General features: G+C 36.3%; 3 protein-coding genes across 3 annotated transcripts in view; 1 reads left to right on the forward strand and 2 right to left on the reverse strand.

The window, feature by feature from the left end:
- LOC124848096 (uncharacterized) overlaps positions 1-8,294 on the reverse strand; it is a 14,255-nt gene extending 5,961 nt beyond the window's left edge. Inside the window, exons 1-6 of the mRNA XM_088093672.1 lie at positions 8,013-8,294; positions 7,333-7,847; positions 6,904-7,242; positions 5,645-6,789; positions 4,850-5,320; positions 3,847-4,499 (exon numbers count right to left, since the gene is read on the reverse strand). Coding sequence (XP_087949798.1) covers positions 3,847-4,499; positions 4,850-5,320; positions 5,645-6,789; positions 6,904-7,242; positions 7,333-7,847; positions 8,013-8,294 — 3,405 coding nt within the window. The remainder of the gene's footprint in view (positions 1-3,846; positions 4,500-4,849; positions 5,321-5,644; positions 6,790-6,903; positions 7,243-7,332; positions 7,848-8,012) is intronic.
- A 9,615-nt stretch (positions 8,295-17,909) lies between these two features.
- Positions 17,910-19,094, reverse strand: LOC148197365 (uncharacterized). Its single transcript, XM_088093673.1, has 2 exons — positions 18,405-19,094; positions 17,910-18,305 (listed from the first exon to the last, which is right to left on the reverse strand). The coding sequence occupies exons 1-2, from the start codon at positions 19,092-19,094 to the stop codon at positions 17,910-17,912; spliced, it is 1,086 nt and encodes a 361-aa protein (XP_087949799.1).
- Positions 19,095-41,140: 22,046 nt separating this feature from the next.
- Positions 41,141-43,486, forward strand: LOC148197366 (aspartic proteinase nepenthesin-2-like). Its single transcript, XM_088092407.1, has one exon. It carries the CDS (start codon positions 41,543-41,545, stop codon positions 43,211-43,213), a length of 1,671 nt encoding a protein of 556 aa, XP_087948533.1. The 5' UTR covers positions 41,141-41,542; the 3' UTR covers positions 43,214-43,486.
- Positions 43,487-72,089: the final 28,603 nt, after the last annotated feature.

Here is a 72,089-nt window from a genome sequence, read left to right on the forward strand (position 1 = left end):
GATCCTGATTCAATTAATAACTTTCTGGACACTGTATGGGCTGGTGAGCAGTGCCAGTTTGCTCTTTGCATGGAGGAAGGTGCTGATTATGAGGATGTGGAGAGAGTACTGTGTATACCTGGAGGACACTTCCAAAGGAATAGATCTGGCTCAGTGGTTAACATTAGGAGGACGGATTTGACTCCTCTTGCAAAGTATTGGATGCCGTTTTCTCATGCCAACATTCAGCCATGTTCACATGTGTCAGATATTACTCTCAGCAGGGCATTTTTCATTTATTGTGCTATCAGAAATTTGAATGTTAATATTGGGCAGGTGATAGCTGATCAGATTAGTGTGTGCGCTAATACTTCAAACAACAAAGCACCACTAGGACATCCTTCTTTGATCACGCACCTTTGCAAGATAGCTGGGGTGGACACTTCTGCTCCACCTTTTGAGAGGCCAAGAAAAGCTATTGATGAGGCCTACTATAGACAGTACTGTGGAAGTGATGATGCAGCTCAGCCAGTTCCACCACGCCGTGCTCGTAGAGAGAGAGGGCCAGCACAGAGCCAGACATCTGCTGAGACACATGAAGCAGAGCCATTCCAGATGAGGGACATGTATATGTCTCTTATAGGGGCTCAGTTGCAGTCCATTCACAGAGGGCAGGTGGCCACTGCTGAGATGATTGTGGGGATGTATGATACACGTCCAGCCCACAGGTGGACTATGGATGAATTCCATAATGTGGTAGCTTGGCCAGAGGAGCCAGTGCATGGAGGAGGAGCTGGAGCAGCTGAAGCTTCAGCTAGAGAGATGGAAGAAGATGAAGCTGATGATGATGATGCATTTGAAGATGATGAAGATGAAGAGGAAGAGGAAGATACAGAGGACAGCTCAGACTGATGAGGAGCTGAGATAACATTTACTGATAAATGCTATCATATGATTATGCTTTTGTGGTTTAAGTTTTCTGAACTTATTTGTTTTTGTTTTTAGATTAGGGTTTGATGTACTCTATTTGAAACCTGATTTCTTGTGATGGTTTGCTATTAACTGTGATTGTGTGATAAGTAATACTGAATGATGCTTATGATTAATTGATGTTGAGATGATGTGCACATTAAAATGCTTATACAGGTGATTCACAAGCTTTGTGAACAAATGCATGATATCATGATTGTGATTGTGAAATTAAGCAGGATGTGTATGTTAAATGTGAATGAGCTTATGTGTGAGATTTTGAGCTTCAGAGTTGTTATTGTTGAATGCTATTACTTTGAAAGCATGAATGGTTTTGCCCAGGTTTTCTATGATTGAATCAATTGCTTGTTTTGCATCATGTGATCAAGGCCATTTGTTGAAAACCTTTTTATTGGCCAAATTCATAAAATCAGCCCACTAAAAGAGAACACTGTGTGTTCTATCTTTTGAACCCTTAGCCTTGAATATACACTGAAAACCCTTAGTTGAAAATCTTTACCTTGAGTTAAGTAGAAGATCTTGTGTGGTATTGTTAAATATTCAAGTTTGGGGTTGTTGGGAAAAACATGAAAAGCATTGAGCTAAGAGTTAAAAAAAGTAAGAATATGCAAAGAAAAAGAAAAGAAAAGAAAAAGAAGCAAAGCTCAATGCAAAGGCAAAAGAAAGTTGGGAATGAATAAGATGATTGTGTTGTTATGATTCTATTAACTCAAGGATTTTGTGATCCAGAAAAACCAATTTTCTTGTTAGCCCAGCCACATTATAAGCCATAGAAAAGTCCTTGTGATGATGCATGCTTGTGAATGTTTTTGATTGTGGTAAAATGAAAGGCAAAGTTAATTCATGTAACATTGTGATAGTAGAGTGAATGAGTGATCATCTCTTATACACTTGAGTGTGAGTGAAACACTTGACTGAGTGAGGAAATATCACATGAACACATGAACATCCATGTTTAATTGATTGATCATTCATGAAAATAGCATTTGGTGGAATTTAAATGACTTTGTGAATACTAAAGCATGTGCACATCTTGATCGAACTCTTGGTCATAAGTTTGAGTGAAGTTTTTGCTTATCTTGAAAAGAAGATTTTTGAATGAAGTGAATCATCATATGAATTGGTTTAAAGATAGAGTTACATCTTATTTGCTTGAGGACAAGCAAAGTTTTAAGTTTGGGGTTGTGATAACAGTTGAAAAACTGTTATTTTCATGATTAAAATTGACACTAAAAGCAACCTTTACACTTAGAAACTAGCTTGAAATCATGCTTTTCTGTATATTTTTGGAAATAAGAGAGCTGGACAGGTTTATGCTTGATTTCAGTGTTTTTGTGCAGGTTTTAAGGTGAATTTGGTAAAAGAAGTGAAGAAGGAGAGAGATGAAATCAGAAAAGACAATAAAAAGTGCAAAAGGAGAAGCCGAAGTCACCGCTGAGCGGCAGTTTACCGCTGAGCGGCACTCAGGAGTTTGCGGGAGGTCCGCTGAGGGGCAAAATGGCCGCTGAGGGGAGAAAACAAGTCATGCACTCACCGCTGAGCGGTATTTTACCGCTGTGCGGTACTCTGGAAGTCACGGGAGATCCGCTGAGGGGCAAAATGGCCGCTGAGGGGAGAAAACAACTCATGCAATCACCGCTGAGCGGTAGTTTACCGCTGAGCGGCACTTTAATGGGCTTGGACTTGACTTTTTGTAATTTACGAATGATACATAAGCTTTAGGGTTTCCTAGGGTTAGGTATCTCTGGCTGGAACGAGGCAAACACTCTCTCTACCACCCCTTTGAAGGAGGATCTTGGATGCTGAGGCTTCCACTTCACCTTTTTAGGGTTTATTCTTTCATTCTTTCATTGTAATTCATCTAGGTTCACCATGAATATGGTGAACTAACCTCTTTATGTTTGTTGGGGAATCAATGTAGTCTTGTGAAACTCTCATATATGGAATCTGTTTTTACATCTTTTAATTAAGACTTATGCTTTCTTTCATCATTAGTTAGGGTTTTTCCTCTTTGCTTAATGCATGCTTTGTTTAACTCATTCAATGCATGATTATTGATTTTGTCGATACGGGAACGTACGGGGAAGTCTAGATCCGGGGAATTTCTCCCAATAGTATATTGGTTGCCTTAAGCTCCTGTGCTAAAAAAACTAATTATTAGGAATGCTAGGAATTGTATGAACTCCTAATTAGGGAGAAGCCTTCTTGAAAGGTAATTTAGATAGTGGCATTAACAATGATGACTTGAATGTTGAATTCCTAAAATATATGAGAGTGGATAAGATGAAATTGACCCCCAACAACATATTCATCAATATATTTCATTGAAAGTGTTTGTCTTTTGTTTTAGCCATTGATCAACCTCATGCATACATGTTTATTTTCGTCTTTTGCATATTAAAATCCAATTATTTTGTTCTTAAGTCTTAGCTAATCAACAAATCACATAACTAAACTAGGCCGTGAGTCCTTTGGGAGAACGATACTTGGTCTTACCGAGTTTATTACTTGAAACGAGTCGGTCATACTTGCCGATTGTTAAACAAGTTTGTGACATCATATTTTGGTGATCATAAATTTGTCCATCACTCGCACTTTGTCAGGATCCACTTCTATCCCTTTTTGGCTAACCACAAAACCTAATAATTTCCCAGACTTCACTCCAAACGTGCATTTGGCGGGGTTTAACCTGAGTTTATATTTTCTCAATCTCTCAAATAATTTCTTCAAGTTGAGGATGTGCTCTTCTTCCGATTCAGACTTTGCGATCATGTCATCCACATAAACTTCGATCTCCTTGTGCATCATATCATGAAAAAGTGTCACCATCGCCCTTTGATATGTTGCCCCAGCATTCTTGAGCCCAAAAGACATCACCTTATAACAAAAGGTTCCCCACAACGTGATAAAGGTCGTCTTTTCCATGTCCTCAGGCGCCATCTTGATCTGATTATACCCCGAGAAACCATCCATGAACGAAAATAGCGAGTACTTGGCCGTATTATCAACCAAAGTGTCGATGTGTGGTAAAGGGAAGTTATCCTTCGGACTTGCACGATTCAAATCACGATAGTCAACGCACATTCGAACCTTACCATCTTTCTTAGGCACTGGTACAATATTGTCTACCCATTGTGGGTATCTCGCCACAGCCAGAAATCCTGCGTCGAATTGTTTCTGAACCTCTTCCTTAATTTTCAATGACATTTCTGGTTTCATTCTTCTTAGTTTTTGCTTGACTGGGAGGTATTCCGATTTAAGTGGGAGCTTGTGTTGCACAATATCGGCATCCAAACCTGGCATGTCACTATAAGACCAAGCGAACACATCCTTAAATTCCTTCAATAGGGCTCGCAACCCCTCCCTCACTTCCTTTTTCATGCCAGTACCGATCTTTACTTCCTTTATCTCTCCTTCCTCTCCCAAGTTGAGCATTTCAACATCCTCCTGATGGGGTTTTATCTCTTTAGACTCTTCTTCCACTAATCTCAAGTGTTTTGGAGAGGGTTCCGGATCATCTTCATAATCATCTTCCGTATTATCGATAGGGTGCTCAAAATTAGGAATATCGACATTGTTATTTTCAAAACTTTCATTGTCATATCTGCATTATTGAAATTTATAAAAAAAGAAGAATAAATAAAAAAGGAAAAACCGATGACGAATGCAAAATGATGATAAAACACAAACAAACACAATTTGATTATCACGCTGAGCACAAAAACTAAACGTCAACCCGTAAGTCATGAATCCTAAAGCCCCGGGTGAAGCTATAGGATTAATTAAAACTATTACATTTTATTCAAATTAAGCATCACGGGTAAACTCAGAGTTTCCCAATTGTTGAGTGGTGCAGCTGTGGAGCAGGCTCGCACGAAACTTGAGCATTCAGAGCTATCTTCATCCTCCACGACAGCTATATGGCCCGCGTTGATCCATCCAGCACTACGAAAGCTCTCCTTGATGTCACGAATACCAATCCTTTCCGCCCTGGGCTCACGCTTTTCTACACGAGCCAGGTCGCGCTCTCTCCTTTCTTCCATCAGCCTTCTCTTGTCCTCTTTGGTGGGCTTGTACCCTAGGCCATATCGGTTTCTATTCTCAACAACCTTTAGGGGGAAAGTTCGCCCCTGCCCATGCTTGCCCAAACCTCTACCAGGTATATACCCCTCTTTCAGCAAGACCTTAGCCATCATGATAGAAGCACGTGACAAATGCGGGTTTACTAGGAATGGCTCCACATAGGCATTTCCCACAATCTCCAATGACTGGAAGGCTGCTTCAAGAGCTTCCTCAGCCACCTCGATATATCGCGTGGACGATGGTCCGCTCACAAGGAGGTCCTCCTCTCCTGATACTATCACCAGCTTATCTCCCATAACATATTTCAGCTTTTGGTGTAGTGTGGAAGGCACAACTCCTGCAGAATGGATCCACGGGCAACCCAACAAACAGCTATAAGCCGGGAGGATATCCATAACTTGAAAGGTCACTTGAAAGACACAAGGACCGACTTGAACGGGCAATTCAATTTCTCCCATCACTACCCTTTTACTGCCGTCAAATGCCCTCACAATCATAGAGCTCGGCTTCATATGCATTCCATCACAGGGGAGCTTCTCCAATGTCGATTTTGGCATGACGTTCAGAGAGGAGCCATTGTCCACCAACACACGCGCTATAACGTGATCTAAACATTTCACAGAGACATGAAGAGCCTTGTTATGCCCTCTCCCCTCAGTGGGTATCTCCTCATCAGTAAAGGTGAGGTAATTATTAGCGATGATGTTGCCAACAATGCCCTCAAACTTGTTCAACGAAATACCTTGCTCAACATGAGCCTCACTGAGTACCTTCATCAACAACTTTCTGTGAGAGGTAGAATGCATAAGCAATTCTAACAAGGAAATCCGAGCAGGCATGCGATTCAACTGCTCCACCACCTTATACTCACTCTGTTGAATGAATTTTAAAAATTCGCAGGCCTCTTCTTCGGATATTTCTTTCTTTTCCTCCTCGTTAGGGGTCTCCTCTACCTGCGCGCCCTTTCCTTTTAAGACCTCCCTGGCCTTTGCGACCATTGTTGTTTCATTATTATTGGTCCCCTCTTTTGTCACCATTGGTGACGCGAAGATTCGACCACTTCTCGTCATCCCACCTATGCCTGTTATGTTTTCAACGGCCGAATCTGCGCCCTTTCCCTCATCTAACACATGTGCTCCATACCTCCAAGGGACAGCCTTCTCGCTTTTGTAAAGAAAGGGAGACGGCGCCCGAATGACGACAGACGGCTTTTCTTCAGCCACTGGTATAGGGGGGGTTCTAGTGAAATGGATCACCAACGGCTCAGGTAGAGTTACGTCGGATTCCCCACCAATCTGTGTAAACACTTCCCCCTCCTCATCCTTGTGGCATACTTGCATCAAACCCCGATCCAGCAGGTCTTGCAGAACATATTCAAATTCACCACATTCCTCAATAGAGTGTCCATCATTCGGATGAAGCGCACATGTTACGTCCTCGTCATAATCACCTTTTAAAATGCCCACCTTTATCAGCGCCTTGAAGATAAACTTTCTAGAACTTCGGATTTCACCCGCGTCCCTTATCAGCTCATGTTTTTCATCCTTGATGGCATTCGTCGAGGCATTCCCATGCCCAGAAAGCGGGTTATTCTCAATGCTGGGTTTATCTTCTTGAAACTTTAACCACCCAGAGTCGATTAGAGCCTGTACTTTGTGTTTAAAAGCCAGACACCTCTCAGTTGAGTGACCAACACCTCCTCCATGGTAACTACATTTGGCCTCTGCATCATAACCCCTGGGGTACGGAGGTTGCATAGGCTTCATTGGACAAATAGCAACCAAACCCCTTTTGACGAGATGGGGTAACAATTATGTGTAAGTTGTAGGGATAGGGGTGAAATTAACAAACTGGTTCCTTCTTGGGTAAGGGTTTTGGCCCGCATTCTGATTTGGACCCGCAATTGCCCCAGCCCTCCAAGTATCAGCTGGGGGCAACGGCGGTTGATAATACCCTTGTTGTTGTTGAGGCCTGGCTTGATGAGCAAACGCCGCATTAGCTGCAAGAGGGGGTTGCCCCAAGTATGGTCGGAAGCTATGAGTGGGAGCTTGACCTCTCCACACAGGCATTGCCGATGCCGCATGCACATCCCCTTCCTTCTTCTTTCCCGCATTGAAATTGGGTTTTTTGTAATTTGCGGTTGCGGGTGAACTGTATGCAATTTTCCCACTTTTAACCCCAATTTCTATCCTTTCGCCTATTATAATGATATCAGCGAAATTGGCAGACACGTTCCCGACCATGTGCTCGTAAAATGGCGGCTGGAGAGTGTTCACAAACATTGCCACCACCTCCCTGTCATACAAAGGTGGTTCGACTTGTGCAGCTAACTCCCTCCACCGTTGGGCATATTCCTTGAAAGTTTCGTTGTCCTTCTTTGACATATTTTGCAGCTGCAGTCGATCCGGTGCGATGTGCGTGTTGTATATATACTGCTTTACAAAGGCGTCTGCCAGGTCTGCCCAGCAACGAATTCGAGACGGCTCAAGATGGGTGTACCAGTTCAACGGTACCCCAGCCAAACTGTCTTGAAAAAAATGGATGAGTAACTTATCATCGTAAGCGTACGCAGCCATCTTTCTACAGTACATGGTCAGATGGCTTTTCGGGAAGGTATTACCTTTGTATTTCTCGAACTCCGGTGCTTTAAATTTGTGTGGTATCATCACCCCGGGAACCAAGCTCAGCCTCGCAACATCTCCAAACCCATAGCTTTCGACCCCTTCAATGGCCCTCAATCTCTCCTCCAGAATTTCCAACCTACTCTTGGCCCCATCAGCACTACTAACTACTCCCTGCAACATGGTGTGTGGTATGACTTTGGCTGAAGAGCCCTCTCCAGTACCCATATGCGGTACTGGGGTCACCCGAATTCCATCAGTTGTGTTGGTCTCATTCATTCTCGTGCCCCCTATGGGAGCCGACACTGAAACAGGTCCTTGAGTGCCGGTCAGTATTACATTAGCCGTTGGGGGAAGGGAGAATGAAGTTTGCTCTACTTCTGCGTACTCTCCTGTAGGAGGAGTATAACCTGGAGGTAAGCCATACATCAGGAAAGGGACCGATTGGCTTACAGCGTTGAACATCGGGGGATAATGGTGGGCATTCCCCTCAACTCGTGCAGATGAAGACTCCCCAGTAGTCTTTAGGGATTCGAGGGCTGCCAAGATCTGGCCAACCTGGTCTTTCAACAAACTAACATCAGCCTTGATGGATTCATGCGACTCCTCCCAACTGTCCATGACTCTTGAATTTGCCCGGGTCCGGTAGGGATGTCGTGGAAACTTAGCCGTTGTCCCTCACTCGTACTGCTTTATTATTTTAATCGAATCAAATTAGATGAGAATGGGATATGCTAAAGAAAAATATGATGCATGCTAGTGACAGGTGGAAATCACAGGATCACGATAACATCACTGGTGGAAATTAACACAAGTTGGTACCAAACGAACATTCCGCATCTTTCATTTAAAGAAAATTCAGTTCAATACATTGCCTAAAGGCACAAAATACAATAATCTCATTTATACATCACTCCTGAGCTCGAACAATGAAGGATTTCATCTCGCCTACCAACCATTTACAATGATTAATAAAAAGTTTGATTTCTTCCGGCGGGTTACAAAAGTGGGTACTAGCTTCGGCGTCCAACACCATCTTGGGGATGTCTTCAATTGCCCCGTTTGCCAACATAGCCAATTGGGAAAAACTCCCCTTCCAGTGCTTCACAGCCTCTTCTTGCTCTGCGATGTGATCTTCCATTCGCTTCACCAGGGCTTGATGCCTTTCTTCAAACTCCACCGACCTCCACCGTTCCTCTTGTTCCTCAATATATTCCTCCATTTGTTTTATCAGAGTTCGATGCTCTTCTTCTGCTTCTGCTAGCTTCCAACGCTCCTGGTTCATATCCGCCTCAAACGACATGGCCATTTCCTTCATCTCGTGCCCCGCTTTTTCTACCTGAACCTGCGCTTCTCTTAGTCTTTTCAGGGCTTCTCGCTTTTCTCTTTTGGCTTCTTCGTAGAGGTGCTTCCACTGTTTTCCCTCTTCTAACGCCGCATTCTTCTCCTTCACTCTCATGGCCAACTCTTTGCTTGCGGCTGCTAGATCTTGCTTCAATCGGAATGTATAATCTCTCTCGGCCTTCTGATTTCTGACAATTTCTTCATAGGCCTGTGCTTTTTCTTCTTTGTCATTCCTCATATCAATAAAATCGTTGCGCGCAGTTTGTAATTCCTTTCCCAACCTAGCATTCCTCTCCCTCAATTTTTCCACTTCTGCCTTCAACTCCTTCATCTCTTCACTCTCTAAGGTCTTGGGAGGGCTCTTCATTAACCGGCTGATCACTGATTGGTTTGAAAGGCAGTTTGACTTCCCTCACCCTCTCTAGGATCCATGTATGATAACTAACTTTGCTGTCCATGATGGACAAATTTATGAACACCAAATTATGATGTCACAAACTTGTTTTCAATCGGCAAGTATGACCGAATCGTTCAAGTAATAAAACTTGGTAAGACCAAGTATCGTTCTTCCCAAAGGACTCACGGCCTAGTTTAGTTATGTGATTTCTTAATTAACTAAGACTTACAAACGAATTAATTGGGGTTTAAAATGCAAGACAGAAAATAAACATGTATGCATGAATTGTGATCAATGGCAAAAAGCAAAAGATAAACACTTTCAATGAAATTTATGTATGGATATGTTGTTGGGGTTCAATTTCATCTTATCCACTCTCATATATTTTAGGAATTCAACGATCAAATCACCATTGTTAATGCCACTCTCTAATGTACCTTTCCAGAAGGCTTCTCCCTAATCACGAGTTCATACAATTCCTAGCATTCCTAATGATTAGTTCATAAGTACAGGAGCTTAACGACAACCAATATAAAATTGGGAGAAATTCCCCGGATCTAGACTTCCCCGTACGTTCCCGTATCGACAAAACTAATAATCATGCATCGAATGAGTTAAACCATGCAAGCATTAAACAAAGAGGAAAAACCCTAACTAATGATGAAAGAAAGCATAAGTCTTAATTAAAAGATGTAAAAACAGATTCCATATATGAGAGTTTCACAAGACTACATTGATTCCCCAACAAACATAAAGAGGTTAGTTCACCATATTCATGGTGAACCTAGATGAATTACAATGAAAGAATGAAAGAATAAACCCTAAAAAGGTGAAGCGGAAGCCTCAGCATCCAAGATCCTCCTTCAAAGGGGTGGTAGAGAGAGTGTTTGCCTCGTTCCAGCCAGAGATACCTAACCCTAGGAAACCCTAAAGCTTATGTATCATTCGTAAATTACAAAAAGTCAAGTCCAAGCCCATTAAAGTGCCGCTCAGCGGTAAACTACCGCTCAGCGGTGATTGCGTGACTTGTTTTCTCCCCTCAGCGGCCATTTTGCCCCTCAGCGGATCTCCCGTGACTTCCAGAGTACCACTCAGCGGTAAAATACCGCTCAGCGGTGAGTGCGTGACTTGTTTTCTCCCCTCAGCGGCCATTTTGCCCCTCAGCGGACCTCCCGCAAACTCCTGAGTGCCGCTCAGCGGTAAACTGCCGCTGAGCGGTGACTTCGGCTTCTCCTTTTGCACTTTTTATTGTCTTTTCTGATTTCATCTCTCTCCTTCTTCACTTCTTTTACCAAATTCACCTTAAAACCTGCACAAAAACACTGAAATCAAGCATAAACCTGTCCAGCTCTCTTATTTCCAAAAATATACAGAAAAGCATGATTTCAAGCTAGTTTCTAAGTGTAAAGGTTGCTTTTAGTGTCAATTTTTAATCATGAAAATAACAGTTTTTCAACTGTTATCACAACCCCAAACTTAAAACTTTGCTTGTCCTCAAGCAAATAAGATGTAACTCTATCTTTAAACCAATTCATATGATGATTCACTTCATTCAAAAATCTTCTTTTCAAGATAAGCAAAAACTTCACTCAAACTTATGACCAAGAGTTCGATCAAGATGTGCACATGCTTTAGTATTCACAAAGTCATTTAAATTCCAACAAATGCTATTTTCATGAATGATCAATCAATTAAACATGGATGTTCATGTGTTCATGTGATATTTCCTCACTCAGTCAAGTGTTTCACTCACACTCAAGTGTATAAGAGATGATCACTCATTCACTCTACTATCACAATGTTACATGAATTAACTTTGCCTTTCATTTTACCACAATCAAAAACATTCAGAAGCATGCATCATCACAAGGACTTTTCTATGGCTTATAATGTGGCTGGGCTAACAAGAAAATTGGTTTTTCTGGATCACAAAATCCTTGAGTTAATAGAATCATAACAACACAATCATCTTATTCATTCCCAACTTTCTTTTGCCTTTGCATTGAGCTTTGCTTCTTTTTCTTTTCTTTTCTTTTTCTTTGCATATTCTTACTTTTTTTAACTCTTAGCTCAATGCTTTTCATGTTTTTCCCAACAACCCCAAACTTGAATATTTAACAATACCACACAAGATCTTCTACTTAACTCAAGGTAAAGATTTTCAACTAAGGGTTTTCAGTGTATATTCAAGGCTAAGGGTTCAAAAGATAGAACACACAGTGTTCTCTTTTAGTGGGCTGATTTTATGAATTTGGCCAATAAAAAGGTTTTCAACAAATGGCCTTGATCACATGATGCAAAACAAGCAATTGATTCAATCATAGAAAACCTGGGCAAAACCATTCATGCTTTCAAAGTAATAGCATTCAACAATAATAACTCTGAAGCTCAAAATCTCACACATAAGCTCATTCACATTTAACATACACATCCTGCTTAATTTCACAATCACAATCATGATATCATGCATTTGTTCACAAAGCTTGTGAATCACCTGTATAAGCATTTTAATGTGCACATCATCTCAACATCAATTAATCATAAGCATCATTCAGTATTACTTATCACACAATCACAGTTAATAGCAAACCATCACAAGAAATCAGGTTTCAAATAGAGTACATCAAACCCTAATCTAAAAACAAAAACAAATAAGTTCAGAAACTTAAACCACAAAAGCATAATCATATGATAGCATTTATCAGTAAATGTTATCTCAGCTCCTCATCAGTCTGAGCTGTCCTCTGTATCTTCCTCTTCCTCTTCATCTTCATCATCTTCAAATGCATCATCATCATCAGCTTCATCTTCTTCCATCTCTCTAGCTGAAGCTTCAGCTGCTCCAGCTCCTCCTCCATGCACTGGCTCCTCTGGCCAAGCTACCACATTATGGAATTCATCCATAGTCCACCTGTGGGCTGAAGGTGTATCATACATCCCCACAATCATCTCAGCAGTGGCCACCTGCCCTATGTGAATGGACTGCAACTGAGCCCCTATAAGAGACATATACATGTCCCTCATCTGGAATGGCTCTGCTTCATGTGTCTCAGCAGATGTCTGGCTCTGTGCTGGCCCTCTCTCTCTACGAGCACGGCGTGGTGGAACTGGCTGAGCTGCATCATCACCTCCACAGTACTGTCTATAGTAGGCCTCATCAATAGCTTTTCTTGGCCTCTCAAAAGGTGGAGCAGAAGTGTCCACCCCAGCTATCTTGCAAAGGTGCGTGATCAAAGAAGGATGTCCTAGTGGTGCTTTGTTGTTTGAAGTATTAGCGCACACACTAATCTGATCAGCTATCACCTGCCCAATATTAACATTCAAATTTCTGATAGCACAATAAATGAAAAATGCCCTGCTGAGAGTAATATCTGACACATGTGAACATGGCTGAATGTTGGCATGAGAAAACGCCATCCAATACTTTGCAAGAGGAGTCAAATCCATCCTCCTAATGTTAACCACTGAGCCAGATCTATTCCTTTGGAAGTGTCCTCCAGGTATACACAGTACCCTCTCCACATCCTCATAATCAGCACCTTCCTCCATGCAAAGAGCAAACTGGCACTGCTCACCAGCCCATACAGTGTCCTGAAAGTTATTAATTGAATCAGGATCATACCTGATAGCATGGCCTCTAACATAGCCCAAATAATTCTCAGCTGGATAATCACCAATCTTCTTTGCATTGGTGTAAAATTCCTTAACCACAGCTATATTGGCAGGTGCAAGATAAGTGGCTAGCTTTCCCCAATCATTCCCTAACACTTGCTCTCCAAATTGAGGAGCAAGGTTAGGTATCATTCCAACCTTTCTCTCCATCAGAAGTCTCCTGTCCTGAACCACTTTAAAGTGCTTCTCATGTTTCCTAGAGAGGAACCTGCTAGAATGGGGTTGCTCTGGTTCCTTTTCCTTTCTCTTGTTTGCCATGGTTTTCAATCTTTTTCCGGATGAGGATGCCATTCCTACATTCAAAACACAAAACCAAACCACAGAACATGATGTTAATCATTAGTAAAACACAGAACACAACTCCTTTCGAAGCTAAACCACCGCTGAGGGCCAGAATTTCCCCTCAGCGCCACCAGTACCACATTCCAAATCACACAAAACCAGAAAAATCAAATCTGGCAGAGTGCCGCTCAGCGACAGTTTACCCCTCAGCGGTAACTCTGCAGATTTTTGAAAAACCTGTTTTAAAGCTTTCCTACCTCCACCCAAATGCAATTTTCAGTTTTCCAGTTCATAATCATGCAGTTTAATCGGTTCAAACATCAAATATATCATCAAATCATGCCAAGAAGTCAAAACCCCTAAATCTTCATGCTTTGACAATCATATTCAAAATCAAAAACCCTAGAATGAACAAAATGCATTTTACTTACTTGGGTGGAGATACTAGATGCAATGAGAATGCTTCCAAGCTAGAATGCTCTCTTCCAACCCCAAACTTTGATGGCACACTAGTGAAAAAGTGAGTGGAAGAGAAATTTTCTTAAGAGGGAAGAGTAAAAAGATGTGGAAAACCTTGGAGAAGGTATGTGGGAGTGTTTGTGCAAAGAAAAGTCTGAAAGTGTGAAAGAATGCGCAGCTTAGGGTGTAAAAATACCCTAATGGGCTCGGGTCCCGCTAAGGGGAGCTAAAACCCTATTCTGCGAGAGTACCGCCCAGCGGTAAAGTACCGCTCAGCGGCACTTTCGTGAAGTGCTCTTTTCCTTCTTTTCTTAACCTACGTGCCTCCTAGACATGCCCCTCACTAGCTCCCTGCAATTAATTTCTCAGATCACTCAAACATTCAATCCCTATCATGCAACTAAAGCAGAATAAAAACAAAAAATACAGATAAAATCAATCAACTGGGTTGCCTCCCAGGTAGCGCTTGTTTAACGTCACGAGCCTGACCCAAAATCCACCAACACCCATCAGTAGGTGTAACAAACTTACCAACACCCATCAGTAGGTGCAAAATTTTCTTACCAACACCCATCAGTAGGTGTTACAAACATAATATCCTTCAGTAGATACTTAACCACCTAGCATCCTTCAGTAGATGCTATCTCCAACAAAATAGTTACAAAAATAAAGTCCACAAATTAAAAATTACAAAACCAAAATAAAATCAAAAGTTCTTAAATCACTGGGTTGCCTCCCAGCAAGCGCTCTTTTAACGTCATTAGCTTGACCCAATAAAGCTCATGTTCCTTCTTCTTTTTCTTCTTCTTTCTACTGAACTTCTTTAGAAATTTGATCAAACCAGGAACCTGTTGCAGTGTCTCAATCATAAGAACTTTAATCTCCAATTTCTTGAAGATTTCCATAAAGCACTTGAATTTCTTTTCCTTCCTATGATTCTTCTTTAGATGAGGATGTGATTTTTCATATGATTTCTTCTTCTTTCCTCTCATCTTCTTTTTCTTCCTTTTTCTCTCCCTAAATTTTCTCTTTTTCTTTTCTTTTATTTTTTTCTTCCCTTTTCTTTTTCTTTTCAACTTCTTTATTTTCACACAAATTTTCTTTCTCTCTTCTCTCTCAACCACTTCTTTCTCTTTTTCTTCATCTTTATTTCTCTCACTCAATTCTTCTTTTTCTTTTCTCTCTATCTTTTCCTCATCGCCCCCTATTTTTTTCTCATCAAGAATCTTGTCACTTTCAGTGATAATGGCTTGCCCTTCCTCCTTATGGTTAACTTCAGTATTAACCTCATCATTCAATCTCTGATTAATGGAATGAAGCTGCATCTCCATCCTTTTACATGATTCTTCAATGCTTTTCTGAGTAGCGTCAGAATTTTTCAAAAATTGTTGAAGGGTGTCATCCAAACTTCCTGATATAAAGGTTTGTTGCTGTTGCTTGTTAAATTGCCCAGTTTGTCCAGCTTGCCCACTTTGTTCCTGACCAATACTTAGGTGTGGTTTCCACCCTTGATTGTAGCTCCCTTGACGGTATTGATTGGTCATGTAGTTTACATCCTCTACGGCTTCAACTGGAAAGGCACATTGACCATTGATATGGTCACCTCCACACAATTCGCATAACTGGGATTGTACCTGTGCAACAGTCTTTAACTCTTGTGGCAATTGTTCAAGTATCTTTGAGAGATTCTCCAATTGTTGAGTTATTAACTTGTTCTGAGCTATCAAGGCATCATTGGATTGCAACTGTAGAACTCCTTTTTGTTGAATAGGAGCTCCTCTTTCACTGTTCCACTTATAAGTAGTCATGTTTTCAATTATTTCTGTGGCTTCCTCTGGAGTCTTCCATTTGATATTCCCTCCAGCTGAGGCGTCAAGCATCATCTTGGTTTGTGAACCAAGACCTCCAAGGAAGATTAGGACTACTTCTCCTTCATTAAATCCATGCTTGGGAGTCTTTCGTAATAGGCTTTTATACCTGTCCCATGCATGCCCCAGTGATTCTTCCATGCCTTGTCTAAATGAAGAGATCTCTTGCTTCCCTTTGTTGATTTTAAAGCTTTGTTGCTACCATTGTTGTTGTGGTTGGTTCTCAAATTGTCCGGCAGCTTGCCAAAATTGGCTTTGATCCATGCTTGAGTCATGTTCCCACCAGTGGTTGAGATTACTTTGGTAGAATTGAGTGCCCATATAGTTAAATTCTTGACCAAATTGCATTCTGCAGACATTAGGCACAAAACCCTAAAAACAATTGTTAGCACAAAAAGATAGAGAAAAAAAAAATCAAAGGATATAATTGAAAAGATAAGAAGATAGGAAATAAAAACAAAAAAATAAAATAAAATAAAATAAAAACAGAAAAATAAAATAAAATAAAATAAAATAAAAACAGAAAATAAAATAAAATAAAATAAAATCTAATCTAATCAAATAAAATAAAATAAAATAAAAACTGAAAAATAAAAAACAGAAAATAAAAACAGAAAACAGAAAAACAGAAAACAAAAAAATCAAATCAAATCAAATAAAATACAAACTGAAAAATATAAACAGAAAAATAAAATAACATAAAATAAAAATTCGAAATTTAAATTAAAAATAAAAAAATAAGTCAAAGATAATCAATAATCACACAAATTAACGAGTTAAACCACGAATCCCTGGCACCGGCGCCAAAAACTTGATGGACAAATTTATGAACACCAAATTATGATGTCACAAACTTGTTTTCAATCGGCAAGTATGACCGAATCGTTCAAGTAATAAAACTTGGTAAGACCAAGTATCGTTCTTCCCAAAGGACTCACGGCCTAGTTTAGTTATGTGATTTCTTAATTAACTAAGACTTACAAACGAATTAATTGGGGTTTAAAATGCAAGACAGAAAATAAACATGTATGCATGAATTGTGATCAATGGCAAAAAGCAAAAGATAAACACTTTCAATGAAATTTATGTATGGATATGTTGTTGGGGTTCAATTTCATCTTATCCACTCTCATATATTTTAGGAATTCAACGATCAAATCACCATTGTTAATGCCACTCTCTAATGTACCTTTCCAGAAGGCTTCTCCCTAATCACGAGTTCATACAATTCCTAGCATTCCTAATGATTAGTTCATAAGTACAGGAGCTTAACGACAACCAATATAAAATTGGGAGAAATTCCCCGGATCTAGACTTCCCCGTACGTTCCCGTATCGACAAAACTAATAATCATGCATCGAATGAGTTAAACCATGCAAGCATTAAACAAAGAGGAAAAACCCTAACTAATGATGAAAGAAAGCATAAGTCTTAATTAAAAGATGTAAAAACAGATTCCATATATGAGAGTTTCACAAGACTACATTGATTCCCCAACAAACATAAAGAGGTTAGTTCACCATATTCATGGTGAACCTAGATGAATTACAATGAAAGAATGAAAGAATAAACCCTAAAAAGGTGAAGCGGAAGCCTCAGCATCCAAGATCCTCCTTCAAAGGGGTGGTAGAGAGAGTGTTTGCCTCGTTCCAGCCAGAGATACCTAACCCTAGGAAACCCTAAAGCTTATGTATCATTCGTAAATTACAAAAAGTCAAGTTCAAGCCCATTAAAGTGCCGCTCAGCGGTAAACTACCGCTCAGCGGTGATTGCGTGACTTGTTTTCTCCCCTCAGCGGCCATTTTGCCCCTCAGCGGATATCCCGTGACTTCCAGAGTACCACTCAGCGGTAAAATACCGCTCAGCGGTGAGTGCGTGACTTGTTTTCTCCCCTCAGCGGCCATTTTGCCCCTCAGCGGACCTCCCGCAAACTCCTGAGTGCCGCTCAGCGGTAAACTGCCGCTCAGCGGTGACTTCGGCTTCTCCTTTTGCACTTTTTATTGTCTTTTCTGATTTCATCTCTCTCCTTCTTCACTTCTTTTACCAAATTCACCTTAAAACCTGCACAAAAACACTGAAATCAAGCATAAACCTGTCCAGCTCTCTTATTTCCAAAAATATACAGAAAAGCATGATTTCAAGCTAGTTTCTAAGTGTAAAGGTTGCTTTTAGTGTCAATTTTTAATCATGAAAATAACAGTTTTTCAACTGTTATCAGTCCACCACTCCCAGCCTTAGATCCTTTTCGGCTCGCATAACGCTTTTCCAAGCACTTCTAATTTTCCTCAACGCTTCAGTGAAGTGTCCATCCTCATAATAGATGAACAATGTTGTGAGGTAGTCCGGTGAAGGCGCCCCCTTCATGGGATGTCCGAATTGCCTTTGAACCAAGACAGGGTTATAATTGATGCAATATCGGGTACCTATGAGGGGTACATTGGGAAAGTCGCCACAATGATGGATAGAGGGCTTAATCGCAAGCCAAGGAAAACGCCACTTTACTTTTCTTCCATTCAAACCAGCAAAGAATTGGGCCCACTCATTTCCTCCTTTGTCTTTGAGCCCCTGGTGTGACGGATCTTCCGGTGAACACCTGACATCAACCGACCCCTTACATACATGCGCAATCATCCATGCATACAGCGCCGGCAAACAACAAAGAATTTTCTTCCCTTTTCTCTCATGGCAAAAACTCATGGTCCCATAAACATCTGCAAGTATTGCTGTTACAGGGTTCTCTGATCTTGTCCTTTTTGCCACGAAGACATCCATTGCGGTATAATCTACAAAGTCCTCTACTTTAGGAAACAACATGACGCCATACAAGGTAAGTGCTAACACATCCATGAAAGTATCCCAGTCTTCCCCGTTGGCTAGATGATGCAAGTATTGTTCCAAATATCCTTGTGTCAGTCCACGTACCTGATTCCTTGTTGCCAACCTATCTTCAAGGTCCTTGGGCTGTAATTTCATTATGGCGGCAATAGTAGAGATAGAAGCGTGATGCTCCAAGTGCTGATACGGCGTGGTACCCTCCAGCGGTAAACCGAGGATATGCTCAAACTCTTCTATGGTCGGTGCTAGTTGAAAGTCTTGAAAGGTGAAGCATCTCAGCGGGGAATCATAATACTGTGCTAGGGCTGTGATAGCAGGCAACTGTACCTCCACTTCCATTAGGCCCAACAGGTTTCCATACTTCTTTGTGAAGGCTTCTCTCTTTATGGTCTTTAACCTCTTGCCTAAATTTATCAGCCTTGTCAAGTTTCCACTGTGAGTCCTCAGGCGAGATTTCTTTCTTAACACGGCAGAGTCGGTCTGTTGTGTGGCACCAGATCTTGCATCAACTTCCATCTTGTATGAGATCAAGTGAACACCTGTGATTTCCCCTAAAACCAGCATGTTACCGAATGATGAATGAACATGATGCATGAAAATATAGTGAAGTGGAACAACATGACGAACAAAAAAAATGCATGTATGGTATGAGAATGCAAAGTCATTATTTTTGAAAAAGAACAAACAGTGTGAGAGTTATAGGTATATACATTTCTCCCTTTGTGCCCTAATAGAGGTTCAACGCTTTGGAGTTCAAGGTCAAGTACATGCATTCTCACAAGGAGAGACCGAACAGGATGAAGGCCCGAGGAGAGACCGAAGACGTGACGCTGACTCCTCGAAGCTTCCTCCAGAGAGATGAAGACGCAGCGGAATGGAAACGAAACTCAAGATTGAAGTGGAAACTGAGAGCGAAACACATGAAAACCTAGGATCTAAGGTTTAGTCGGTGGAAGTTGAAGGTATGGAAAATGAAGATGGTTTGTTCGGTGAGAAACCCTAGGAGGACGAAGAACTACTGATTTAATCGGTGGAAAGTGACTTACAATCGGTGAAAAATGGAATAGAAAGGCAGATCTGAGGTTGTAGACAATGGAACTCTCGAGAGCGAGAGTGAGACGCGAAGAAGAAAGAGAATGTGGAATGTGCGTGTCTGATGTGCGTGAAGAAAGAAGTGAGAGGCGCGGTCTGAACGTGGCTGACGCGTTGGATTGGAGACGTATTGGCAGCTGACGCGTGCCAGATGTGGCAGTGGAGGAGAGGAAGCGTGAAGGATGAGAAGCACCGTGAAAATGGAAAATGAAAGTGAGAGATGTGCTTGGAAGGTGGCTAGAGGAAGTCTTTGGACTCTCTAGCCTGTGACTTTCAAGAGAGAATTATTCTGATTTCAGAAATATAATTCTCATTAATCTCAAAAGTGACAATACAATAGAGGAGCTGGGTATTTATAGTAACCCATGCTCCTTAAGAGCTAAACTATAAAAAGTAAATTACAAAAAAAAGAACTAGGTCAAGTAGGATTCCATCATGCCCTCCCTCTTAAGAAAAGATTTGTCCTCAAATCTGGCAATCGCCTTATGAAGAAGCTCCACTCAATCTTTGGGAGCATGGCCATCTTGGAGTGGCCTTATTCTTTTAGATCTAATTTTCTTCCTCCTGGATCAAACACGAATCTGCAATACACATCAAATATATCTTTGGTTAATATCAATCCAAGAAAGAATTTTTCTTTAAAATCAAGAGAATAAGAACTTCTAATACTTTGATTAGTAATCTTTGAGAATTTTAGAAGTCCAAATTCAATTTTATCTTGAGTTAATTGTTTTCTTAAAGATAAGAATAACTCAAGATTTGAATTGTCATATTTTGAAAATGTTTTCATGACAATTGGTTTGAAAGAGAAGTCAAAAATTGAAAAATAATCAATTATTGGAAAAGAAGTAAAGATTTGGAAACCTTCCCTTTTAGGTTCCCTTGAAAGAATAGGATTTGTCATGAGGAACAATTTCTCCTTTTCCTTCTCTCTTTCTTGCCTTTCTCTCTTTTCTTCTTCTCTTTTTTCTTCTTCTCTTCTTAATTCCTCTCTTCTTCTCTCTTCTCTTTTCTCTATTTCTTCTCTCTCTTTCTTCTCTTCCTTTTCTTTTCTCTCAATCTCTCTTTCTCTTTTCTTATCCTTGATCTCTTTAAGTCTTGCCCCAAATTCTAATTCTCTACGAAGAAACCCATGATCCTTTAAACTCTCAAGAAATGATTTTCCATCTTCAATGCAATCCCTAATTAGTTCTAGGTTTCTTTTAATGCTTGAAGGCACAAACTTTCTTCTCATGCAAGCTTTTAAATCATGCCAATTACGTATGGAAGACTTTCTACCTTTCCTAACATGATATTGTCTTTCATCCCACCACTCACTTGCATTTTCTTCTAACTTAGAGAGATATATGCTAAGGACATAATATTCACTCTCTTCATAAAACCAAGGATTTATTTTATCAATTTCTTTCTCCCAAGCTAGGTATGTTAATGCTCCTATGTCTTTACCAAATGATGGAAGATTCCTAGCTTGTTTAAACATTTCATCAACTTTATCTAACCTAGAAGACCTATATGAACCATAAGAAGACATCTTTGTTTTTAAAAGTTGTTTCTAGTGTAAAGGTATACAAGATTCACACTTAGACAAGTCCCAGGTAAGAGAGGTGAGTCATGAAGACTGCTTAAGTACCAAGTCTTGCCTTGCCAGAAATGTCTTAGGTTACTACTAGTTACCCCTTTAAACTAAAATCACTTTTAAAATCAAAGGACACAACTCACAAACAAACACATACAATTAAGTACTAATAAAAGACTAGACTCTCGGACTCTAATGTGTGAAAAGGCTTAGAGTTTAATCCCTTTTAGCCTAATCACCCTAAACGTGAAACATAAAGCAAATCAATATTTAAATTCTACTCCTATGGTGAAGCTTGTAGCTTTGGCTAACAAGACACATTCACCTGTCTAGCTATGCTAAAAAAATAAAAGCAAATAAAGTTGCCAAGAGTTTGAAAGAGCACCAAGGACTCTTCCAAAGAACTTGGACTTTATAAAAGGCCCTTTTACACAACAAAAATGAAACTAACAGTAGGCTAACACAAGCCTATTACAAACAAATTAAAGGAAAACAATTACAAAAGAAAATAACTATGCTAGGCTGCTACGGTCTTGGTACTGGTCCACTTCATGCTCAACTTTGTTGTTCCACTTTGTGCTTCGGCTATCAATTCTCTTGGTCTTTCCTGATCAGTTTCCTACAAAGTAAATGCACAGAGCTGCAATCAAAATTTTCTTAGCTAGAATGAATTGCACAATGAAAATACATAACAGTAAGAACTTCCCTTTTATTCTCTGGCCTTCACGTGTGCACTTGTTGATCCTGTCAGCTAATAAAATGGTTTTTGCTCTCAAATGACAAACTGCAATCAAATATTCACACTCAATTCAGCAGAGAAACCATCAATGCTATCAATTTCCAGCTAAGACAGAAACAATTAAACAGTCCAGAGGTAAGAAAGTTAAGCAACTCCCCTAATTACAAGACTGCTTTTAACTATGTAATTCCAACTAAAATCCCAAACAGATCAGCTCTGCACACTAAAATTTCACACCAAATTTCAGCAAGGTACAAATGGAAATGGATATTTAACCAAATGCAAATAGGTGTAAATCAAAGCTGAACCAAATTGATTAAACAACCATCCAGACTAATCAAAAATCAGATTAATCCAACATAATGCAAAACAATTCCAATTCAGAATTCAGATTGGTTAATCCTAGTGTACAAAAACTGTCATACCAGATTCAACATGATAGCAAGAGTAGTTCAACCAAAACAAAAGCAATTTAAGGTGAAAGAAACTCCCTTCAGTTCAGATGACTGCTTGTAGCTTGCTCCAGACTCTATACTGAGATTTTGTTACTGCTTAAAGTTCTTCTATTGTACACTTTCTCCCTGCACTGTTTTAGTTCAGATCTGTACCACAAAACAACATATACTCCCAATGGTAGCATATATAAGAGAAAAACGAAATGGGAGTCATACACAGAAGTACCAAAAGTAATTGAATCAGAATTTTACAAACATAAGGAGGCAGGAATTAAGATACTGGCAGAAGCAGATTTCTCTTGGTGATCAAATAGTTATATTCCAGCTTAACCAAACTTACTTTGCTGCACAAGTAAACAATTAGCACACAATTCAAGTTCAAAACTTATTGCAGCCTTAAAATTAGAACACACTCTCAACAAGAATATTTGGCTTTTAGATGCAGCCACACAAAGCTCACAAACTTAGGTTTCTCTCTTAAAGCTTAAAGCACTCAAAATGGAAAAGTTTGGAAGGGAGATTCTCCCTTGGCAGTACACAGTTGGAGAGTCTTTCAGACCACCACCACCTAAGATGCTACCAAGCACACAAACCTTCTTTCAAATTCCAGAAACCAGAGTGTAACAAGCTTCTCAATCAAGAATGGCTAGGCTAAGGTCAAAATCAGAAACCAGAAAAAAAAACAGGACAGCCACAAGACAATGACAACACAGCAGATCTATTGCTTAAGACAACTCTAGATCAGATGAATAAAGCAATTAAAGCTCAAATTAAGAACAGCTGAACAGATTTTACATGTAATGTAGACAAAACTAAGACATTCAACAATGACAATCAAGAAACAAAGCTTTTGATCAAAGTGAGCACTCAAACTGAACCTAACAATAGCTCTAGAAAAGATTTTAAAAGCAAATAAAACCAAACAAGAAGCTGCTGAAATGTTTAAGAAAAAAATCCAGTTTCTAACAAATACACACACTAGACTGCACTGACCTAATTGGCTTTTAAAACTGTTCAATGACTATTTTTATTGATTGTTCTCAATTTTTTTTTTTTTTTTTTTATGGTCAAACCTGTTGCTACAGTCCAGATACAAGCTTCCAGAAATCAGAATTTAGCACACAAAAATTATGCAGCAACTTGTGAAGGAAAATGGTCAAAACTTGGTGGTCTCAAGAGTGTAAATATGTATGGCAGCTAGAACTCATAATACTTTTGCATCAACAATTTTAGAGCATGAATTAAAACTGGTTTAAACAATTTAAAGATGCAGAAACAAAGTCTTTCAAAAATTGCAATTGTTCAGCTACCAATTCACTCAAAATAAGCAACTCAACCAACCAAAATTTGACTCAAATGTTGAAACAACATGTGAACAAGTCACAGGACTAAAAAAACAGCAAACAAAAGTTGAACAAAACACTATGAAAATGGATGGAATATGTTCAGCCATGATCTAAATGCCAAACAGATTTAAAAATCAGAAAAGGACTCAAGCAAAGAATTGTGCAGATCGGTCAACTGCAGAATTGGTGCAACGAGAGTCTTCCAATGATGCTACCAAGCTTTTTGCAGAAGCATTTCATTGCTTATATGGTATGCATCAAGGACTAGCTCTTCTTAGACATTAAATCACATATTCAAATCACCACTTGCTTGCAAATGAACACAACAAATTTAAACTACTGCTCAAGAATCTGAAATTGAAATTGGTGTCACCACTCATGCACTTGAGCTCTCATTGAATTTGTCATAGCTCAATATAATGTGCAGATAGTGCTCACACATTCAGTTTACACAGATGCAGTGATAAACTAATTTAAACCAGATTTGAAAACAGTAGAAGCAAATTCACATGACAGAACAATACAGGAAAAGATGCTTAAACAAAAATGACTCAACAAGACAATTGGACCGAATAAAATGATGAAAAATAATACTCAAAGCATAACAAGCTCAAATCAAGAAACCTTATCAGAATTTGGAAACCTAAACACATGAAAACAAATTTCACCGAATTAAAATGAAATAAGACTCAAGGCACAGGAAACGCAACTTGGAAACCGAAATAGATATGAAGACCTTCAAAACACGAAACACAAACAAGATTTGCAACAACTCAAATAAGAAAAGCAAATCAAGACATTAAAGGAAAATGATGAACAACTCACAAGCTAAACAGATCAACACGATTTGAAATTAGAGACGCGAATCAAACGCAATAACAGAAGAAAATCGAACAACTCAAAAATGGAAGAAAACTCAGAACAGAGACGAACCGAGATACTTACCTTCGAAGCGTGTTCGACCTTGCTCTGATACCACTTGATGGACGAAGGCCCGAGGAGAGACCGAAGACGTGACGCTGACTCCTCGAAGCTTCCTCCAGAGAGATGAAGACGCAGCGGAATGGAAACGAAACTCAAGATTGAAGTGGAAACTGAGAGCGAAACACATGAAAACCTAGGATCTAAGGTTTAGTCGGTGGAAGTTGAAGGTATGGAAAATGAAGATGGTTTGTTCGGTGAGAAACCCTAGGAGGACGAAGAACTACTGATTTAATCGGTGGAAAGTGACTTACAATCGGTGAAAAATGGAATAGAAAGGCAGATCTGAGGTTGTAGACAATGGAACTCTCGAGAGCGAGAGTGAGACGCGAAGAAGAAAGAGAATGTGGAATGTGCGTGTCTGATGTGCGTGAAGAAAGAAGTGAGAGGCGCGGTCTGAACGTGGCTGACGCGTTAGATTGGAGACGTATTGGCAGCTGACGCGTGCCAGATGTGGCAGTGGAGGAGAGGAAGCGTGAAGGATGAGAAGCACCGTGAAAATGGAAAATGAAAGTGAGAGATGTGCTTGGAAGGTGGCTAGAGGAAGTCTTTGGACTCTCTAGCCTGTGACTTTCAAGAGAGAATTATTCTGATTTCAGAAATATAATTCTCATTAATCTCAAAAGTGACAATACAATAGAGGAGCTGGGTATTTATAGTAACCCATGCTCCTTAAGAGCTAAACTATAAAAAGTAAATTACAAAAAAAAAGACTAGGTCAAGTAGGATTCCATCACCCGGGCATAGGGTCCCACTCATGATATGCATAACGTGTGTGTGTGAAGGGAGAATGCAATGCAAACCCAAACCCTCACCTGCAAAACAACCAGAAAATTTCCCAGGCAGATATAAACATGTTTTCTACCCTAGGTTTCAATATAGAACAATCCGAGCAACTTATGCAATTATTCAAAATATCAAACATAGATAAAGAAAATGAGAAGGAAAACATAAAGAAAAACCACACCAGAATCGTGTATCTAATTAAATGGCTTAACTCTCTAAAAAAAGTCCCCAGTGGAGTCGCCATCTGTCGCAACCGGAATCGCGACGGGACGACGATCCAAAAAAAATCGGGTTTTGAAAAAGAGATTTGGAGTCGCCACCATAGTTTATTATGGAAAACTACGGAAAACCCATAAAATAATAAGACACGGTCCACGAAAACCATATTCTGGGTTCGGGAGTCGGTTACGCGTAGGGAAGGTGTTAGCACCCTACAACGCCTGCCCTAAGGCAGTACCTTTAACTAAATGCACGAATATGATGTGGTTTTCAAAATGTTTAACTATCCCCTAAAATAAAACTCTAAAGAAACAAAATATATTTTTTAGTTTTTTGGGCCCGACAAGGATTGACCTTGCTCCTACGTATTCTCATTCAAAATGAGAAATCAGAGTTACGTAGTTCTTTTGGAAACTCTTTGAGAAATTTGTTTGGAAATTGTTTGGAAATTTGTTTGGAAAATGATTATGGATAAATTTGGATTTTTTGGGAAGTGAACCTGACAAGGGCTAACCTTGCTCCTACGTATCTCCACTTTTGATGGAGAATCAAGGATCACGTAGTTCTAGCCAGAAATACTGCTTGTTTTTTTTTTTTTAAAAAAAAAAAAAAAAAAAAAAAAAGCCAGATGTTTTTAATTTTTGAAGATTTTATGTTTTTAATATTTTCGAGAAAAAGAAGGTAATGAGTACTAGGCCGACGCGGGCGGTCGCACGAGTACTCATACCTTTAGAAAGATATTTAAATATTTTTAATTAATTTTTTTTTTTAAAAGAGAAATAACGATATTAAGTGTTGAGAGTATTGAGAGTATTGAGTGTTGGGTTGATGCGGACGATCGCACGAGCACCCATACCCTTATTTAAAATTACGCAAATAAGAAAGACAAGTATTGAACACTAGGACGATGCGAGCGATCACACGAGTGTTCCACCTTTAAAACATATTTTTTGTAAATTTATTTAAGGAAGAAGGGAAGGTTTCTAGCACAAGGACAACGCGAGCGGTCTCACGTGTGCTTAACCATTAAAACGTATTTTTTTTGTAAATTTTATATAAGGAAGAAAAGAGGTTTCTAGCACAAGGACGACGCGAGCGGTCACACGTGTGCTTAACCTTTAAAATATTATTTTTTGGTATTTTATTTTTTATGTATTATATATTATAAAATAAGTAGATATATAGAATAAATAAATAAAATAAAATAAAACAATAATAAAAACCAAATGAAATGAGAAAAAAAGGAACAAAATAAATGAAATAAATACAAACCAAATAAATAATAAAAATAATGTAAATAATAGGAGGTGCCTAAATGAAAAAAAAAAAGGTGTCTAAACTATTTTTCCTTTCATAAACTGATTGGGCCTAAACCCAAACTGAAAGGGGTGTGTAAGTGAGAAACAGGGGCTGCGGGAGAAAGAAGTTTTTTTTCTTGGGCTTGACCCAGCACTGGCCCGAGGGTGGTATGGGGGTGCGCGGGTGAGAAAACAGGGTTGCGCGAAGGAGAAAGGTTTTTTTTTTATTCTTGGGCTTGGCCTAGCACTGGCCCGAGGATGTATGGGGGTGCGCGGGTGAAGAATGGGGGTTGCGCAAAGGGAGCTGGGTCAACAACAGGCCCAAGGCCTTTTCATTCTCCAGCTCAGAAACCCTTAGGGGTTCTCTCACTCTGTGCATCACACAGCTTCACTCAAACGAGACCCAGGGTCTCATTCTCTCTGAGCGAGAAATCCCAGAGGTGCCCACCTCCGTCTCTCTCAACGGCCATGCCCCAGCCACCGCCCAAACAGCCACCGCGGGAGGGCCCTCTATCCGGTCCAACACTTCGCCGACGACGCCACCTAGGCCGCCGCCGGTCACGGCCTCGGATCTGCCTATTCTCCCTCTCGCTTCGAGGACAGCAGCCCAAGGGAGGGTCTTCCTCCGTCGCACACGCACCAACACTTCTTCAAATCGACCACCGTGAACCGCCTTCCATGGCGTCGCCAGTAAAGATTCATGTCGCCGGAGCCGTCATCCGAGCTAACGCACCAGGCCACCTCCTTCTCCTTTCGAAAACGGTGACCCCAAGGAAGGGTTTCCCTCCGCCTTCATCTCCGATTCCTTCGAGTCCAACGACACCCATCATCATCATCATCCTCAACCACCGGACCCTCCTCTCTACCTTCAACATTTACCCATTACCAGGCAACTCAGCCTCCGACAACCGTGAACCACGCCAAACCTATAAGAAACAACCTAAACGATTCCCAAATTACCATCGACTTCTCCGTGCCTTAAGGATTTTCCCAAAACCACCGAACCACCGTCTTCTACCTCTGCATGCCTCTGTAATATACTTTGTCTTTGTTTGGTTGGGAACGGGGATGGTGATAGCCGTGAGTGTGAATACAGCTATGGTGATGGAGGGAACGAGGGAGGAGGGGATGAGTCAGTGAAGATGAAACCATTGTTCGGTTATTTTCTTTCTGTTATATGATTTTCTGGTGAGTAACCATTCTACATTCAAATTCATTTGATGGTTGGAGATGGAAAGAGGCATAGTTTCATGGTCTGACTTAGTTTGTGGTTACTGTATTTGATTCTCTGCTTTTCGGGTGAAGGGATACAGCAAAGCCATGTTTATGGTGTTGGAGTGGTGAACTCGCTAGAGATAGCCGAGAGCTCGAACCGTTGTGGCCAGACCACTTCGTAACATAGTGATGAGGTGAGCTCCAACGGGTCCGGTTATTCAGAGGTTAAGCGGCGTTGGCAGAGAAAGAGCAAAGGCTCGAAGTACATGGGTTGAAGATGATGGGAGAGAATGAAGAAAGTGAAGTGTGCTTTTGTTGATGATGCAGATGCAAATAGAAGCTGGAGCAAAAGCTCTACGAGTAGCAGTCTATTCGGTCAGAAACCGAAGGAAGACAATGGGCCGACTCAACTCGCATTAAGGTGAGGCGAGCGTGAATAAGGGGTGATATTGGGGGGAAGTGAATGAAACAGTGAATGAAACAATAACCGAAAATTCGTACATCAGTAATGGCTATGGATGCAGCTAATATAAGTTAGGGATACTTACCTTCAATGAACGAGTAGCCCCCTCCTTCCTCTACTGTGGACTTGCTTCCACCTTTCCTCCTCTCTTCCAACCCTTGCACTCTCGTCTCTTTTTTTTTTGAATAATCTCCCCCTCAGCAATGGATGATCCACGAAGATGAAGGCCCCCTTGCTTTTCTGTGCTTTTTTCTTCTGCCACTCCGTATGCGTCAAATTACCTTGTACCAATTTCGTACGCCCCTAACGCCTCTGCCACCACTCGCTCTCTGCAGAAAACTGTTTCTGCCTCTCCCCCTCCAGCACACACACTGTTTTTGTCCCCCAACCCGAAAACATTCTCTCTTTTCTCATATCTTTTTTCTTCTTCTTTTTTTTTTTAACCGTATTAATTATATTAAGCAAAATAAACTTTAAATAGGTAAAACGAAAGATGAAAATAAAATAAAATAAAATAAAATAAAATAAAATAAAATAAAATAAAAATATATTAAAATAAAAATAAAATAATAAAAATGTAAGAAAAATATATATACACATATATGGAGAAAAATAAGATAATATATGTAAATAAAACTAGGATAATACAAAAAAAAATAATAATAATAAAAATAAATAATGAGAAAAGAAATAAATAAATAAATAACAATCAATAAATAAATAAAAGATAAAAAACGAAAATAAAAGATAAAAATAAAACATAAAAATAAGTAAATAATATAATAGACTACAATAATGCCAAAAATCAATCCGGACGAAATTTGGTATTGACACTTGTGTATTTGGAAATTCAAAGTTTGACAATGCCATACTAGATTTCGGAGCTTCCATAAATGTAATGCCTTTTTCAGTGTTTACTTCTCTATCTTTGGGACCTTTTAAGACTACTGGTGTGGTCATTTAACTGGCCAACCATAGCACAGTTAACCCTGCAGGTGTGCTTGAGGACATGCTTGTCCGAGTAGACAAGTTAATTTTTCCTACAGATTTTTATATCTTGGATATGAAGGATGATGAAGGAATCAGTCCAACAACTATTATCTTGGGAAGACCCTTCATGATGACAGCACAAACGAAGATAGATGTGCATGCAGGATCATTAACAATGGAGATAGGAGACGAGAAAGTGTGCTTTAACGTGTTGGAAGCTGGGAGGCACCCGATTAAAGATCATTCTTTGTTTTGTATTGAGTTATTAAGTGATATTGAGGACGTGATGTTAATAGATGACACCTCTGTGGCGTTCGAGTGTAATGTTGAGGTGGTTACGATTACCTTAGGTAGTAAAATGTTGCCATCTATGGTACAACCACCCATTTTGGAGTTGAAACCTTTACCATCTCATTTGAAATATGCTTATCTTGAGAAGGATGAGAAACTCCCTATTATTATATCTGCACTACTTACTGATGAGCAGGAAAAACAACTATTACAGGTTATCATAGATCACAAGAAAGCAATAGGCTCGACTTTAACAAATATTCCTGGTATTAGCCCTTCTTTTTGCATGCATAGAATAGTTTTGGGGGAGGAGGCTAAACCAGTGAGACAACCTGAAAGAAGACTGAAACCTCAACTGATGGAGGTTGTAAAGGAAGAGGACACTGTTGACGGATCGACAAGTGTACCGAATCGCACAAGTAATATAAAATGGTAAGACCAAGTATCGTATCCCAAAGGACTCTCGGCACTAGATACTGGTGTGATAACTTGATTAATTAAGACTTAAAGAAAACGAGATCATTGGTTTCAAATGCAAAAACAAAAAATTAAATATGAATGCAATTTGATCAATAGCAGAATAACACAGTGATGAACGGATGTTGTTTTTAATATGAGATGAGTATGTTGTTGGGGTTAGATTTCACCAAGTTCACTCTCATGTATGTAAGAATTCTTCTTTATGCATTAATGTTAATGTTACTCACTAAATCACTTAAACCCGATCCCTCAGCAAAATAAGTCTGTCCTTAATCACCAATTCATGCAATTCCTATCATTCCTAGTAATTAAATGTGAAGATCAAGAGCTTTAAGACGACCAAAACTCATACCCTCATTCCTGAGAAATATTACTCTTGGGAGTAATTCAACAACCTGAATTGTAAGGAACCTCCCGACACTCATGCAATTCATACACCACGCTATGAATGGGTTAAACAAAGCATGCAATAATCACAGATGAATTACTCTAACAATTAATGAAAAAACATATGTTATTAAGAATCAATTGAAATACATGAGAGTTCACAAGGTTACATCATCCCCCAACAACAAATAGAGTTTAGTTCACCATAGACATGGTGAAACTAGATGAACAATGGAGAAGAATGAGATAGAAAAACCCTAAAAGTAGAAGATGGAAGCTCCCGCATCCAAATTTGCCTCCAGAGAGTGAAAGAGTGTGCTGCTACGCTCATCCAGCAAAAGATACAAAACCTAGGATGCTTAGGTCCTTTAAATAGAGTGAAAACATAACAGAAACAAGACCCAAGCCCATGTCGTCGGTGCTCAAGCGCCCCACTTAGGGCGCCCAGGCGGTGAGAGGTGGTTCCCGGCGCTTAAGCCTCACAAAGGGTGCTCAAGCTTCCAAAAGGGGCGCCCGGGCGGTGAGTGACACGTTTTTGCGCTTAAGCCTCTAAAAGGGCGCCCAAGCTTCGTGCTTCTCACGCTCAAGTGCCTAAAAGGGGCGCCCGGGCAGTGAACGGTACTCTTTTGCGCTTAAGCCTCTAAAAAGGGCGCCCAAGCTTCAAGCATTCCTCCCTTTCGGTGCTTTTCCAGGCCTTTCTTAGCTCCATCTCCTTGGCACTTCATCTCTACTTTTCGTATTATCTCATTTCCTGCCAAAACAAGGGGATTTAGTCATAAATTCCTTAAATTCAACCTCAACTCTCTTATTCACACAACTTAATAGAAAAACATGATTCCAAGCAAGTTCTTAAACAGAAAAGGGTGCATTTAGTATCAAAATTACATCACATATAACGGTATGTTCAACCGTTATTAGACACCAAGTTGCTACAAACAGGTATTATATACCCCAATTCTAACAGTACTTGGGTGAGTCATATACATGTGGTTTCCAAGAAATATGGAATCACAATGGTCAAGAATGAGAAGGACAAGTTGACTCCTATTTAGGACAGAAGTGGGCACATAATTTAGTAGTTGACCATCTTAGTAGGATTGAAAAGGGAAAAGATAACATTCCGATGTAGGATGACTTTTTCGATTAAGTCCTACTAGCATTCCTTCCACCATGAAGGAGGTAAGTATCCTCATACTTTTTCTTTGCATTCTATATAAAAGGCATACATTAAGGACAATGCATAATTTAAGTCTGGGGATTTGGGGAAACAATTTACTTTGTTCCCTATTTTGTTTGCTTTTGAAAATAAATATTTGCAATGGATTTGAGAGTTTGAATTAGTAATTGGGATGATCATGAATTCAAGAGAAAAAAAATGAGTCATGTTGATATGAGTAGATTACTTTTATGATTTGTTGATTGAGTTGACTTGAAAATTTATTGATTAATCTTTTGTGAAAGAAATTTGAACCATGTGAGTTTTGGGCCTAATGATAAGGATGGACCATCATGTGTTATACCTATTTTTCTTGAGTGATTTGACCATGTTTTGTTGATACTCTAATATTTAACTTGATTCTGTGTTTTGCGATTCAGGTGAATATGCATAATTTGATATGATTGAGACATTTCTTGTTTTAGTTACTTGGCCAAATAAACTTGTTCTAACATTAATCCATTGAAAAACCCTTTGAGCCTCAAAACTATTTTCCTTGTTTTCAGTCATTGTCAAATGAGAAAAGAAGAAAATTCATATGTTCTTTACCTTAGGAAAGAAGAAAGAGTAATGGATTTTGTTAGAAGTAAGGGGTGAATAAGTGTGTGGGTGATTAACTCACCCACAAAATAATAAGATTGGCAAACAGGAAGATGAAAAGTCAAAGTTTTGAAAAAAAAAGGGAAAAAGAAAAGAAAAAATAGAGAAAAAAAATCTTCCTCAAAAGAGAAACAAATAATAAAGTTGTTTTTGAAATCAAGTGTCATTACTCTTTCTATATCAATTTCAAAAACTCAGAAATTCCAAAAATATTCCTACCTTTGCCTTAGCCTCAATATAACCTTTAAAAAGCTCTCATGATCAATAATTGCATGTTTTCTTAAGTATGTGAATGTTAAAGTCTTGTTAAATATCAAGGGTGTCTACTTACATGGGTATTTTGAGTGTAAACACAAGCCAAAGACACTTGAGAGAGTTGAAGAGAAATAAATACAGTTTGACTTGAGTGTTATCTTTCATATTTTATTTTCTTGGGAATTCAAAAGCTCAACTCATGTGTGAAGAATAGAGTGATTTCATTTGCATGTCCATAACAAAGTGATCTCTAGATGATTGATCTATATGTGGTGTTGTTCATTCTTTTGATCTAAATGCAAATATGGAATAAAATGACCTAGAACAAAGTCTTGAAATTAGTCAATTTTTCCCAGGAGTGCAAAAGGATAAGTGTGGGGGTGTGATGCGTGCATATTTATGACCACATTTATGGTTTAACATTCAAATTTTTTATTAGATTCTTGTGCTTAAATGATTGATTTAAAATAAGATTTGTGATGACTGGCTTTATTGGGTTTGGGAATTAAAGAGGCTTAAAATGTTATTTTAGTTGCATAAATTATTTTGAATAGTCTAATGTTTGTCGATGCAGCTGAAATTAAAGTTTGAATTCCAATTCTGAAAAGAAGGAAAAGGCTAAAGTGAAATTAGAAGAAACTTTTGGACTTCTGTCCAATTTTGAATAAAATAAATAGAGTTGAAATGTAATTTTGGGCAAGTTTATTTTAAAAGATAATTTGGAGAAAATATATCTTAAGATATTTAATTTGATATTGTTAAATAATTACCTTATTTAACTATATCAATAAAAATCAAAAGATAATATTTACCAAATCTTTTTGAATCTAGAAAAAATATTATCAAATATTCTCAAAAACTCATTAAATCTGTTAAATATTTCAAAGATATTAGATATAAGATAAAATATCTAATCAATAGAAGATGCAGAGTCTAAGCCCAATCAAGCCTATATAAAGAGACTCAGGGGAGGCACAACTCATTCATTCTTAAACTCCCCCACTAGAAGCCATCATCCACCACTCCTCTCACTTTTATCATGTATTCTACTCCATTCATGGAGGGCTAAGCTCCTAGGGCTATTCCAATGTAATTTCATTATGGATTCCGAGGTTAAGTTAAATTAATGCAATTGTTTCTTTCGATTATTGATTTGAGTTTCCTTCTTCTATGTCTTTCATGTCTCAATCATATTAAAAGTAATGATTTTTGCATCATAAGGTGTTTGAATCTAGATGCATATTAATCATATGAGTTCAAGGGTTTCTAAGTTTGATTGAGAATCTACTTTGATTAAATTTAGGAACTTTCATATGATTAAATAGGTTTTTGATATCAATTGAGAATGTACTTTGATTGGTGGTAATAGTTTCAACTATAACTAATTGAGAATTTACTTTGATTAATTAGCTTTTAATTTGGTTAGGAGATTTAAGAATAGGCATGATTAAACACAATAGGATTTGATTGAGAATGTACTTTGGTTGAATTCATTGTGAATAATCTAGAAAGGTCTTGCATTTGATTAAGAATCTACTTTGGTTAATTGCATGATCGCCCTCAAATTAATTAAGAATGTACTTTAATTAATTTGAAACTTGACCAATAATCAATTGAACAATGATATATGGATAACCGATGAATAATCTATCTTGAAAAAACAGTGGAATTAGCCTATTTAATCATAATTGTTTCTAAGTTTCCTCTTTGTTCTTCAAACATTAATTCCATTAGCATAGCTTCTCACTTTTATTCTTGAGCATTGCATTCATTCATAAGATTCAAATATTGAAAAGCAATTTCGTATTCGTTGGGAAACGAGTCAGGGTTACTTTAACCCTATCTACTTTCTTGACTATTGACTTAGCGATACTGAAGTTGTCTTGAAAAGTAGTGTTAATTTGATAGCTTCAACGACAACGTATCACTTACCCTTCTTTCTTTTCTTTCTGTGTTGTTTCTTTTTCTTGCAATGATCATCTATTTGATGTGAGTAGAGGATGAGTCAGGTGCAACTATGTCGTTAGTGGAGACAAATGATGTCATCAAATGATCTTTTATGTTTAAGTTTATATGTTCTTGTATAGTCTATCTTTTGAAAGACTTCTTTAGTAGTTTGTAACATTTTACATATATTATGTTGGTATAGTGATTACTTTGATAGTTGTATTAATATTTTGTATGTTTTTCTTCCCATCTAGTGTAAAAATTGTATTTTTCTTTTTAAATAGATTTTGAAGTTACACATTAATATAATGGATTATGTTTAATTATAATCAATATATTATTCTTGTAATTCAAAAACTAATATAAATCAACATAATTGGTTATTAATAAACATAATTGATTGTTTAGAAATTAATATCTTTTTATGAATATCCAACATAATCAATTATTATTTGAAATAATTGATTATTTGATATTGTTAAATATGTACATAATATTATACATAAATTAAAGATAACAAGGAGAAAATTGTTTTGAAATTTTTTAAGGTATATATTTGATTTTTTTTTAAAATTATATAATATATATTTGATTTTTTTAAAATTATATATAATATATATTGGGAATTGATGAAAATTAAGTTTGAGTATTTTTTTTTCTTTTGTAAAACACAACATTTAATTTTAGTAAATAATAAAACATAAAATTCAATATAAATAAATAATAAAAATATTAAGATTTTTTTATTTTCTTTCGTTTTTTGAGTTGTCCACGTATTGTCCACATCTCTCACTCTCATTTTCATATATTTTCTTTTGTTCTAAAAAATGAAGTTAAACACAAACTCATTATTTGTGCTCTCATTTGTCTTTGTATTCATTTTTATAAATATAGAAGGAAATATTATGTACTATGTGTTTTCATACCCAGTTTTTAATTGTAACTAGATTATCATGGATTTTTGACATTAATCGACGTCTCATTTGTTTTTTTTAAATAAATAAATTTGTTTTTGCAATAAAATCACACCTCAAAATTAGAAAATGTTCTCAGCACATCACAAGATTATATATATTATGCGTTTCAAGTCATTATAATACCAAACAATCTAAAAAACAATTCAAAATACTAACCTTCTTGAAGGGTTGAATATGAAAATCATCAAAAGAGAATGGGCATAAAGCAATGCAGAATGGACACAAGTAATGAAGAGGGAAAACATCATCGCCAAGGTTTAAGAACTCGCGTCCAAGAACTGCATCAAAAGCTAATGAAAATAAATTTTAATCAGTGCAAATGAAAGAAAATGGTTCCAAATGTAATATAATCGATGCAAAATGATTTTAAATGGTGCAAAGTGGAAGAAACCTTACCTGAACGTTAATGGCGAACAAGAGAAGAAAAGGAAGAAGATGAACGCGCGTAACTGGTGCTCGCGTTCTGGAATGGGTGAAAATGTAGGGTATTTGACATTGGCCCCCTCCTAGCCGACATCAAATTTCTCTAAGACGTTAGCCCCTCTTCCCTGTCAACGTCTAAGTGGTAAAAAAAATTAATATTAGCTCCTAAAATGAGATAATTTCACACCTTTTTGATGTTTGTGATGAGGGGAGCCAATGTCTATTTCAAATTAGATGTCGTGGGACTTGTAGCCGACGTCCAAATTCTATAAAATAGTGACTTTTCAATTCTAGGTATAGACCATTTAACGTTTGACGTTGAGGGAGTCGACATCTAAACAACATTTAACGTCTATGCCGTTTTATTTACAAAATTGTCACTAGTCATTTTTTATGTTGGATTATGTTGCATTACACATTAAACATGTGACATTAAATGTTATTTTTGCACTAGTGTTAAAAGGTGTTCGAAGGGTGGAAGGAGGAATAAATATTTAAACAACTTTTGGTCTTGACTCTTAAGTAATGTGAGACTATTGGGTGTACTAGAACAAGCCTCTCTTCCCACAGACGAGACTAATGTTTTGATTTCAAAAGTTCATATCGTTAAGGTCAATTACCACATTTGAGATATTATTTATTTTAAAGTTTGAAACTTTGTCATGATTTTGTCCATAAAAAGTACCTTTGAAGATTAAAGGAGAAAGAAGTATTTAAACTATTTTTGGTATCGATCCTTGAACTATTTAAGACTATTATATGTAACGGAATGAATATGAACGTGTATTTAGAAGAAAAAAATTGATGTGATAAAAAAGTTAAAATCTTGTTACAATTGTATTAACAAAATAAATGTCTTAAATTGCCACTAATTTATATAACGATGCTATATGAAGTCATGCATGTCATAAACAACCTCAACACCACGTGTGTGAATGGAACTTGAGAATTACCAAAACAATTAGATTTTTTTACTAAACAATGGTTTTGTATATAATGATAGAAGAGGGAGTGGGACAGAAGAGTAGAATTGTTAGCGTTGACTTATTTTGGATGAAGAACAATGTTAGAAGTGAAAAACAGACAATAAAGAGAAGATTTATTATTGATCATAATGGCAAACAAAGTTTGAATAGTGTCAACAAAGGTTGAACATATAAAAGGAAGTAACAGTAAATATAGTTACCAAAGATAACATATGTGTTATACTTAGAGTTATAAAGTACATGTTCTGTTATCTTAAGGATTGTTATCTAATATTTATGTATTAAGTACACAAATACAACATAACCATTTTATGTATGTGTTTGGTTTTCTAGTTGTAAAAGGGTTAGACACCCCTCTGTCATTGTTAATCTGCCTATTATATTATTGATAAAAAAAAAGAGATTATAAAGACATAAAATTTGACCCCAATTGCATCACTTCAGCCTAAATATTATAATTATAAATGTTTTAATTAATTCAATTAATTAGAGCTGCATGGGTAGTAGAATTTATGAAACAAAAATAATAATATTCCCTTTTGGAGTACAATTCTACATGATTTTGCTCTACTAAATCGACCTAACAAATAATAATCATTTATGGGGTGTGGCTTGTATACAGTAAAATGTTCAATACAAATTAAATTTCAATTTCAGTTTAACCTAATAGAATATTTTACCACCAAATAGTGTAAAATATATGATATCCAATATATTAGCAATGCCTCAAAATAATTCTTCTTACCTTAATTAATGTGTTTATTAAAGAGTTGTTTCAAAAGCTTAAAAAAAAGAGAAATCACAACTTTAGTGTAGGATATCTAATTTACAAACGAAACATATTAAAATCTTAATCTAGTAAAGATTAAGCTATTCAACTCTCATCTCAAAAGAAAAACTCTTACATACAACCAAAACATTAAAAGAGAACTTGAAATTTGAAAAAAGAAGTAATACAAAATTTACTTAAGTGAAAATGTTTAAAAAATGATAAATTTTATGCATAAATAGAGAGTAATATTCTAAATTATATATTCAATATAACCAACAATTGTTATGTTTGTTATTTAAAAAAAAAAATTCTTCTAAACGTATTATCTGGTCTTTTAAAAAATAAAGGCTAAAACGTGTGCTTAGGTTATGTTCATCCTTCATCACTAGATACATGTTGTAGAATTTCTCGTGATCACGTGAAGAAATTTCCATTTCACGAACTTCAATAAAATTAAACTTCCAATCTATAAAGGGTTCGGATTGTTGAGAATCAAACTAAATATATAAAAAAAGAAGGTTGACTTGAATTCTAATAAGTTGCGTAGTCTTATAGAAGTTTGCAAATTGATAATGAAGGCTCACCTATTTTTGGGTTGAATTTCAATGTACTAATTTTCATTTTTCTAGAGTATTGAGATAACAATTTAGTTGGTCCCATATTTAGTGTTAGTCATTAATAAATTTTCAACTCATTTTCAAAACGAGGAAAATAATAATAGTGATAATGGTTTTAAGAAGAATGTATGTAATATGTCGTAAATAGTACGTGTATATTTTGTATCTATCTTATTCAAAAATTTAATTGGATAATTTATTTAATATAAGCTCCATCTATTCAAAATTAAAATAAATGAATTAATTAATGGTCAAGTAGAAATTATAATACAATATAAAATTCATTAAAATTTGTTAAGAATCACCAATTTTAATTTATTAACTCTTAAATTATGAGAGAGAAAATAGTAAAATTTGAAGTGAAATGTATTATTTTCAATAAATTTTAGTTAATAATAAAAACTTTTGAGATCTTGTATCAAGAATAAATTGAATTGTAAATAAATTTGATTTTTTTGTAACACCCTACTTATGGTGTGACATTACCTAAATGTCTATTAAACATCATTCAACATATAATCTAAGCTTAAGTAATTATGTATTTTAAAAATGATTATTGAAAGCATATGTTAAATATAAGAGTAAGTTCATGAATATTTCTTGATATTTTTTTATTGATTTGTTGTTTTAAGTATTAATTATTACATATTTTAATATGATTATTCATTTATTCGAATATAATTGATGAGTTCCGTTTTATTTGAATCTTGGAATAGGTACGATTTGAGTTTTTGATTTGATTATTATGGGTGTAGTAAAATAAAACACATTCCTTCAAAATATAATTTAAATATACACTAAATATAAATATCTATATAAATATAAATGTTTGCAAAAATAAATCACAAATAAAATTATGATCCTCTTTGGATGTTAATTTTGCACCTCTTTAAAATAAAAAATTTCACCACTATTCAAGAAGAGAAAAAAAAAATAATCTTATGTGAAATTTTCGAAAATTCTCTTGAGTGAAAATTTATTTATATAAGTGAAAATCTGGTCGAAACAAAAGTTTAATTGTAATACTATTTTTGTTTGAATGAAAAGTTTTTTTTTTATCAAAAATAGGATTGAAAACAAAATGGATTTTGAATTCTATTTTTACTCGAATAAAAATAAAAACGAAAATAAGATATGAACTTATGTCCTATTTTCGTTTGAATAAAAATATCAAAATGTTATAACAAACCTAATTCATTTCAATAACTAAATATTACTAACCTTTTCAATGAAATGAGATGCAAAAACTTTAGAAACATATTTCTATCTTCAAAATTATTTGACTGTATTTTAATTTAAATAAGAAAATGTAACTCCCTGTTTAAAACATTATTTATTAGATAGAAAATTTGTATTAAGTGGATGAAATTATGATAGGAAAATAAAGAGAAAGGTGGGTTCTTTCTTTCTCTCTCTCTCTGATTCCACGTTTGGTCGTGTCATGGGACAGCAACACATTAGGTTCACAAACTCTGACCAACGACCACCACACACACTTCATAACTTCCAACATTGCTTCGCAAAATTCCATTTTCCCACTTTGACTTTTGTACTTCCAGTCCATGTGGATAAGACATATACATATCTAATAAGATTTTTTATTAAAAGTATTACTTTAATTCGAATATTTCTCTTAAGAACATCTTCTATAAATTATTATCAGAGAATCATAGGGCAATTCATGTGTGAAAGATGTTATTCTAACCCATTTTTATATGATTTTAATACTTTTCATTATTGACTTAATGTGATTCGAAAGTGGTCTTATTCTTAAGAAGGGTTGATTTCAGTAAAAGTATCCTTAAAACAGGGTACCATCAGCTTTTCTATAAAGTATTATTTTTGTAAATTTTCTTAAAATATATTAAAATATAACAATTGAGTAAACTTGTATTCCAGATTTATTTATTTTAGTTTCTTCATTTTTTTTAAAATAATATTTTTAATTATTGTAAACGTATAACTTGTTTGGTTTTATTTTATTTTTATAATTTTTTAAAAAATTCTTGCATTTTTAATCTTTATTATTAAATACAGTTAGTTTACTAATCAAAGTAAAATGTTTAATTAAGATAATCAAAATATTTAAATTAATTTTAATAAATAATTTCATATATTTTTCTTATTTTTCTATTCAATAACTTACCTTTAGCAATAAACATTTATTAAAAAAGTTATAATTTATTAAGACATTAATAAGAAATTTTCTATATATATATATAACGTTTTATAATGTAATTTTAAATTTCTTAGTTATAAGTAGACAAGAATTTAATATCAAATTTCATGTTTGAAAATCAATTCCCACATAATTTAAAGTTATTAACTTTTGATTCTCTATTATTTGTTGCATTAATTTATGTAGATCTGTGAAAGATAATTTTCCTCCGTAACATGTTCCATACGTAAAGTATTAAATATGTGACATGGGTCTGCACCATCACACCATAGAATTAATGGAAAAACATACCCATGAAGTAGGAAACTGAGAGGAAAATACCCTGCAAGAGGAACACCACCTGTTATATATATTCTCATTTAAAATTCATTTTTGTTATGTGTACCTTGGAATTGATGAGTTTATTTATCTATGCTATGCTAATCAAACCGCGTTTTTGGTGTTTCACACTTGTTCTTGACAGAGTCACCCCCACCCAAGCCTAAATTGCCCTCTTCCTCTTTCCTTCTGCACTTTTCTCTCTTACTCTTTTGCCTTCAAAGCTTTCATCTTTTTGCTATTTTCATTTGCCTTAGAATTTTATTCTTTCATTCTTCTCTTTTGTAAGCTCAGAGGTTGTTGTAAAGTTTTGCTCTTTTTCTGGGTTTTGAAGTTTTCCACTTCCACTCTGAAATTCCACAAGGTGTTTGATGTTGGTACTACCATCATAGGACTTCATAAATATGGTTTTGAGGCTTTCTCTCTTTCTGGTTCTCCTTGTGTTACACAACTCCTGCACTGTGGAATCCATTTTTGAGCATCTCAATCAGAATGATCTCAATGGATCTTCTCTTGCGGCAGTCAAGTTTCCTGATCATGCACACTTCAATGCTGATTCTTCATCCACGGAAACTGGGTGTAGTTTCTCAAAGTCAGAGAAATTTGAGTCTTCTGCAGCAACCTTGGTATCCAATGAAGGCACTGATGGTGAAAACGGAGAACCCTCTGTGGCAGCAGGACAGCACAAGCAATCTGTGAAACTCAATTTGAGACACCACTCAGAGAGCAAAGACGCTGAGCCTAAAAAGTCTGTGGTTGATTCTACAGTGAGAGACTTGAAGAGAATTCAGACCCTTTGGAGAAGGGTCATAGAGAAGAAGAACCAAAACACAATTTCAAGGCTGGAGAAAGCACAGGAGCAATCAAAGAAGTTCTACAAGCCGGAGGTGGCTGCTCCGGCGGCCACGCCGGAGTATTTCTCCGGTCAGCTTGTAGCAACCTTGGAGTCAGGGGTGAGTCTTGGCTCTGGTGAGTACTTCATGGATGTGTTTGTTGGCACACCTCCTAAGCATTTTTCTCTGATACTTGATACTGGTAGTGATCTTAATTGGATTCAATGTGTTCCTTGTTATGCTTGTTTTGAGCAAAATGGACCGTATTATGATCCTAAGGATTCTAGTTCTTTTAAGAATATAACTTGTCATGATCCAAGGTGCCAATTGGTGTCATCCCCAGACCCTCCTCAGCCTTGCAAGGCTGAGACTCAAAGCTGTCCATACTTCTATTGGTATGGGGATAGTTCCAACACAACTGGGGATTTGGCAATTGAAACTTTCACTGTGAATCTCACCACCCCTAAGGGAAAGTCTGAACTGAAGCTTGTTGAGAATGTCATGTTTGGTTGTGGCCATTGGAATAGAGGACTTTTCCATGGGGCTGCTGGATTACTAGGCTTGGGGAGAGGGCCATTGTCATTTGCTACTCAGCTACAATCCCTTTATGGTCATTCCTTTTCCTATTGCCTTGTGGATAGAAACAGCAATTCAAGTGTTAGTAGCAAGTTGATACTTGGTGAGGACAAGGAGCTACTCAGCCACCCCAATTTGAATTTCACTTCTTTTGTTGGTGGCAAAGAGAATCCTGTTGACACATTTTACTATGTTCAGATAAAGTCTATCATGGTTGGTGGTGAGGTGCTGAAGATTCCAGAGGACACTTGGCATTTGACAGCACAAGGTGGTGGAGGTACAATTATTGATTCTGGCACCACTTTGACTTACTTTGCTGAACCTGCTTATGATACAATCAAGGAGGCATTCATGAGGAAAATCAAGGGCTATCAACTCGTTGAAACGTTTCCCCCTCTAAAGCCATGCTACAATGTTTCTGGAGTTGAGAAAATTGAGCTGCCAGAATTTACAATCTTGTTTGCTGATGGAGCTGTCTGGGATTTCCCTGTGGAGAATTACTTCATCCAGATTCAACCTGAAGATGTCGTTTGCTTGGCTATTTTGGGGACTCCCAGGTCTGCACTTTCCATAATCGGAAACTATCAGCAGCAGAATTTTCACATACTGTATGATGTGCAGAAATCAAGACTTGGATATGCACCAATGAACTGTGCTGATGTTTGACATCTTGTTAGTGGTGGAAAACAAAATGTATAGGATGAACATGGCAATTCTTGGGGTTGATTTTTTTTCTTTTCATTGGGTTTTCCCATTGATGGACACTAGAAAGTGATATACACAGAAGACAGAAAAGAAAATCAGGTTTTGTTTCTTCAGGTGGTATAGTACTAGTCCTAGGTAATTTACAGGAACAAGGACATTACAAACATAAATGCTTCATTGTTTTGTACACATTTAACTGCTTCAATTTTGAGTTTCTTGTCCCTCTCAATTCAATATGATATTGTATCTCTGACTGCCAACTTTTGTTTTCTTTTTGTTTACCCATTCCCTGAAGCAAAATTGCTCCTTAAATCAGTTTACAAGAAACATGGTTCATAATTTCACTAACTGGCAATACCAACAATTTCTATGTTATGTCTGTATTCTATATTTCAAGCAATGATTTGCTGCAATATTTTCTAGTATTCTACTCTCTTTTTTTTTTACCATTTATTTTTATCAATACATTTCTTTTCTCTATAATCTTTGTTTTAAATTCTCCCTCTGTTTTTTTTTTTCTTGAATAACTGGTCAAAGGGAATATGGTTGTTTCCAATATCAGCCAGCAATACAATATATTATTCAATGGCTCCTCTGTTAGGTATGTGGCACAATTGTTTAACAAAAACAAAGAAAATGAGCATGCAAACAAAGACTAGGTCAGCTTTGTTGGTAGGTATCTCTTTATCATACATTTTGCCATCTTCCTTTATTTATTGTGTTTGGGAATTTCAGGGTACCCTAAGAAAATAACACAGGCCTATCTATTTTAAATTTTATAAATGTATTTTTTCTTTGCCTATCTATTTTAAAATTTATTAATGTAATTTTTTTTCTTCCTATCCAATTTAAATTTTAGTGATGTTACTTCTTCATATACCTTTCTTCCTGTTAAATGATTCTGAATACTAGTATTGATAGAACAGTGCTCCATCTATATAAAGTTTGAATGGAAACTTCAATTTGTATGACTAGTTAAAACCATGTTTTATTTTATACTATAATATCTTTTAAACTAATTCTTACAAAACAATAGTTTTTAACAATAACAATAACTCATAATCAAATAATAAATCAAGAACAATTAACTATGTTTTTTCTTTCCATGAAATATAACTGTATATTATTTATTTTATCCCTAAAAGGTTTATGTTTAATTCCTTAGTTCCTGTAATTATTTTGTTCTTAATTATTTTATTTTAATCCGTAAATATTTATTTATTTATTTTCCTTATAATATGTTGATAAAATAATTTTAGTTCCTAGAAAATATTTTCAAAAAGACCAATTTTAAATGAAGAAAATACCAAAGAGACCAAATTTGAAAGAAAAAAACATATATTTAATACAACAATAAATTTGAGACTAAAAGTAAAAACATGAATATATATCACACACACAAAAAAAATCAAATTTTTAAAAAATATATATATAGTAGTTAGGTGGGTTAGTATCCTTTTTCTCCTCTAATTGTTTTATCTACTTTCGTTTTGCTATAAATTTTCTCTCGTCACACCAAAGACTTGTATTATTTGTTCCAAGTTAGTGCACAAAATTATTCATACCAAAACCCTATTTGAAAAGGGTTGTGATAATGAGGTATGAAAAGTGATTCTTCACTAGTGACCTAAATAATTGTGAGTGCATTCAATTGGTCGTGTATTATATGGAGAATAATCCTCTTTGCCTAGGAAGCATAGTTTTCTCCTTCAAGCAACACTATTAGAAGCATGTAAGCAAATAGTACAGTTATGGTATTTTTTTAACTTTCGAGACACGTTTATCAATGAGTTGAGTGAGTCATCAATCAAATCAATTAGGTGGACCATGTTTAATGTAAAATATGAAAAATAGTTAGAATACCCTTTCATTGTGGGATACACGTGAATTGGGACACACCAAGGACACATCACATGCATCAAAGGGAACACACCAATTTTAGGGATGAGAAAGGGTCTATGGATACTATAGTAGCTAGCTATACACATAAAGTTATTAGTATTTTTTTTATATTGTGATTAACTATTGAAATATTTATTAATACTGAAAAATAGTGAGCTTCAAATAAAATTATTTTCTTAAAATATAAACTTGGATCAAATTACAATATTAAAATTTAAATCAAAATAAATTTTCGCTTTAAAACATTGGTATAAGTAAAATTTGTCTTTCTAACATTTCACTTTTTTTAACACGAAAAATTAAAAAATTACACGAAAAATAAAAAAATAGGTAAAAACTATGGGAAAAATGCACAAATAAAAAATAAAATATGAATAAATATTAAAGTATTGTCATATTTCTATGTTTATTTTAAAAGTACATATAATTAATTAAGAAAATATCAAAAGATTTAGAAAAATACTTTTTAGAAATAACAACTCTTTAAAAATAGAATGAGATCTAATAATTTTAATAATAAAGCTTTTTTTATATAATATATTTATTATCTTTTTAAAAATCATTTTTCTTTTATAGATTTCTTTGATTTCTCTTTAAAACTTTTTTCTCTCTACTAATCTGATTTAATTATCAAGATAGTAGATTAATCCTTGAAGAATTCTTTAATTTGAATCAATCAATTTTTTCATTTGTGTAAGTTGAATGTCACTCTTTTTCTGTTATTTATTGCATGTGAACATTCTTCCACTTGCATGCATCTTTTTACTCATCTATATGAGTATTTGTTGGTTAGTGATCATAACAGTATGTCCTGATCGTTCTTGTGGTGTTTCTATGTATAAATAGAGTATCCTAAAAGTTGGGAGGAGTTTCGCTAGTTAGGGTCTAGTGAGTTGTTGGTTAGGTAAAGGAGGCTAATTGCACATTTTTTATGTGATTGATACCTTGTAATTGCTAATTGTATGATTGTACAATGATTTTCTCACATGATTGAGCTATGTGATGAAATATGATAGGTTGAACTAAGATTAGGGCTTTGATTACTTGAATTGTATGATGAAATTGGAAATGTTGCCTAATTGGTATTACAAATGATATTGTTTGAATTAGTAAAGGTTGTGTAATTCAAATTTGGTATGTTTTGACATTTGTGTTTGTTGTTGGACTGAATTTGTAGGGTTGGAATAACATAAATCTATATAATTATGTTTTTTTTTTGCATGATTATGCAAACTCGTTGGGAGAGAATATACTCGTGGGGTAAAGCCAAAGTCAGAGAGTTACTGACTTAGTGATCGCTTGGCGAGAATATACTCCTTGGGTGAAATCAAAGTTAGAGAGTTGTTGACTTGGTGGTCGTTGGACGAGAATATACTCATTAGGTGAAACCAAAGTCAGAGAGTTCACTAGCTTGACAATAGTTGGGCGAGACAAGTCTTATTGGACAAATTTTTGAAAAAATTCAAGTTTTTGAGTTTCAACGATTAGTTCACTAGCCAAGCTATCTAGTTGTTGGGTGAGTGGGCTTTCAAGCACTACTCACTAAGCGAGTAGATATCCTCGCTAAGTGAAATTATAAAGCTTGACTTTATTTTCTTATATGTTCTATTATGATAAGTTTAATGTATCATAATGTGAATGTAAAAATTGATAGATGGCTTATGATGTTTATCTAAGAACGATTGATAAATTTATGGATAAATATGCATGCGAATAACGATGTATGAAATTATGATGATGATGAGCTTGTTAATGAATATGAGTATTATATGTTTTTGGCGTAATTCGAGGATCCCATGGAGATATTCTATGGTGGCGTTTCTTTAGTGTATATATTGATATATGGATTCATTATTGATAGTTATCATGTCGCTCTAATAACCATCTAATCTTAAGTAGAGAAGGGTGAGGTATATGGTGAGAGGTGTAGGAGGTTCTAATCTAAGAGCTTTACCTTGATCAAAGATGTTGATCAACTGACTTTGTTTGTAGTAGCTTGGGTGGGCGAATTGTTCCATCACCACAAGTGCATAACTCACCAGAGTTTGATATCAGTACATGTATTCAAATAATTGAGTCTAGTATGAGTTTTTTTATGTGATATGTTTCTTTTCATGAATGAGTGATGTATAATAATATCTCTATGTTTATTTTGTAAAACCTCTTTTGCACATTAGCTTACCGTGTTGTTTCATTTAGTGTTTCTTGTGTGTTTGTTTCTTTTGTGATGATCACCTTATTGGTGCGAGCAGATGGGGGTATGTATTGAAACATCTCATGTGTTGTTGTGGAGTATTCTTCCTTGTCATATAGTAGTTTTCCTTAGTTGTTATATATATATATATATATATATATATATATATATATATATATATATATATATATATATATATATATATATATATATATATATTTTCTTGTTATGATTCATTTTTTAGATTCTTCCTTGTTGATGAGTGCATATTTATGCTTGAAAATTCAAAATTATAACAAGATTATTGTGCTTAAATGGTTGATTTGAAGAGAGTTTGTGACGATTGGATTCATCAGTTGTGAGAAGCAAAAGGAGTTAAAAAGTGATTTTTAGTTGCATAAATTATTCTTGGATATTCTTACGTTTTATTTGTGTAGCTGAAATTACAAGTTTATTGGTCCAAAGATGCAAAAATGAGGCCAAAAATTAAATTTTTTTTATTCAAGAAAAGAGGTTGAATGTAGCCCTGTTTTAACAATTATTCACACCTCTTTTCTAAACCAGGTCGAACAAATAAGCGCAAACACTAAACATTTTTTGTTATACCCCTGAGTTTCCTACTCCTACCCATCCTACCACTAATTAAAAATTTCATCTGATGTTGCAATCCACCATACACAGATTCAACCAATCAGATCATGCCACCTCATCCTTCTTGCCACGTCAACTTTACCTTTCCCACATAAAAACCCTAGTCCTCCTCTGTCGTCAGCCATGTCGTGCCGTTGCAAGGTCATCACTGCTGAAAAACTATCATCAACACCACAAATTCTTCAAGCTATCGGACCACCACCATGACACTAGTGTAGAATTTGCCTTTCACGTCACCCAATAGACGTCCGTCCACGAAAACACCAACGTAAATAACTGACCGGTGGCATTTTCGTAAATAAGTTTGACTTTAGACGTCCGTTGTGGCGGGGCCCCGACATCTATAATATTATACACATTGGGGCTGTAACACCCAAATAATTTAAAGGGTATTACTGGTAGTAGAGACTAAATTAATTTGATATCTGATATAAACAATCAAACTTTATTTCAATTCCTCCAAAGTATAATACAATATTTAACATAAATTTGAAATTAAACTTATAAGTCTTATACAACATATTTTTCCAATGCAAATTTATTCTTTTTACAAAAATCCCTGAAAGTGTTTCCCCGCATCTCTCTCATCATCTCTAAGCTTTTTCAACCGCATCTGCAACATTACTTGCTCTCATATAACATGAGTTATATGATCATGGCACAAACAAATAAGGGTAAGCCAACCATATCATACAATCATTAAACTTACTTATAATATAAATGTTTCAATCATGTATTTCTGCAATTTATAAATACCATTATCCCGATGTCATTAATCCATTTTTTTTTTCTTAACTTCTTCAAAATCCTCTTTTTCATTTTCATAAACCTTACAAGTATATCATGCTTACTCACGAAGCCTTATGGTCAGACCGCTCTTTCCCTGCTTCCTTAAGCCTTACCTGTATATTATGTCTTACTTTCTAATGCCTTATGGTCAGACCTCTCTCTGCCTGCTTCTATAAAACTTACGAATCATATGTTTATGTCAAAGCCTTATGGTCAGACCACTTTCTGCCTGCTTTCATAAACCTCGGGTGTTACTTTGCTCATATCAAGCTCTCATGGTATAAACCGAACATACTACTCCCAGTAGTAAACATCATTTCATAAGTAATGATTTCTTATATCCACTTCAACATTTCATAAAATCAACAATTCATACCCTCTTATCCACCTAACTCAATCATGTTCATTCTTTAATCATAAATTGACAATAACCCGTTTTGGTGTCAATAAATTAAACATATTGCCAGATATCATACTTCATATTATAAACTCATTTTTCCCATAACGAGTATAACTCAACATATTTTCACCAATCAAAGGTCATAGATCAGCCAAAATACATCAACATATCTTAGGAACTACATATTAAAGTTTGGCTCAATGTAACGATAAATGAAATATATATGTAGTTTTTACCATGATAACTTAAGAACAAAAATATAGTGTTCATCATACTTTTCAAAATTTCGAAATTTATTTCTCAACACATAGACTTCTAATTACAAATCCGAATGGTCAAATTATAGTAATATATCTTAGGAATCATACATCAAATTTTCAGGTTGATCTAACGGTCAAATAAAACAGAATCTATATTTTACCGAGAGGACTCAATAACACAATAACAGGGGTAATTAATTTACTCAAACATGCATAACTTATTTCTCCAAGTACACACTCTTAATTAATGATCCGAACGGTCAAAATAAAAAAATAGGTCTTAGGATTCATATATTAAAATTTTAGCTAAATCCAACGGTAAAAACAATTAAAAGGAATGTTTTACCACAGTAACTCGAAAATAAGAAAAATTATAATCATGAAAACTAAATTTACACAAGTGAATAGATAACTACCATTACCAAAATTTTAACATGTTCATAACTCATATTCATGATCATAATATGTATAAATATCATATGTAAGAAAGGATTAGCTCCCCTACCATCAAAATAATCTTAATATAAAAATTCAGGGGAAACAAGAAGTTGAATTTGGCAGAGCCGGTTAGACAACTTCCCATCCTTCCAGAAAGATGCAATAAAAAAAATAGATAAAACAATAAAATTTCTGGGGAAACAAGAAGTTGAATCTGGCAGAGCCGGTTAGACAATTTCTCATCCTTCCAAAAATACAATATAAATAAGAAATAAAAGGTCTAGGGAAACAAGAAGTTGAATCTGGCAGAGCCGGTTAGACAACTTCTCGTCCTTCCAAAAATACAAAAGAAACAAATAAATGTTCTAAGTAACAATAACGTACAATTAGCATAACATAATCAATATCACGTTTTACAACTATCAAACTTGGTCTCATCACAAAAACATGTTCTCATTCAAAATTCAAGATCATCCAGAAATAAAATACTCCATATTCAAGATTTAGGATTAGACAAAAGCAAAGTATTGTATACTCAAGATTCAAGAGTAGCTTCCCTTACCTCTATTACAGACTTAATCTCCTTGTTCTTCGAAAACTTCCAGAATGTTCCCTTTGCAGCTAGAAATTCTTCCAACTCTCTTCTCTCAAAAATTTTCTAAGTTTTTGGTGTAAATTTTCAGCCTTCCCCCCTTGGCTATTTATAGCAAAAAAATTTACTATTCATTTTTACTATTCATTTTAACTATTCATTTTTCTATTCATTTTACTATTACAAAAATAATTTCTTATTCACAATTTGATGAATTCTGATCTCTTATGACTCAAGGCTACGTGAAATACTTATCCCTTCCACAAATTATATATATATATATATATATATATATATATATATATATATATATATATATTTTACTATTCACTTTTTACTATTCACAATTTACTATTTACTATTCACTTTTTACTTTTTTTTTATTTAATCTGGTATCTGAATTGCAAATATTTTCAAGGGTCTTACAGGGGCCCCTCCACAACAGACGTTTAAGCGGCTGATAGGGTAGTTGACGAGTTAATTTTTTCAGCCACTGAAACGTCCGTTGGAGGGGCCCGACGTCTATAATATTATAGATGTCGGGGCCCCACCACAACAGACGCTTCAGTGGCTGACAGGGTATTTGAAGAGTTAATTTTTTCAGCCACTTAAGCGTCCGTTCGAGGGGCCCCGACGTTTATAGTATTATAGACGTCGGGGCCCCTCCACAGCGGACATTTAAGTGGCTGACAAGGTAGTTGAAGAGTTAATTTTTTTAGTCACTTAAACGTCTGTTGGAGGGGCCTCGACGTTTATAATATTGTAGATGTCGGGGCCCCTCCACAACGGACGTTTAAGCGGTTGATAGGGTAGTTGAAGAGTTAATTTTTTCAGCCACTTAAACGTCCGTTGTGAAGGGGCCCCGACGTCTATAATATTATAACCGTCGGAGCCCCCGAGTACCTGACGTCTAGGGCCATTTATACTAAAATGGCGAACCCGTGAGGAGTTACGCTTACTGTTCATCATCTTCCCCACGATTTCACTCTGCGGCATTGCATTTCCAGGTGCATTTTCTCTCTTTTGGACCGTTTAAATTTACTTTTAATCCGATTAAATTGTTTTGTGATGAAATATCTTTGATTTGAACCGATTAAAAATCGTTTTCGGTGCATTTTGGTGCAGTTTCTTGTGTGTTCTTGGGCGGCGTTTTTTACTGTTTTTGGCCTACGTTTTAGGTCGTGCACTCCTCGATTTCCCTCCATTTCATTTGGAATCTGCTTTTCAAGTTAGCTTCTTCGTTGATAATTTTTTTGTATGCATGTTATTGGGTTTTATGTATGCATGTTTTTTACTTTAAGGTCTGCATGTGTTATTGGCTTTTGAATATGCATGTATTAGTTGTGTTATTATAATTGTCATGTTAGATTATAAGTTTCAAATCATTGAGTGAAACTTAGTTCCCATTTGAAATTTAACACAAATGATTAATCTTTTAATCGTTTGTGTTAAATTTTGAATTGTCCAATTGGACATTTTGAGAAAATTAATTTTCATAATTAGCAATAACATGTAAGTTGGAGTTTATGGATAAGATTGATAAAATTTGGTTCAGTATTTGTGTTGTCTCCGGATGCATATTTGATTGTGGTAATCATTGACTACTCTCATTTCGTGTATTTCAGAGACCAATGCGAAATGCTGCCGAAATCTTATCAAATTTATGATTTAGACTTCTTTGCACGTGTCTTAGCAAATTATGAAAATATTTTTTTGAATGGGTAGGGTTTAACCTTGTGAGAGTTAAAAACTTAAACTGATGATTTTACGAACATAGAATGGATCGAAGCTAGATGAATGAACGTCGCATCAGTGAAGAATATGATAAGGGTGTTTCGGAGTTCTTGCAATACGTTGGACAAAATGCTAAGTCTGTGAACGGGACATATTTTTGTCCTTGTGTTCGTTATTCTAATCAAATACGACAAGACTTAGGCAATGTGTGTGACCATCTATTCATGTTCGGCATAATGACGACTTATACCGTTTGGACTTGGCATGGAGAAGTATTGGACCAGCCTACCACGTCACAAGGAACGGATTATGTGGAAGAATGGATGAGTGATCATTTAGAGGACATGATACGTGATGTCGGTGAAGATAATTTTGGAAGAGCTAATTTATATGATTCTCTTATAAATGATTCAGAGCAACTGTTGTTCCCCGGATGCTCGAACTTTACACGTCTGTCTGCAACTTTAAAGTTGTTTAGTTTAAAAGCAAGGAATGGATGGACCGATAAAAGTTTCACCGAGTTGTTGGAGTTGTTGAAGGAGATGCTTCCAGAAAATAATACTCTACCTATTCGTAATTACGAGGCAAAAAACATTTTATGTCCAATGGGTCTTGAATATCAAAAGATACATGCTTGTCCTAATGATTGTGTTTTGTACACAAAGGAGTTTGCTTCGCTAAAGTATTGTCCAACATGTGGTTTATCCCGTTTTAAAAAGAAATCTGACAGAAACACTGCTAATGAAGGTAATGATGGTGCACCTGCTAAGGTGATGTGGTATTTGCCTATAATACCTAGGTTCAAACGTATGTTCTCTGTTAAAGAAGATGCAAAGAACCTTAAATGGCACTTTGACGAAAGAAAGTGCGATAATCTTCTTCGACACCCTGCTGATTCACCACAATGGAAAAAGATTGATGAAAAATTTCCAGAATTTGGTGCAGATCCAAGAAACTTAAGACTTGCACTTGCAACTGATGGTATGAATCCTTATGGAAACTTAAGTAGCAAACACAGTTCATGGCCAGTTATGTTGATGATTTACAATCTTTCTCCTTTGTTGTGCATGAAGAGAAAATATGTGATGTTGTCCATGATGATATCGGGTCCTAGACAACCTGGAAATGACATTGATGTTTACTTAAAACCTTTAATTGATGATTTGAAATTGTTGTGGGAAGAAGGGGTCGACGTGTTTGATTCACATGTTCAGGAACAGTTCGTTTGTGCAATGTTGTTTTGCACTATAAATGATTTCCCACGTATGGAAACTTGAGCGGTTATAGTTAAAGGTCATTTTGCATGTCCCATATGTGAAGAAAACACTAGTTACCTTCAATTGAAGCATGGACAGAAGACGGTATATACAAGACATCGAAAATTCCTTCCTCGTAATCACCCTTATCGTAGATTGAAAAAAGCATTTAATGGAAGTGCTGAGGATGAGGTTGTGTGCAGACCCCGGAATGGTGAAGAGGTGTACAACGAAGTCAAAAACATTGACATTGTGTTTGGAAAACATCATAAAAGTACCTTTGCAAAAAACATTTGGAAGAAACGATCAATATTTTTTAAGCTTCCATATTGGTGTCAACTTGATGTTAGACATTGTATTGATGTGATGCACGTTGAAAAAAATGTTTGTGACAGTGTCATCGGAACTTTATTAAACGTCAAAGGGAAGAGCAAAGACGGAATAAAAGCACGACAAGATTTGGCTGACATGGGAATCCGATCTGAGTTACATCCACAGATAATAGGAAGACGCACCTATCTGCCCCCAGCCTGTCACACACTTTCTAAAAAAGAAAAACAAAGTTTTTGTAACTGTTTAAGAAGTGTGAAGGTTCCAAAGGTTATTCTTCAAATATTAGTAACCTTGTTTCTATGCAAGAGTTAAAGTTAGTTGGTTTAAAGTCTCACGATTGTCATGTATTGATGCAACAATTGTTACCTGTTGTTATTCGAGGCATATTACCTCCTTCTGTTAGGGGTATTCTGACACGTCTGAGTTTGTTCTTTAATGCCATTTGCAAGAAAGTTGTTGACCCTCGAGGTTTAGATGAATTGGAAAATGAAGGAATAAGACTACTATGTCAATTGGAGATGTATTTTCCACCTTCTCTTTTTTGATATCATGGTACATTTGATTGTTCATCTAGTCAAGAAATTCGAATATGTGGGCCGGTCTTCTTAAGGTGGATGTACCCAGTTGAAAGATACATGAAGATCTTAAAGGGATATGTCAAGAATCAGTATAGACCAGAAGCTTCAATCATAGAGCGATACGTTGCAGAGGAAGCCATTGAATTTTGTTCAAGTTATATGCCATCTTGTGAACCAGTGGGTCTTCCCAAGAGCAGACATGAAGGAAAATGTGAAGGTAAGGGTGTTCGAGGTGTGAGAATTCAAAGTGTTAGCAGAAAAGAAGTTGACCAAGCTCATTTGTACATCTTAAACAACACTGTTGATGTGATTCCTTACATTTCTGACCACGTTAATGAAATAAAGGCAGCAAACCCAAGAATGAGTGAAAAATGGCATCTTAATGAACATGTGAAAACCTTCTTACAATGGTTTAAAAAAAGATTTATGCGACTCCACATGTTTCTGAAAGTTTATTGAGGTTATCTTGTGGGCCGAACACAGATGTCATTACATATGGTGGGTACTATATAAACAATATTTCTTTTCAGACAAAGGTAGAAGATGACAAAAGTAGAGTTCAAAATAGTGGCGTCACACTACAAGCTGAGGCTGTGCACTTTGCTAGTTCTAAAGCAAAAATCCATGAGTTATTTTGGAATAATACAAGAAATATGGGAAGTTGATTATGTCACTTTTAGAGTCCCAGTTTTCAAGTGTAAATGGGTTGATATAAATTCTGGTGTCATGACAGATGACTTTGGTTTCACATTGGTAGACTTGAACAAGATGAATTACACTGATGAACCATTTATCATGGCTAGTCAAGCAAGACAAATATTTTACGTAAATGATCCAGCGAATACAAAATGGTCAGTGGTTTTAGAAGGAAAAAACATGCATGGACATGATGATGACGATTCTCTTGATATACTTGAGACAACATTTGTTGCATCTAGACCCATTGAAGACCCAGTTGATGATGTTGCCGATGTCATCCAGGCAATTCGTAGTGATCACAATGAAGGGATTTGGGAGAAAACAATATCTTAATAGGTTGTGATAGTTTTTGTATTGACTTTATATTTATGTTCATCATAATTAAATTATTACTAACCTTGTAAAATTTTTCAGGTATGTCGGCCTCAGACTCAGGATCGGGATAGACCAGATGTGGTCGAGGCGTTTGATAACAGTTGAAAAACTGTTATTTTCATGTTTAAAATTGATACTAAAAGCAACCTTTAACACTTAGAAACTAGCTTGAAATCATGCTTTTGGTCATATTTTTAGAAATAAGAGAGCTGGACAGGTTTATGCTTGATTTTAGTGTTTTTGTGCAGGTTTTAAGGTGAATTTGGTGAAAGAAGTGAAGAAGGATAGAGATGGAATCAGAAAAGACATCAAAAAGTGCAAAAGGAGAAGCCGCAACTGCCGCTCAACGGCAGTTTACCGCTGAGCAGCACTATTTTGGGCTTGGGCCTAATTTTCTGTAATTTTAGAATAGTATATAAGCTTTAGGACGTCCTAGGGTTTGTATCTTTGGCAGAGACGAAGCAAACACTCTCTTTTCCACCCCTTGAAGGAAGATCTTGGATGCTCAGGCTACCTCCTCATCTTTCTAGGGTTTTATCTTTCATTCTTTCATTATTGTTCATCTAGTTTCACCATGAATATGGTGAACTAAACCTTGTATTGTTGTTGGGGAATCAATGTAGTCTTGTGAAACTCTCATATATGGAATTTGATTTAATGTCTTATATTAAGATATATGCTTTCTTTCATCTTTAGCTAGGGTTTTTCTTCTTTGCTTATTGCTTGCTTTGTTTAACTCATTCATTGCCATGATTATTGATTTTGTCGATACGGGAACGTACGGGGAAGTCTAGATCCGGGGAATTTCTCCCAATAGCATATTGGTTGCCTTTAAGCTCCTGCACTTTAAGAACTAATTACTAGGAATGCTAGGAATTGTATGAACTCGTAATTAGGGATAGGCCTTCTTGCAAGGTAATTTAGAGAGTGGCATTAGCATTGATGATAAGAATGATGAATTCTTGAAAATATATGAGAGTGGATAAGATGAAATTGATAACCCCAACAACATACTCATCCATATAATTCGTTGAAGTGTTTGTTTTGTTCTTTACCATTGATCAAATTCATGCATACATGTTTAGTTATTTTCTTTTGCATTAAAACCTATAATCAATTTGTTCTTAAGTCTTAAATAATCAACAAATCTCATAGCTAAACTAGGCCGTGAGTCCTTTGGGAAAACGGTACTTGGTCTTACCTTGCTTTATTACTTGATACGATTCGGTCACACTTGCCGATTGTTAAACAAGTTTGTGGCGCCGTTTTTCGGTGTTCATAAATTTGTCATCAAGTTTTTGGCGCCGTTCCGGGGACTCGTGGTTTAACTAGTTAATTTGTGTGATTATTGATTATCTTTGACTTGTTTTTGAATTTTGAAATTTGAATATCTGTTTTTTATTTTTTCTGTTTTTATTTTATTTTATTTTATATTATTTTATTTTATTTTATTTTATTTTATTTTATTTTCTGTTTTTATTTTATTTTATTTTATTTTATTTTATTTTCTGTTTTTATTTTTTTTCTGTTTTCTGTTTTTATTTTATGTTTTTATTTTTATCTTTGATTTTATATCTTCTCTATCTTTTTGTGCTAAGAAATATTTTCTAGAGTTTTGTGCCTAATGCTTGCAGGATGCAATTCGGTCAAGAATTTAACTATATGGGCACTCAATTCTTCCAAGGTCAACAAAGAAAGCAAGAGATCTCATCTTTCAGGCAAGGCATGGAGGAATCACTAGGTCATGCATGGGACAGATATAAAAGCCTATTAAGAAAGACTCTCACGCATGGATTTGACGAAGTGGAAGTAGTCCTAATCTTCCTTGGAGGTCTTGGTTCACAAACCAAGATGATGCTTGACGCCTCAGCTGGAGGAAATATCAAATGGAAAACTCCAGAGGAAGCTACAGAAATCATTGAAAATATGGCTACAAGTGATAATGAACTAAACAGTGAAAGAGGAGCTCCTATTCAACAAAAAGGAGTTCTACAGTTACAAACCAATGATGCCTTGCTTGCACAGAACAAGATACTAACTCAACAATTGGAGAATCTCACAAAGATACTTGCACAACTGCCAAAAGAGTTAAAGACTGTTGCACAGGTTCAACCACAGATGTGTGAATTATGTGGTGGTGACCATATAAATGGTCAATGCGCCTTTCCAGTGGAAGCTTTAGAGGATGTTAACTTCATGGCCAATCAATTTCCATACTGTCAGGGGAACTTCAATCAAGGGTGGAAACCACACCCAAGTATTGGTCAAGGACAAAGTGGGCAAGCTGGACAATCAGGGCCATTTCACAAGCAACAACAGCAACAACCAACCTTATGGCAACAAATGTCTACACTTAATGAAAGATCAACAAGGTTGGAAGAAACTCTTCAGCAATTCATACAGAAAACTGAATCTTCTCAAAAGAGCACTGAAGCCGCTATTAAGAACTTGGAGATTCAAATGGGTCAGATTACCAAGCAATTGGAAGAAAGGCCTGACAAAAATTTTGGGGCTAATACTGAGGTTAACCCCAGGGAAGAGTGTGAAGTGCTAGTGAGTGTAAATGTTGAAAAAGTTGAGTTGGAAAAAGAAGAGAGAGAAGAGAGAAAAGAGAGAGAAGAGAAAGAAGAAGAGAAAATTTGTGTGAAGATTGAGAAAGTGAGTAGAAAAAGAAAAGAAAAAAAGAAAGTGAGAGAAAAGAAAAAGAGGACGAGAGAAAAAAAGAAAGAATCATATGAAAAACCTCTTCCTCATCCAAAGAAGTATCATAGGAAGGAAAAGAAATTTAAGTGCTTCATGGAAATCTTCAAGAAATTGGAGATTAAAGTTCCTATGATTAAGACATTGCAACAGGTTCCTGGTTTGATCAAATTTCTGAAGAAGTTCAGTAGAAAGAAGAAAAAGAAGATGGAACATGAGCTTTATTGGGTCAAGCTAGTGACGTTAAAAGAGCGCTTGCTGGGAGGCAACCCAGTGATTTAAGAACTTTTAATTTTTGGTTTGGTGATGTAATTTTGAACTTTTGGGTATTTTTGTTTTTGTTATAAGTTTGTTACAGGGTTTACATCTACTGATGGATGTTAGGCGGAAGAGTATCTACTGAAGGATACTATGTTTGTATACACCTACTGATGGGTGTTGGTAAGAAAGATTTGCATCTACTGAAGGGTGCTGGAGGATTTTGGGTCAGGCTCGTGACGTTAAACAAGCGCTACCTGGGAGGCAACCCAGTTGATTGATTTTATCTGTATTGTTTTTTTTGATTCTGCTTTAGTTGCATGATAGGGATTGAATGTTTGAGTGATCTGAGAAATTAATTGCAGGGAGCAAGTGAGGGGCATGAGTAGAAGGCACCTAGGGTAAGCTAGGAAGAAGAAAAGCACAACACGAAAGTGCTGCTGAGCGGTGATATCGTAAAAGGGGCTTAGGTTGCCCCTTAGCGGAACCCGAGCCCATTAGGGTATTTTTATACCCTAAGTCACGCTTTGGCCTCTATTTTCAGATTCTTCTCTGCACACACACTCCTAAACACTTTTACAAAGGTTCTCTACATTTTTCCTTTCATTCCTCTTTAGAAAATCTCCCTTCCACTCACTTTCTCACTAGTTTTCCATCTAAGTTTGGGGTTGGGAGAGAGCATCATTGATGGGGCTGAGTTTTTCAAAGCACTAGAGTAGGATTTGTTTTATCAATCACTTATGTTTGTAGAATAGGGTTTGATGTGCTCAATTGGAAATTTTGTCTGTTATGATGGTTTGCCTATGATTGTTGTTTGATAAGTAATGCCTGATGATGCTTTGATATTGATTGATGTTGAGAATGTGCACATTATATGCTTATACAGGTGGTTCACAAGCATTGTGAACAAATGCAAGATATTGTGATTGTGATTATGATTCTAAGCAGGATGTTATATGTGGAATGTGAATGAGCTTATATGTGAGGTTTTGAGCTCTAGAGTTGTTATTGTTGAATACTATTACTGTGAAAGCATGAATGACTTTGCCCAGGTTTTCTATGATTGATTTACTTGCTTGTTTGCATCATATGATCAAGGCCATTTTTGATAACCCTTATATTAGCCAATTTCATGATTAGCCACTAAAAGAGAACACTATGTGTTCTATCCTTTGAACCCTTAGCCTTGAACATGATTTGAAAACCCTTGTTGAAAAGATTTACCTTGAGTTAAGTAGAAAATATTTTGTGGTATTGATAAATGTTCAAGTTTGGGGTTGTTGGAAAATAGAAAGGGAAATTGAAAGCATTGAGCTAAGAGCTAAGAATAAGAATGTGAAAGAGAAAGAAAAGAAAAGAAAGAAAAAGCAAAGCTCAATGCAAAGGAAAGTTGGGAAAAATAAGAATGATTGTGTTGATATGATTCTCTTAACTCAAGGGTTTTGTGATCCAGAAAAACCAATTTTCTTGTTAGCCCAGGCACATTATAAGCCATTGAAAAATTCCTTGTGATGATGTGTGCTTGTGAATTTATTTGATTGTGGTTAAATGAAAGGCAAAGACGATTCATGTGACATTGTGATAGTAGAGTGAATGAGTGATTACCTCTTATACACTTGTGTTTGAGTGAAACACTTTACCTAGTGAGGAAATATTCATTGAGCACATGAACATCCATGTTTAGTTGATTGATCATTCATGAAAAATAGCATTTGTTGGATATTAAGTGACTTTGTGAACACCAAAGCATGTGTACATCTTGATTGAAATCTTTGTCATGAGTTTGATTGAAGTTTTACTTACCTGGAAAAGAGGATTTTTGAATGAGTGAACCATTATAAGGATTGGTAGAAGATTGAGTTACATCTTGTTTGCTTGAGGACAAGCAAAGTTCTAAGTTTGGGGTTGTGATAACAGTTGAAAAACTGTTATTTTCATGTTTAAAATTGATACTAAAAGCAACCTTTAACACTTAGAAACTAGCTTGAAATCATGCTTTTGGTCATATTTTTAGAAATAAGAGAGCTGGACAGGTTTATGCTTGATTTCAGTGTTTTTGTGCAGGTTTTAAGGTGAATTTGGTGAAAGAAGTGAAGGATAGAGATGGGATCAGAAAAGACATCAATAAGTGCAAAAGGAGAAGCCGCAACTGCCGCTCAGCGGCAGTTTACCGCTGAGCGGCACTATTTTGGGCTTGGGCCTAATTTTCTGTAATTTTAGAATAGTATATAAGCTTTAGGACGTCCTAGGGTTTGTATCTTTGGCAGAGACGAAGCAAACACTCTCTTTTCCACCCCTTGAAGGAAGATCTTGGATGCTCAGGCTACCTCCTCATCTTTCTAGGGTTTTATCTTTCATTCTTTCATTATTGTTCATCTAGTTTCACCATGAATATGGTGAACTAAACCTTGTATTGTTGTTGGGGAATCAATGTAGTCTTGTGAAACTCTCATATATGGAATTTGATTTAATGTCTTATATTAAGATATATGCTTTCTTTCATCTTTAGCTAGGGTTTTTCTTCTTTGCTTATTGCTTGCTTTGTTTAACTCATTCATTGCCATGATTATTGATTTTGTTGATACGGGAACGTACGGGGAAGTCTAGATCCGGGGAATTTCTCCCAATAGCATATTGGTTGCCTTTAAGCTCCTGCACTTTAAGAACTAATTACTAGGAATGCTAGGAATTGTATGAACTCGTAATTAGGGATAGGCCTTCTTGCAAGGTAATTTAGAGAGTGGCATTAGCATTGATGATAAGAATGATGAATTCCTGAAAATATATGAGAGTGGATAAGATGAAATTGATAACCCCAACAACATACTCATCCATATAATTCGTTGAAGTGTTTGTTTTGTTCTTTACCATTGATCAAATTCATGCATACATGTTTAGTTATTGTCTTTTGCATTAAAACCTATAATCAATTTGTTCTTAAGTCTTAAATAATCAACAAATCACATAGCTAAACTAGGCCGTGAGTCCTTTGGGAAAACGATACTTGGTCTTACCTTGTTTTATTACTTGATACGATTCGGTCACACTTGCTGATTGTTAAACAAGTTTGTGGCGCCGTTTTTCGGTGTTCATAAATTTGTCATCAGCGTCACACGATTGGCAGATGTGACATCCGGACGCGTTGATGGACAGAGGAGACATGTTGACATTGACCCCAAATCAGGTCAGGCATCAGGGCCAAATGTTGATAGGTTTAGGGGTTATCTGGGTAAGTTAGCAAAAAGCCATGTTTCTATCCTTCATGCAACTTGGGATGACGTCCCAGAGGTCGACAAGAACCTCTTATGGCAAGATATTCAGGTATGTTTACTTAAAAGATTTTTATATACTTATTTCTTTCATCTTTTCAAAATCAATAACATGTTTTTTGTTTTAAACAACAACATTATGATATTCCAAACACAATACAAATTAGAAAGAAAGTGTTATCGCATATAGCGATAAGATGGAGGGATTTCAAGACAAGGCTGACACGACTATATGTCTTTGGAAACAGACAACATGAAAATCCATGTCAGCAGTATACCTTCACAGAGGAGGAGTTGATACAGTTTCGTGCATCTCGAGAGTTTGAGGAATGGAAGGTTTGTTTCTTAACATCTGAAAAGTATTTCATTGAGTTCTTATGATTTTACACTTATTTATATACATGGTTTTATAGGGTAAAAGGTTAGCCGCCCAAGAAAGACAAAGGCTAAACGATGCACCACACTTGTTATCACGAGGTGGTTATGCAAAATTGGAAAAAAAAATTAGAAAGTCTAGAGCGAATGCCTTGGGACTTGAGTCGCCGGACCTAGCACCTGCAATACCTAGGTACGAGCTGTGGAAGGCTGCTCAGACTAAATCTGATGGGAACATGACATCTTCCTCAACTACCTTGATCTCACAAGGAATTGTAAGTTCAAATTCTAAATATTGTTTGATTGTGTATCTATCACAGCATGTCTTCTAAGTAACTAGGTTTTTTTATGTGCAGGATGAGTTGGTTGAGCAGCAGACTCAGGGAAGAGTTGTTGGCCAAGGTAGGGACAACATTTTAACAACCGTCATTGGAAAGCCCGAGCACCCAGGACGTGTACGTGGAGTTCCTGGGGCGATTGGTCTTCGTGACTACTTTGGCCCTACACAGAAAACCACTCAATCAATGAGTCAAGAGGCAATGAGGCGGATGAATCTTCAGTGGGAGGAAAGACTCAACTAAAGCATGAGATCAATGGAGCAATGATTCATGGAGCAGCTACAAGAACTAAAAGAAATACAAAGAGCGCTTGAAGAGAAGCTGCATTCCATGACGCAGGGCAACACGGGGCCTGGTGAAACTCCCACACCACCTCGTGTCAGCACTAGAGGATCATGCTCTGCTATAGAACCTACTCAGTATAGCGGTCAATATGAGTTGTTGGTTGATGGGGATCCCCCACGCATTGTGGCTGTCGGACGAGTGCTTGAGGAAGGGCAGACTATTCATGGTGTTCCCATATTACCCCACCACATGCGTGTGACAAATTACGAGATTCGAGATCCCCAGGCTCAGGTGCCTGTACCCACTCCTGAAATTAATTTTGTGGGGGAGGCCATAGGATCATTTATAGCCTGGCCTAGAGCATTGATCATGTCACACATCGCTACTCTAGAAGTATAATGTCTTTGTTATTAGTATTTCTATGTTAAGTTTAAAAATATTTGTTGATAACTCTTTGATGAAATTCTTATCTTCAGTTCACACATCCTCAAAAGCAGCCGATTCATGATAAAGTCATACATGAAGATGATGACATGGCTGAAGCGGAGGATGATCCTCTATCAAAGCTAATGACAAGATTACCCAGGTTGAAGAGAGCACCATTAGAACTATACTGGGATTTGAGGGTATTTGGTCTGCCCCCCATGTGCCAGTATATATCACATTGCCTGATGCATTGGAGGTGATTAGGGGAGACAGAATGTTGAATATTTCCATCATTCAACTGTGGTGCATGTAAGATAGTTAATTTTGTCTTCCATATTCCTTTTATTTAGATTCCTATAGTTTCTAACAACTTAACTTTGTTGTTTTAGGTACATGGACACAATCGTTGTAGACCAAGGTCGGTCTTCCATGTACAGATTTGTTGAACCTCAGACCATTCAACCTTTTGGTAACACACTTGAAAACAGACAACATTATTTGCAAACATGGATGGATGAGTCAAAAAGAGACGTATACCTTGTGCCATACATTGATGGGTAGGTGTTGTTATATGTAAAAGTTCATTATTAAAGTTTCCTTAATTAGTTAGTTAAATAACTATTTGTCCTTCGTGATAGGTCGCACTGGTAGCTGATGGTCATCATTCCCAAACAATGTAAAATTATATGGTTTTGTTCGTTGTACAGGAAGATGAAAAATGACTTGAGAACCATGCTTCAAGGGTAAGTGTTTCTCCAAAAATGACTTTGAATTTGATGTTCACCTTAAACTTTTATGATAAATATAGTTATGATAATTTTACTTTGTGTTTCCAATCTGTACAGAGTTATTGGTAAATCTCGAGGTCAACTAGTTCAAATTTTGTATCCAAAGGTTGTAAGTCATTTATAGTTCTAATTCATTTTCTATGTTATTGAATGATCTAAATTCTTGACTATTTAGTTTGTCATTTTAGTGTAACCAGCAGCAAGATTCATGAGAATGTGGCTTCTATGTCATGTGTTGGATTAAGACCATCATTCGAGCTGTCATTACAGATGATTGGAATGAGGTAATGATGTATACCTTGAATACATTACAAATCAAATTCATCTTTAAACATATATGAAACCATAATGAATCTTTCTTCAATTTTGCGGCGCTTCAAGAGTACATCTCCTATACCAGAGGACACAATTAGGCAGATAAGACAGGAGTGGACAACTTATCTTCTGTAAAGATGGAGTTAGGAACAATTTTATTTGTTGTTGAACATTGCTTAGTTTTAGTTTAAGTTTATATCTTTATAGTTTTGATATTGGATTATTTTGTACATTAAGTAGAACTTTCTTTATATGAAACGCATATATACTACACTATATTGTTTTGGGACAATTTTCTGCTTTTCAGGTGTGGTTTTAGTGCAAAAATAAATTAATTTTTTTAAAAAAAACACCCAGTAGATGTCGGTTAGTGCATTGACGGACGTCTATAGACGTCTGGTAGTGCACAAACTGACGTCTAACCCGTTAATCCCTAAACAACCCGTTCAAGTATATGGACGTCAGGGGTATCTTCTTTCGATGTCTATATAGACGTCGGGGGGTATGCCTCGGACGTCTATATAGACGTCGGGGGGTATGCATCGGACGTCTCTCTATAGACGTCGGGGGTGACCATAACGGACGTCTATATAGACATCTTAGGCATACCCCCGACGTCTGACTAACGTCACCCACAAAGACGTAGGATACAGGTCGGACGTCAAAAAGCCAAAAGAATATACGTCTAAAGCCCTTTCTGCACTAGTGTGAGCAACCATTTGTCGTCGTCACGAGTGATGGAAACACATTTAGGGCATTCCATTCAAAGGAGTATCAACTTAAGCTAAGGCTAAGAAAGGGAAGTGAAGAAGGATTGTTAAAGACTCTTTCTTAATTTTCTTTCTCTAAGTCTTAGTAGGATTCTCTTTAATATGTTTATATGTGTTTTGTAGGGTCTAATAAAGCTAGGAGATCATGAATCAACTAGCCAAGAAGCTTGACAAATCAAGAAGCAAGGAAACATCAAGAATGGAGAATCAAGATTAAATCTTCACTTTGATGCATTATACAATTGTCTAGCAAGCTATTCTAGGAAGCCCAATGTGAGCCATATTCTAGCAGCTCTGTTGAAGAAGAAAGAAGTCTAGCGCCAGTGGAATGGAGTTGTGCTCAGTGGCTGAAACTGCACCAAACTTGTTTTCCACGTGCTGCTAGCTTGTTGCCCACGTAGCCATTCACGTTTCTTCACCAAGTTGATTGCTTATTGTCCACGTGGAGCTTCACGTTTATTCACCCTTGCACAGCTAGCACTTGCTTCCTTGCATCATAGCTAACGTAGCTAAGTGTAGGCGTGAACCAGGAGCTTTGTTTCTCCTTTAAATACCTTGCTCCATTGCTTGTAACCCACCTTTGATTAAATGAAGAATTGTTTTCTGTTGATGCTGTCCAGAACTTTCTTCTTATTGAAGGTCACCGAGAGAGAGCTTGAGAGTTTCCTCTAGCCTCTCTCCCTAGCTAGGCTCCATTACTAGCATATCTCCACCCATCCGCATCACATTTTAGCACCCAAATCTCTGCCTTCATTCCATTTTCTCCATCACAGCTTCATCAGTTTCTCATCACCAAATCATCCATTCTTCCTCTGGTCATCATCATCATAAGTCATCTCTTTCCGCTGCAACAAAATGATGCTCATCCTCCTTTCCAGTTCAGATTCCAGAAGTTCCTAGGAGAAGTTCCGTTGATTCCATCTTGCACCAGAATCAGCTGGATCCCTCTTCCATCAAGTGGTATCATGAGCTTAGGTCGTCCACGCACCAAGAGCTAAGCTATTTCATCCATTTTTATTCCAATTCTGTTTTCTGTTTTTGCATTCTGTCCTGTTTTTTTGCATTCTGTCCAGTTTTTGTTCCAGCACTGTTTCCATTCTGTTTTGGTTCTATTCTTCTTAATTTGTTGTGTTTAATCATTGTTAAGTGTGCTTCCATTCTGTTATCATGTTTATCCTTTATTTTAAACGGTGAATTTTCTTTGTTTGAGTCATTTCCAACTTTAATTTTCAATTTCAGTGTTGTCTTGGTCATGTGCAAGTGAATATTGCAGTTTTAATTTCTGTCACTGCTTTGGTATTCTTTTCTGCTGGTATAATTCGTTTTGCTTGAGTTCAAGTGCTAGAAAAGCTTTAAATCAACCAAATAAGGCAATGAGAACATGTTCTAGCCTTGGTGAGAGAAGCAAAAGCACTAGAAACTAATTCTGATTTCAAATCTGCTCAAGAAATTCAAATCTGGTTTCATTTCAGTTTTGAATTCTGATGCAGAATTCTGTTTCTGGTTTTAAATCTTTAAACCTGTTTTCAGTTAATTTCATTTGATTCTGAAGCATTGTACAACTTTGTTTGATGTTGTTGGACATGGCTAAAAGTGTAGCAAACCATTACAAGCAATGAAATGCAATTTGCATAGCTTGGTTGTGCATAAACACTAACATGTCACTGTTTCAGCTTTATTCTAGCTTTTCACCGTGCTATCATTCTTTGCTTAGTCCAGTCTGAGTTTATTCATACTAAGCACTTTAATTCTAGCTTAGTTCAGTGTAATAACATTCTCTGGAGTCATTGTGTGTGCTGTCCAGCCTTATCTCCACAAGTTGCTTAAATCTGGTGCAGTTTTGGTGGGAATTTTCTGCATAAATAGGCTATAGCAAGGGTGAATTGTTGAATCTTGCTAGTTCTGTGCATTTACAACATTTGAGCAAGTTTAAATTGTCATTCCAAAGTTGTTTGCACTGTTCATTTGGTCATTTTCTAGCCTATATGCAGATTTGCCTTTTTAAACCTTAAAATTGCCTTTAAAATGGAAGTGCACCAGTGAATTCACATTGCAATCTGTTTTCCAGCTGTTTCAATGTTTAAACATCTTTAAAATGATGATACAAAGTTGTTTGATGCATCAATTGAACTGCTGAATCACTTCCAATCAATTTTGGGTTTAAAACCACCATTTCAGTCCACTTTTTTTTGATGCAGAAATCATTTTCCAGCAACTGTTTTGGTCATTCTTGTTCAAATTCATTTCTGGATTGTAGTAAGAGCTGGTTCAATGTTTAAAAATGAAAATACATGATCAAAAGAAGAAGTATCAAGTGTTAAAAAGTTGTTAGAACCAACCAATCCAGATTACAGGCCCTGAAAAATCAAAAACACAAAATCTGATTCTCTTTGGGGCATTTCATCAAACAGTTTCGGAAAATATCAAACAGTTTGGTTTCACCTTGATTTCAACCTGCATTTTGGCTTTTCTTGCTTTATTGATCTACTCTAGAGCTTTGTTAGGTTCTATTTGCAGTGCCTCCTTTATTAATAGCCTTAATTTCTTGTTTGTCTTTAAATTGAAAATCTGGTTTTGTCCATAATAAGTCAGTTCTGTTCCAGCCTTACTTTCTGATTTCTGGTGCTGTTTAGATGCTTATTGGTGCAGATTTTGTGCTAGGGTGATTGCTCATGCTAGTGGTAGCATTTTGAGGGGTGGAAACTTATATAGCTCTTGATCCAAGTGCCTCCACAGCAAGAAAAAAATAGCTTCCTAAAACACCATTCTGCAGTGAGAAAAAGAGTGAAAATTTGGCAACTCTAGTAGCCAAATTTTGAGACACAAGCCAAACATTTGAGTGATGGTGAGATTGAGTGTAAATCATCCAAAAGAAATTTATCAGTGGAGTGAAAATACCCTGAAACAGTTCAGGAAGTGAGATTTGAGTGAATGCACATGAAGCCAAATAGCCTTGGCCGAGAGAAATACTGCACTATTGTCCAATGCTGAAACAGTCCAGTTTCAGAATCTGATTTGTGTTATGCAATTGGCTTATACAGTTCTGATTTGACAAATATTTTAAATGATCAAAAGGATTTTGAAACTTGTTGATTGAACTGGTTTTTACAATTGAAGGTGCAGATTTCAGTTTTTAAAAAATTGTTCAAAACAGTTTTCATCACACCTTGTTTAAACCAATTCAGCTTTCTGATTTTTGGTGCAGTTTGGTGTTGTCTTCTAGACAATAACCCAGTTTTCATCCAGTTCTGTTTTGACCAGTTTGGTCCTTAAATTCAAGATGATTCCATCATCAATTTTGGACCAATTGAATAAATTGATTTGCTGAACTGGAACATTAGATATTCTTGCTGGTTTGATATAACAGTGCAGGTTTTCACTTGAAGGGTGTCTTATAGCTTGTGCAGCATATTTTCAAAAACTGTTTTGGAGAGCTTTGTGAAGACCATTAAGAGTGAGATGAATGTGCTCTAATTGAAGTTTCACGGTTGCATCAGGAGCTAAACAGCAGAACCAATACTCTGCAGCAGCCAATACTGTTCCAGAAGATTGAATCCTCTTTGAGCAAGGATTGAAGGGCTAAAGCACCAAGAGAGATACAGAAAGAAATTCAAAATCAGTGAATACATGGAGCAGTAGAGTAGTTTGACTTGATCCTATTTGAGTTTTGAACTTGTAATCTGTTTTCATTTGTTTTCTTGTAAAAGGCCATTAAGACCAAGTGTGTTTAGAAGAGTCCTTGGTGCTCTCTCCAATCTTGGCAATTTTCTTTGCTTGCTTTGATAGTAGACGGTGAGTGTGTCTTGTTAGCCAAAGCTACAAGCCTCACCTAGGATTTCTTTTGTTTTATTTTCATGCTCTAAGATTTTGTTCCATTAGAAGTATAGGTGTTTTAACTCTTTCATTTTGTTTGTTTGAGTCCATTTTTTTAAATTCAATAGTGAATCTTACTTTGAAAATGGTCAAGTAAGTAACCTTAGACATTTTGGCTAGGTAAGACTTGGTATTTAAGCGGCCTTTGGCTCACCTCTCTTACCTGGGAATTGTCTCTAGGTAAAATCTTAAACCTTTTCAAACTAAGAATCCACTTTTGAAATTAAAAAGATGAATGAGGAAATCATGATCACCAAGAGAGAAATAGAAATGAGTGAGCTTAGGAACTTGTTTGCCCAATACATGAAAAATCAATATGAAGGTGAACAAAAAGAAAGAAGGAAGGATGAAAGGTACAACCAAGCTAGGAAAGATATTCCATTCTTTGGTAGGGACATTAGTGCTTTAACATATTTAGCTTGGGAAAGAAAATTGATAAAATACATCTTTTTCTTGCTAGAGATAGTGAATCCTTTACTCTTAACATATATCTTTCTAGATTAGAAGAACATGCAAGTGAGTGGTGGAATCATAGGCAATATAGTGTCAAGAAAGGTAGAAAATCCTCCATTCATGATTGGTATGAGCTAAGAGCTTGCATGAGAAGAAACTTTGTTCCTCCTTCAGCCAAGAGAGACCTAGAATTAATGGGACACCTCATTCAAGAGGGAAAAACATTTATGAAAGGTCTAGATGGTTTCTCTAGAAGGGAAATTGAATTTAAAGAAAAACTTGAGAAAATCTTGGATAAGAGAAGAAAGAGAGAGACTAGAAGGAGAGAAGAGGAATTGAGAGAAAAGATAGAAGAAGAAAAGAGAAAGAGAGAAAAAGAGAAGAGAACAGAAGATGAGAGAAGAGAAAAAGAAAAGAGAGAAAATGAGCATTTGCTACTGATGGCAAATTCTACTCCTACAATTCAAAGGGAACCAAAAAGGGAAGGTTTCCAATCCTTTAATTCTTCTTCAATTATCTTTAAGTCTTTGCATGATAACTTCTCTTTTAAACCAATTGCCACACCAATTATCATTATACTACCCTCTTCAAAATATGGCAATTTAAATCTTGAGTTATTGTTACCCTTAGGGATACAAGAAACTCAAGATAAAAGAAAAGTGACTTGTGAATTAGGACTTTCAGATTTCTTTAAAACTATAAAACAAAGTCTTTATTGTAAAGCTACTTCCATGAAAAAATTCTTTCTTGAATTGATACTAATTAGAGATATGTTTGATGCTTATTGTAGATATATTTTTGATCCAGGAGGAAAGTAACAAACCAAAGTTGTGCTTCTTTATATCTTTCCGATTTGAGGACAAATCGTTTTTCAAGAGGGAGGGTATGATGGAAACCCATTTAGGGCATTCCATTCAAAGGAGTATCAACTTAAGCTAAGGCTAAGAAAGGGAAGTGAAGAAGGATTGTTAAAGACTCTTTCTTAATTTTCTTTCTCTAAGTCTTAGTAGGATTCTCTTTAATATGTTTATATGTGTTTTGTAGGGTCTAATAAAGCTAGGAGATCATGAATCAACTAGCCAAGAAGCTTGACAAATCAAGAAGCAAGGAAACATCAAGAATGGAGAATCAAGATTAAATCTTCACTTGGATGCATTATACAATTGTCTAGCAAGCTATTCTAGGAAGCCCAATGTGAGCCATATTCTAGCAGCTTTGTTGAAGAAGAAAGAAGTCTAGCGCCAGTGGAATGGAGTTGTGCTCAGTGGCTGAAACTGCACCAAACTTGTTTTCCACGTGCTGTTAGCTTGTTGCCCACGTAGCCATTCACGTTTCTTCACCAAGTTGATTGCTTATTGTCCACGTGGAGCTTCACGTTTATTCACCCTTACACAGCTAGCACTTGCTTCCTTGCATCATAGCTAACGTAGCTAAGTGTAGGCGTGAACCAGGAGCTTTGTTTCTCCTTTAAATACCTTGCTCCACTGCTTGTAACCCACCTTTGATTAAATGAAGAATTGTTTTCTGTTGATGTTGTCCAGAACTTTCTTCTTATTGAAGGTCACCGAGAGAGAGCTTGAGAGTTTCCTCTAGCCTCTCTCCCTAGCTAGGCTCCATTACTAGCATATCTCCACCCATCCGCATCACATTTTAGCACCCAAATCTCTGCCTTCATTCCATTTTCTCCATCACAGCTTCATCAGTTTCTCATCACCAAATCATCCATTCTTCCTCTGGTCATCATCATCATAAGTCATCTCTTTCCGCTGCAACAAAATGATGCTCATCCTCCTTTCCAGTTCAGATTCCAGAAGTTCCTAGGAGAAGTTCCGTTGATTCCATCTTGCACCAGAATCAGCTGGATCCCTCTTCCATCAACGAGCCTCTACAACCTTCATCATCAGATCGGGCAAGCAACCCCCAAGTCGCTGCGAGTTCGTAACGCGAGCATCCTCCTACGCGAGCCATCCTTTCAACTATAATTAATTTAGAATTTACTTTGATTAATTAGCTTTTAATTTGGTTAAGAGATTTAAGAATAGACTTGATTAAGTATAATAGAATTTGATTGAGAATGTACTTTGGTTGAATTCATTGTGAATAATCTAGAAAAATCTTGCATTTGATTGAGAATCTACTTTGGTTAACTGCACGATCGCCCTCAAATTAATTAAGAATGTACTTTAATTAATTTGAAACTTGAACAATAATCAATTGAACAATGATATATGGATAATCAATGATGAATCTATCTCGAAAAAGCAGTAAAATTAGCTTATTTCATTATATTTATTTCTAAGTTTCCTAATTGTTCTTCACTTAAACTCGAATATTCTTTAAACATTAATTCCATTAGCATAGTTTCTCACTTTTATTCTTAATTATTGCATAGTATTAATTTGATAGCTTTAACGACAGCGTATCACTTGTCATCTAATAAATTTTCTTAATTGTTTTAGAGATATTTTATTATTACGATTAATTTTTTAGATACATTAATACCATATATTTATATGTTGAGACATATATTTTAGGTTTAAACTCTCATTTGGTCCTCGTATTTGTGTGCCAATCTCAAGTGGATCATCGTTTTTTTGTCTCAATCGGGTCCATAAACTTGTTAAAATGAGTCAATTAAGCCCTCTCCGTTAATTTATCAATAACGTCGTTTGCCTGTGATTACGTGGTGCATAGATAATTAGCTCAGTTTAAATGATTTAAATACGTGGATATTAGTTTTATGAAAAAACCTATATATGTGGCAGGGAATGAGGGAATGAGGGAAT

Source organism: Vigna umbellata, chromosome 6 (assembly GCF_029865625.1).
Source record: "Vigna umbellata cultivar VRB3 chromosome 6, Vumbellata_1.0, whole genome shotgun sequence".
Taxonomy (NCBI): Eukaryota; Viridiplantae; Streptophyta; class Magnoliopsida; order Fabales; family Fabaceae; genus Vigna; species Vigna umbellata.

What these genes read in the sequence shown, in the direction of transcription:
- LOC148197366 (XM_088092407.1), top strand. Translation starts at nt 41,543, where the DNA reads ATGGTTTTGAGGCTTTCTCTCTTTCTGGTTCTCCTTGTGTTACACAAC.
- LOC148197365 (XM_088093673.1), bottom strand. Translation starts at nt 19,094, where the DNA reads ATGCTGGTTTTAGGGGAAATCACAGGTGTTCACTTGATCTCATACAAG. An exon ending in TAACAGCAATACTTGCAGAT is followed by an intron (nt 18,306 to 18,404) that starts GTTTATGGGACC and finishes CATGTATGTAAG; the next exon opens with GGGTCGGTTGATGTCAGGTG.